A 71,179-nucleotide genomic window follows, 5' to 3' on the forward strand; every position below is an offset into this window, starting at 1 on the left:
GCATTATGCAAGAGACTGGACAGGATGCTGCTAATCCTGATGCAATGGAAGGAAAATTACAGGCAGGCACGTGCCTAGCCCACAGAGGTTTCTTTGGGAACCTTCAGGAGGAACCCTCTGCATTCAAGTCAAGTAGGAACATAAATCATATGCTGAGAAAATGGCAGAGCGAAGGATTACTAAGAAGGGAGGTTGGGGTTTTGGAGGCAGGAGATGGGTGCTTTCCAAGGAACTGCAGCTCCGGCTCCCAGTCCCAGCCCATTCTGCATTCTTTCCCTACTCCTTCCCTATATATATATTCCACCCCGAAGTCAGCAAGAGCATGAAGAACCTGCTATGTGTGGTGGCCTCGTTACTCGAGCCATGAAGAATGAGGCTTGCTCCATGGCCTTTTTCAGGGCAATTGTTGCAGAATTCTTGGCCACCCTGCTCTTTGTCTTCTTGGGGGTGGGCTCTGCCTTAAACTGGCCCTCGGCCGTCCCAAGCATTCTGCAGATTGCCCTGGCCTTTGGCTTGGCCATCGCCACACTGGTGCAGTCAGTGGGCCACGTCAGCGGGGGGCACATCAACCCCGCTGTGACCATGGGCTTCCTTGTGGCACAAAAGATTTCGGTGCTCCGGGCCGTGGCCTATATTGTGGCACAGCTGGTAGGAGCGATAGCTGGAGCAGGGGTGATACACCATCTGACGCCCCCCGAGATCCGAGGAAGCCTGGCCGTCAATGCGGTAAGTGCTGCTGGTACAAGGGGCTGCCACATCTGGAGTGCTGTGTTCCGCTCTGGTCCCTGTATCTCCAAAGCAGTATTCTAGAACTGGAAAAGATCTAGAACAGGGTTTCTTAACCTTGGGCCCCCAGATGTTGTTGGGCGACAACTCCCATCATCCCCAGACATGGCCTTTGTGGCTGAGGATGATGGGAATTGTAGTCCAACAACATCTGGGGGCCCAAGGTTAAGGAACCCTGATCTAGAAGAAGGCAGCCCAAATGATCAGGGGTCTGGAGCATGTTTCTTATGAGAAAACGTTACAGGATTTGGGGCTTATTAGTTCCGAGGGAAAAGGTTACTAAGGAGGAACATGACTGAGAGTTATAAAATTATGCATGATTGGAGAAAGTGGAAAGAGATAAGGTTTTCTTCCTCTTAGGACTCTACTAGAACCAGGGTTCATCCCACAAAACTGGCTGATTAGCAGGAGCTTTAAGACAGATGAAAGCAAGTGCATGGTTAATTTATGGAATGCTTTGCCACAAGAGGTGGTGATGGCCACTAGCATAGATGACTTCAAAAGAGAATGAGACAAATTCATGGAAGCTAAGTCTGTCATGATGGCTACCTGCTACCTCTGGCTTCAGGGCAGCATGCAGCAGAATACCAGTTGCAGGGGAACAATGGTGGGAGAGGGGGAACACGCCATCATCTCCTAGTTGTGGTCTTCCCAGAGGCATCTGGTAGACCATGGTGTGGATCAGAGTGCTGGACTTGGTAGGCCTTGGGCCTGATCCAGCAAGGCCTTTCATGTGTTCTTAATTCTTCTGTGCTTCTGATTTCAAATGTGATGTGCCACCCAAGTCTATGCATATATATCAGAGAGAAGCAATGTTCCCTGTGACAGGGATTCTCAGTTGTTGTTGACTACAACTCCCAGCTTCCCCAGCTGCAATAGCCTTTGGCTGGGGATTATGGGAGTTGTAGTCAACAACATCTGGCAGTTCCTGTTACAGGGAACACTGGAGAGAAGTCTGAGTGAATTCAGTGGGCTTTACTCTTATGTAAGTGCAAGCAGGATTGCGCCACATAAAATTACTTGGAGGATAAGTTATATTCTCCGCTAAGTGGAAAAACCATAGGAGTATTGACTCCACTTTTATGGCCAGTGTCATTCTACTGATCCATCAGTATCATAGCCAATGAATCATTTTGTGACAATGAGTCTTCAGGATCCAACAGTTCATTATATGTGTTGGAGCTGATTCTCTGTGGGTGCTGACACAGAAGTGCTTGTGCTAGAAGGAGCCATAAAGCTTTTTAAAAAACAGTGTGCCAGCCGGCCTTAAATCTGCTGGTGTCCACTACCTTGTCCCCTCCCTCTGACCTGCGAGAGGGAGGTTACGTAAAAGGCTGCTGTGGCACAGCTGCAGCCACAGAGGAAATTCTGTTCAGGGTTTTGGCCTTCCTATAGGGTAGAGGTGGCACTTGTCAGAATAGCAAGTGATTTGCTGATGCTTTCAGATCAGGGGAAAACAGCTGCCCTGCTGGCTAAGTTGGACCTTTCAGCAGCATCTGACACAACTGATTATGAGCTGCTAATTCACTGGCTGGGTACTGGAGATGTCATCAGTTGGAGCGCAGTATCGAGTCAATCAGCGGGTGACAGGTGACTGCTCTTCATTGCCAAGATATAACACATGTGGCATCTCTCAGGGTCCTGTTCTACAGCTATGATGGCCATGATTATCCAGGTCACCATGGTAAGGGTGTTGTGAAGAACCTACCTTCATCCGATCCTTGACTGTGTTCTTTGCTGCACAATTTATATAACCTAATTCAGATTCTGCCCAAGCTGAGATTGTCATGCCAAGGAGGTTTGATGCTTATATTCCTTCTTAGGCTGGAGATGGTCAAATCAGATGAGACAACATGGATTTGGTATTGGATCTCTTTTCTCTTTAAATTTTGGCAAAAAGCAGTTATGTTCGTCTCTCTGATTCAGACCATGACCTCAGTGTTGGGGGAGAATAATCAACCTTTGCCCCGCCTCATGCTATTTTTCCAATGAAAATCCCACCCCCAGCTGATTTTTGACCTGTTAGAGGAAAGAGCAGCTTGGGGAGGATTTTTTGTTGGGGAAATGGCTCAGGGAGAAAGGGCTTACCTGCTTCTCCCTTGGTGCTGCAGTCGCAGTCCAGATCTCCTCTTCCCCTCCTAGGGTACCTGTTTTTTGCCAAAAAGTTAAGAGGGCAGTGGGAATGTGGACACAGATCTCTGTCTTCCTGTCTCGTTTGGCCTAGAACATTGACAGCCGTTGGAAAGGGGGCTGGCTGCTCATGTGTATGCTCATCCCACTTGCATGTTGGTGAAATAGGTTTTGCAGCCTGTTTCAAAAACTTGTGTAGCATCTGCCACAGTCACAGCTGGGGGGGGGGGAAGCAAAATGCAAATACATCATGGGAAGTGAGGCCTTTGCCCAATTACATCAGAGTAAGTCCCATTAAACATAGTGGAACTTATTTCTGAATTAACATGCACAGAACTGCGTTGTGCATCAACCAAATGCCTGCTATTTAATTTTGTTGGTTTGTTAAAAGGTCTCACAGCAGCAACTATTATGGAGAAGAGCCAGTGTCAGGCTCTTCTTTGCATCAAAAATAGGTCATTCCGAAGCCCAGGGGCCTCTGTGATAAAAATCCTTTCTTCTAAGGCCACTGTTCCAATTCCTTGCAGAGGGCATACAAAGACGGGCTGGAGATCACCTGCACAGGCAGATCTACAGGGAGGTAGTCCCTCAGGTGTATGCAAGTCCAGGCAATGAGCTCCAGCAGCGCTTATCCCTCCCTCCCAGCTTGTCCCAAATCTGACAGCAGGGATGGTCACTGGCCTAAGCAACTGTAATCACATTTCACCCACCCACCTACACCAATATGCATCCTTAAAGGAAAGTGTGCTGTCGAGTCAGTTTCAACTCCTGGCAAACACAGAGCCCCATAGTTTCCTTGGTAGAATATAGGAGGGGTTTACCATTGCCATCAGTATGAGATGATGCCTTTCAGCATCTTCCTATTTCTCTACTACTACTACTACTACTACTTCTACTATTTTTATATTTATATGCCGCTCTTCAACAAAATTCTCAAATTTATAGAAAAATAAATAATACATAAAGAAGATGGTCCCCTGTCCCCAAAGGGCTCACAATCTAAAAAGAAACATAAGGTAGACACCAGCAACAGTCACTGGAGGAATGCTGTGCAGGGATTGGATATGCTGCCTGATATAGGTGTTTCCCATAGTCTGGGAAACATAGCAGCGGGGATTCGAACTGGCAGCCTCTGGCTTGATAATCAAGTATTTCCCCACTGTGCTGCCATTAGGTGGCGGTTACAGCCATAGAAAAAATTGAAGACGGCACACTTGGTTTGTAAAGCCCAGAATAGTAGAGATCCTGAGATACGAAATCTACTCCTGTAGCCTCACCCTGGCGCCTGTCTCTACTCAGATCTAAGTGGCTGTTTTGAGAGCCTGTCATCCTGCCTTCTTCAGTGGACAGGTAGCAGTACTTTGGCAGATGTAGCTAACTGTGTGTCATTCTTCATCTTTGTTCCTCCCTTCTGTCCACACTCTTCTTCATTTTCAGGTGCTTTATGGGATGAATGATTTGTTCCCCTTAAGGCAGGGCTTCTCCGACTTCGCCATTTGACCACTGCTGGGAGTTTTAGCCCAGCCGCATCTGCTGGAGACCCAAGTCTGAGAAGCCCTGCCTTAAGAAAAGAGGGAATCTCAGTTTAGGCCACTTGTCACACATGACTGAGGGAGAGCTGCTCCTGCTAAAATTCCCTCTTCTTCTTTAGTCTGTTTTTGCAAAACTTCAAACAGTGAAACTCAAGAAAACAGTCTGAACAGATACAAACTGCTGCTGTACCAAAAATGTCCCCACACTTGCTCAGACTTCTGTGTCGGGTGAAATAAACGGAATCAACTGAAATCAATTCAAGGTGAACTTCCTAGCCATTATGAGGTGTAGGAAACCCCACAGGGAAGCAGCACAGAGACAGGCGTGCATGATAAAATATTGAAGCCCTGATGAAGTTGCTACAGTAGTACTTCTTTTATTAAACATGCAAATGATGAATACATTGTCTTCAGTGATTTAAATTGCTCTGTGTATTCATAGACAGGTTTTCGAACCTGTAGTTGCCGGTATGTTATTTGTATTGGGCTGTTTAGATTGACTACAGCCCTCCGTAATATTTTATAACCATTTTCAATGTAAACCTGCCATTCAGGAGGTCATAAAGCTCCTGCATTTTAACCACCATCGGACATTCCCTCTTCTGCACACGATTCCATGTCCAAGGCCCTTCGTCTCCTCAGATCCAACTCCAAGGCCTCTGGGAATGAGAAACAGGATTCGCAGGTCAGAGGGTATAACTTTCAAGCACACTTATCTCCTCTGTCAAATGCTGGCCACTGTCTGAACGATGGTAAACACTTGCTCAAGTGAATGACCAGACTCTAGATTTCACCTTGGGTGCCGATCCAGCTCTTGTCACTGAAGTACACAGCCATTTGGTCCTGGAGGGGGAAAGCAGGCGTTAGCAGTGACCAGACAGATGAACCCACCTCTAGCTCAGTCAATCAGCAGGCTGGTAGTTAGGCTACATCTGTATGCTAGTGTTTTCTGGTAGACCTGACAGCCCGTTGAATGGCAAGCTATTCCTGGAAATCTACCCTGTGGGGCCAGTTTCTTTTTGTGCACTAAACACTGCTGCAGGTGGATAATTGCTTGTGTTATTACCGCCATGCTTGGCCAAGGCTCAGAGCTTGGCTCTCCCACTCCGCACTTCATCCTGGACTTTCTTCCTCTCTCTCCAGCTGCAAAACAACACACCAGCCGGGCAGGCTGTGGCTGTGGAGCTGATCCTGACCTTCCTTCTGGTCCTGTGTGTCTTTGCCTCGACTGACATCCGCAGAACTGATAATGTGGGCTCCCCAGCATTATCTATCGGGCTGTCAGTCACAAGCGGCCATCTCCTTGGGGTGAGTGTTCTTTCAGCCGTACAGAAGCACTACAGAGGGTTGCATCCTTGGATGACTGACTGCCGTCCATTCCCGCCTTCTTCCAGCAGAGGGTGCTGCAGCAACTGGGGAAAGATTAGAATGCTAGGGGGCGGGGAGGGGGGGAAGCTATTCTCAGCGACTCCAGCTGTGAAGCTTGAGTCACATCATGGAGGATTACTTCACTTTGAGATCCTTGACACACTTTCCCTCCTTTTCTCACTGAGGGCCAATTAACTTAACTGCCCTTCTCCAGTAATATGTGTATGAAGGGATCTTGTGTGTAGGACCATGGACCTGGTCCCTTCATCACCAAAGGACAGCAGCACCATGGCAGCTCCGCGGGAATCATTAGAAGAGCCAGGGAGAAAGAACCAGCCTCTCTTCTCTCTCTCTCTCTCTCTCTCTCACACACACACACACACACACACACACACACCCTTATGCTTGAGTGGGAATTCAAACTGGGCAATGCCAGTCCAGCGTTCTAGCCACGGCATTACAGCGGCACTCAGGCTCCTTATCACTAGGCATTTTCATTCATTCATCCATTCAACATATTTAAAACAACATTAAAACTATTAGAAATCATCAAACCATTAAAACAGTATCTAATTAAAAGCCTGGGTGAACAGATGTGTCTCAACTGCCTGTTAAAAAGTTGTAAAGATGGGGAGGCTCTTCAAGTGCAGCGGGAGCCAAGTGGCGGCCCATGTTCTGCCACCGCTGTGGGGGCCCCTAGCCCCGCCCCCTGCATCTGATGTATGATGCAGGGCAAGTTTAGCCACACCCCCTGCGTCATTCGTCAGATGCTGCGTGGCCCTGTTCGGGAGCTAAATCAGCCAGCGCTGCATTTGCAGAATGGCCAGGAGCAGCTCTCTCTGCCTTTTAAAAGCAGGGACAGTCACTCCGGTCTGCATGGCCCTGTTTGGGAGCGAAATCACACCCCCACATCTGATGTCAGATGCAGGGTGTGTGTCTGGGGCCATGAGGCGTGGCCCCTGATTGGCAGTGGCCCGGGTGCTTTGAACCAGTTCGCCCAATGGTGGCTCCGCCCCATAGGCTCTTATTTCAGCAGGGAGTGTGTTCCAAAGCCTCAGGGCAGCAGCGGAAAAGGCTGTGGCAACTGCAAACAAACCTCTCTGGAAGATCTCAATGGGTGGTGTGGTTCATAGCAAAGGAAGATGTCATTTAATGTCATTTATCCACCTTTATTCTCTTCCAGATCTATTTCACTAATTGCTCCATGAACCCTGCACGGTCCTTTGGCCCTGCCGTCATCATGGGAAACTTCCAGGATCACTGGGTAAGCAGGTCCCTGTGTCTTCCATCTGACACAGCTAGCATTGAGCCTTCAAAATCAGCTTCATTGGGCCAAGAAGCACTTTGGGGAGTTGAAGGACACAAGCAGGCATTCTGTATCCTACCCTCCTCCACAATTTCCCAGCATCCTCCGCCTTAACCTTAGGCCCAGATTTCCAGAGTGCTAAAAATGGGTGTAGGGAATTGCTACATTGCTGCTCGGAGCTGGCATCTGGATGAATGGCCGATGCATTAATTAGATGTATACAAACAAGACTCCATCCGTGTTGGTCTCTGTCTTAATTAAAATCAGTTGCTTATGAAGTACAAGGGCTGAGAGTGATCTATGAGCTACACTTATCTTAGGCCCTGCTTATTCAATCTGTTATCCTGGGATAATCACTCCTGAACTTGCTTCAGCCTCTAATTTGCTTACATGTACAAGTGATGAATTAGAAGCTGGAGTAACGTTAAATAAAACCAGCGAATCCTAGCAAGACCAGGGGCTTTTGGCTCACCTCTCCTTCGTCCTGGGACAAGCAACAGCAGAAATTTTGATAGGTGAAATTCACAACTGCATAGAGAAAGAAACACAATGACGTACAAATATACCAAGACAGCCACCAAGGCAATCCCTTCTAACTGAGCAAACAGGTACCTTTTAAAGTGGTGAATCTCTTCTATTTTTGTAAGGGGAGAGCAACAGGCCCTATCCAACCCCACACAGCATCCCTCCAGTGGCTGTTACTAGGAACATAGGTAGCTGCAGTATACTGAGTCAGACCATTGGTCTATCTAGCTCAGTATTGTCTACACAGACTGGCAGTGGCTTCTCCAAGGCTGCAGGCAGGAGTCTCTTTCAGCCCTATCTTGGAGATGGTGCCAGGGAGTTATTCGCACATGGCTTCCTGCTGCAGGGTAAATGTTGAGTGAAGCCATGTCGAATAACACTTGCGGCATTGAGGGAAGCAGCCCCTCCCCTCTGCTCTCAGATTTGCTTTTGATGCAAGTTCACATGGCATGCCTCTGTGTTTTCCTTCTAGCCAATGGGGGGGGGGAGATTATTAAAGAGCTATATCTGCATTTCTAAAGAGAGTATCCCTCTTATGTTAATGATTCTGCATCAGTGCCTCTCCCTATTTGTGCCAGCATTTTCAGAAAAAGTAGTTTAAAACCAGCATTTTAAAAACCTGGAAATACACCAAGCTAGAATTTGCAAGACAAAGTGTGTGTGGAGTGGGTCCAAGAATCTCGAAGGGACTTTGGGGCTCAGTTGCCAGATTTGGCTTTTTTAAAGCCAAATTTTGGGTTACGGCCCATTTGACTCACGAGTATACCCCTTAGGTTCTGGCCACACTGCTTTTTGGGGTAAGTTTGCCTGGGGTGTGAATGCACACACTCTCTTCCAAAGGAGATTTGGGGTAGAAGCCCTGTCTGTAAAGCCTCCAGGGAGGGAACTTGGAACCTTCTGCCTGCAAGCATGCAGGTGCTCATCTCAAAGCAGCTCTTCCCCTGAGGGGAATGTCTTACAGTGCTTACATGTAGTCTCCCATTCAAATACAAACCAGGGTGGACCCTGCTTAGCACAGAGGACAATTCATTTTTCGCTACTACAAGTCTAGCTCTCCTCCATCTTGCTGGTGTCTGCCTTATGTTTCTTTAGATTGTGAGCCCTTTTGGGACAGGGAATTGACTTATTTTTTATTTATGTTTCTATTATTATTATTATTATTTACATTTTATATCCCACTCTTCCTCCAAGGAGCCCAAAGCACTGTACTACATACTTGAGTTTCTCCTCACAACAACCCTGTGAAGTAGGTTAGGCTGAGAGAGAATTGACTGGCCCAGAGTCACCCAGCAAGTCTCATGGCTGAATGGAGATTTGAACTCTGGTCTCCCCGGTCCTAGTCCAGCACTCTAACCACTACACCACACTGGCTTACTTCTATGTAAATTGCTTTGAGAACTTCTGTTGAAAAGCAGCATATAAATATCCGTAGTAGTAGTAGTAGTAAGGCAGAAGAGATGGGATGGCTGAAGCAACATGAATTTCTTTGTTCTTATAAATGGGGGTTATTAGCTCAGGATAACAAACCTGGGAACCATGATGGTGTAAATATGCCCTCAGTACGTTTTACAAGTCTTAGCTTGGATTCAGCAGCAGGTCCTTCACTATATATTTTTGCTGAAGGGAGAATCATCATCATCGTCATCAAAAATTAATTAATTAATACAACCTGTATTCATAGAGCGCTTGAACAAATATGGTATATAATCTCCCACTGCATCCTGAGAACAGCAGCTGAATTTCAGAGCAAGGAAATGCCAGTGCCAAGAGAGCAGCCTAAAAGAACATCCAACTAATTGTACCAGTGCAGTGAGGAAGAGGCAATATTGAACACCCTCCCCTGCTTCAGGAAGCCCACTGGCTGTGCCCCCTGAAAATGTGTCCTGGAGGCTGTGGAGTAGGGATGTGCGAACCAGTTTGAATTCGAACCAGGGTGGTTTGAAGGTTCAAATTCGAACCGAACCAGCAATCAGGTTCGAGCTGCAGGATCGAATTCGAACTGAACCAGGGAGTGGTTCAATTCGAACCAGTTCTAACCGGTTCAGAAATCCAAAAATTGGTAGGATGGTAGCTGGCACCCAGGGGTACCTGCCACCCAAACCCCAAAGCAATCATACACTTGTACGATTTTTAATGAATTTTTCAAAATTATTTTTATTTTTTTCTCATAGGGTATAATGGGACTAGAACCAGCCCATTATTCCTTATTGTGGAGCACCCATGGGTCCCAACAACCATGCAAACCCCAAAGCAATTCAACACCCCTATGATTTTTTATGAATATTTGAAATATTTTTAATTATTTTTCTCATAGGGAATAATGGGACCCGAACCAGCCCATATCCCCTATTGTGGAGCACCTAGGGGCACAAAATTGGGATGGGTGGTAGACAACCAGGGGTGCCTACAATCCACAAAGTTCCAAGGCAATCAGACACTCCTCTGATTATTGGTGAAATTTAAAATTATTTTGGAATTCCTCATAGAGAATAATGAGGATTGCAGCAAATGTATAGCTTCACGTCGGGGAGAAAGGGGTGTCCTAGAGTGGAGTGTGGTGGGTGGTAGTTCCCAAGGTGGGCAAGGAAGCTATCAGAATTATTTGAAAGGAATTGGGCAAAGGGCTGGTTTTTAAGTGATTTTTGAAGTTTACGCGTCTTTAAGGTTTTTCTCCATAAAGAAACATGGAGGTGTCAGCAAATGTATAGCTTCACGTTGGGGGGAAAAGGGGTGGCCTAGAGCAGAGTGTGGTGGGTGGTAGTGCCCAAGGGGGCCCAGGAAGCTATTAGAATTATTTGAAAGGAATTTGGCAAAGGGCTGGTTTTTAAGTGATTTTTGAAGTTTATGTGTCTTTAAGGTTAGCAGATGAGAGTGGATTCATGGTTTATCATTGAAAATCTTATATGCTACCAAAGAATCTACACTCAGAACACTTCAGAAACAACAAAACCCAGTACCCCATGGGTTAGCAACCCATGGAGGTGGTTGGCACCCTCGCTCTGGGCCACCCCAGCACCCTCCAAGTGCAGTTATGGGGCTGCTGAAACCTGCATTCTTCCCTATGGAGAAAAACCGTAAAGCCACTTGTGGGGTGCTGGGGTGGCCCAGAGTGAGTGGTGGTGTAGTGAACAGAGGGTGTTAACCACCCCTATAGGTTGCATGGGGTACTGGGTTTCGTTGTTTCTGAAGTGTTCTGAGTGTAGATTCTTTGGTAGCATATAAGATTTTCAATGACAAACCATGAATCCACTCTCATCTGCTAACCTTAAAGACACATAAACTTGCTTCTTTATGGAGAGAAACCTTAAAGTTGCGTAAACTTCAAAAATCACTTAAAAATCAGCCTGTTGCCCAATTTCTGCAATCCTCATTATTCTCTATGAGGAATTCCAAAATAATTTTAAAATTCACCAATAATCAGAGGAGTGTCTGATTGCCTTGGAACTTTGTGGATAGTAGGCACCCCTGGTTGTCTACCACCCATCCCAATTTTGTGCCCCTAGGTGCTCCAAAATAGGGGATATGGGCTGGTTCGAGTCCCATTATACCCTATGAAAAAAAAATAAAAATAATTTTGAAAAATTCATTAAAAAAAAATAAATAAAAAATAATAATTTTGAAAAATTCATTAAAAATCGTACGAGTGTACGAGTGCTTTGGGGTTTGGGTGGCAGGTACCCCTGGGTGCCAGCTACCATCCTACCAATTTTTGGATTTCTGAACTGGTTCTAACCGGTTTGAAATTGTTTGAAACTGTTTGAATTCGAACCGAACCAGGGGGAGGTTCGATCAAAACCAAAACCGAACCATCCCCTCCTGGTTCTAACCTGGTACAAATTCGAACCGAACCGGGCAAACCGGTTTTGTCCATATCCCTACTGTGGAGCCCTTGGGGAATATTTTTGGGTGACACAGAGAGGGTTTCCTGGGGAAGAGGAGGGAGTCAGACATTGCTGCTTCCCTGCTTCCCCAGTGCTGTTAGTGGGGAAGGTGTCAGGCTGCTTTCTCGCCGCACCAGTGCATCCTTGCCGGCATTATGCTGATCATCCTGGCAGTATTTAAAGTGACGTTTCCCTCAAGCCAAGACAGATGTGAGGTTTTGGTTGCTGCAGTGGCAGAAGTGAGATGTCCGGAATGTGCTAACTGGATTATATAATTTCTGGCAGGCTACTGCAGCTGCTAATGCGAACTTGTGATTGGAGGAGCTGACTATGGCCATAACATAAGTAATACAACTGATAAGCAGGAATACTGGAGAAGTCTGTGTTAAAGACTATATAGTGATAAGGCCAGGAAGGAGCCACAAGTGCAATGTCCTCTTGAGCTGATTTCTAGTGCTCCACGCTTGGACAGCCAGGCTGGGATGTGGTGGGGGCTGCTCCTGGCAGAACACTGCAGGATCCCTTGGGTCTCATGTTCCTGAACTATATATATATATTTCAGTAGTACTCTTCTTGCCCAAGAGGATGAAGGGCATTTGTGCACCTCCTGTAAGTGAGTCAGGGCTCCATTTGAGTGATTCACTAAAGCCTGGTGGTGGTTGTTTTTTTAAACTCTCCTCCAGATCTTCTGGGTGGGCCCTTTGGCAGGTAGCATCGTCGCCTCCCTGATCTACAACTTCATCCTCGCGCCCGATACAAGGAGCATCCCTGAGAGGATGGACGTTCTGAAAGGGACAGACCAGCCTGAAGATGATTGGGTGGAGAATGACCAGAAGTTCTCAGCGGAACTGGTGGAGAAGTTCTAACACAGCGGGGGTGGGGGGAGGGTCCCAGCCCTCCAGGCTGATCCAGGAGGACACAACCAAACAAAATCATATTCACACCATCCCTTGGGGGCAGACTGATGATCTGCTCCCAACCTCCATCCCACCCCTTCATGTCCCCCAGTATCTCATTAAGGTTTTGTGTTGGTATCAAAACATGCTATCAAGTAAGCTGATGGGTAATCCAAGGAAAGAAGAGGGGTATCCTATGATGTTTGTTGGCTGCATAAGGGCAGAGAAGGCACCGATTGTTACTAAAGTATCTCAGATGTAGATAACAAGCTGGCAATAGAGGTACCCATGGACTCACGGGTAGCTCTCTATTTGATGCATGCCTGTCCTGATTCATGGGGCAGAGGGAGACCCTAAGAAACCCTAAGAAAAGGCCTTCCCTTGCTTGCTTGGGTCCCTCCCTCCCACTGCTGTCTCTGTTCCCCCCCTGCTTCCTTGTGCTCAGAGCAGCCTTCCCTTCTCAGCGTGGGAAGGCTCTTTCTCCACTTCCATGTCCTTCCTCAAGACCCACTTATTTAACATCGTGTTTGCTTCCCCAGCCCAAGCCTCACCTTGATCGCACCTCCAGTATCACCTGATTCACCCAGCCCTGCTACTCATTTGTTCGTCACACTCCGTTCCTTCACGGCTCTGTTGTTAAAGCTGCAATTGTAAGCTTTTGGGGGGGCAGAGATCCTGTCAGTTCTCTGTTCTGTCCAGTGCTTTTAGCATACTGCTGGTGCTAAATAAATGTTTAACACTAATACTAATAATTAATTAATCCCTAACCCTCCCACCCACCCCAAACCCTCAGCATAAGACCTGCAAACAGACAGGTACATAGGGGCGTATCTAGGGTAGGGCAGGAAGGGCACTTGCCCCGGGCACCACTTGAAGGGGGGCGCCATTTCAAAAAATAAAAAAAAATTTAAAAATGGCTGCAGAAAACACAATGGCCAGGCCTCGCAGAGGCCATTTGAGCATGCATGGTGGCCATTTTGTTTTTAGCGGTCATTTTAAAAAAATTTGAAAAATGGCCACGACACATGCTAAAATGGTCCCTGCGAGGCCCTAGAAGCCAGCAGGGGGATGGGAAACCTTTACGGCCCCCCACAACCTTTAGAAAGCCCCCCAAAGGGACTACAGGTATTATTTTCAATTCAATATAATATAAATCACTGTACACCTATTCAGTTTGGCACTATGTACAGAGAATCAGGGCTTGTGAATAACGAGCTGAAGCTTATGAGCTAGGATTGTATTCATTTGCTCTTACTTTGTTTCTTGTGATGAGTGAGTTAAATGTGATGTCTTAATAATATGGCTATTAATGGTGAGTTTGTCTTTGAATCAGTGTGAAACCCTTAATATTAAGGCCCACTGGGAGTTTCTGGCTCTCTTTCTCTCATTTTAACTGTCTTTCTGAAAGACTAGAATATATTCCAAGCAGTGACACAGTTTACTCTGCATATCCTTTAATTATTTCCAGAGTATCTGGGGAGAGTCAAAATCTCCATTTATTTTTAAAACTTATGTAATTGTGATGCTACAATGCATAGTAGAGAATTAGACAGGCACTTCTGTTTAGTTTTCCAAGTACACCTCCACATAGTATTTGGGTATTTCATGAGCCCCCACATACTGAAATTCGTAGTTTTCCAGCATTTTTTTGTCTGGCTACTTCCACTGCTAAATAATTTTTGAAAGATTAAAAGATTAACGAGCTTGACTTGTATTTTTCAGCTGATATCAATCAATCAATTTATTTATTTCAGTCACAGACCAGTTCAATAAGATAAAAACAGATAAAAAATAAGACAAAAACAGCAATAAAAGTTCATTACACCATGTGAGTCCGCATTTGACATATTATATAGCAAAATTTAGCCACTGTATATACAACATCAGAATTTGGATTGGTAAGCAAGTAATTTAAATAAAATTCATCTTGATGACCCGGGAAATTATTCAAAAGCGGGGCTATGAATTTACATCTTACTTCTCTATAATAATCGCAATACAACAGGACATGAGCGGTTGTTTCAATATGGCCAGATCCACATGGACACACTCTAGCTACATGACGTGCCTGCGAATCTTCCGAATAGGACCGCTGTAGGTAGATTATCAGCTGATATTATGGTAACGTTATCTGAAAGATGGGTGTCAGATGTTTGGACAGGGGGCGCAATTTCAGTGCTTGCCCTAGGCGCTATTTTCCCTAGATACGCCACTGCAGGTACATATGGACCAACTATGCTAGACCTGGAGCTGCACTGCACCTCACAACCCCTGTGGGAAGCAGACCCTCCAACCCCAGCAGAATATTCCGGAGTCTGGAGCTCCCTCCTTTTCAGAGGAGCTTCTGTTCCTACTGTCATCATGGCCCTGCTCTGAAATCTGATTGGTCTCTCACGCAGTAGTGAGTGGGGCCTTTGACCTCCTTAACCCCAGCAACTGCAAGAGCTTGTGGGAGATGCAGAAGCATGTTAGGATTTGGGAAAGGCCAGGGCAGTTCCCTGGGGCCATAGCACACCTCCAGAGAAGGAGAGTGAGGGAGCAACCCTTCTCTCCTGTACCTAGACGATCCTGTTGCTCTCCCTGAGGAGCAGTAGCAGAGACAGAAGCACATCGGCCAGTCATGAATAGCCTTGAAACAGGGATATAATGGCCATAGGCAGGTGTCAGTGCACAAAAGTAGGAACTTCATGCTAGCTGATTCATATCCTGGGACAAGCGAGATATTATTGTAATAGTCCTCTTCTAGCTGTGCCAACTGCAATCATGAGAAAAGTAGATTTTCAAGGGAATTGCTCAGAAGTAAACAACTGTAGGCACACCATGCCGCTTTCTGGATGCAGAGGGAGGGCAGACGTGTAGGCTCGTCAAGAAGAAGAAGAAAAGACAATTTCCCTAACCATTTTGAGGAAATGGCCTGTCATTTCTGTAACATGAACCAAGCGGGGAAGACAGCTGGTGAATTGGCAGCCGGAGAGAAATGTCTGCCATTGGAATTTTCCGGTGTCCCTGGACCATCCACGCTGTCAAGAGGGCAAATGAAATTTCACTTCCAATTGAAACCTGGCCCGATAGGATGCTCTCCCCACCCACCACTCTGCCCATTGACACTGATTGGGTTTAAGAGGGCCACTTTTTTCTGTTTCAGAACCGCTCTGATCCATATTAAAATGGATTGTTAGTCTCTTTGGTAGGGGAAGACAAAATAGTGGCTCTAAAGCTGCATGTCCATTACTGCAACTATGAATTTAGGAAAATTCTGTTTAAAAAAACTCAAACTGTGGATGCTGATCCTAACATTAATGTGTTTTCAAAATGCAGTTAGGTTTGGTTGGGGCACAGTGGGGTTCTTCCTGGTTGGATCACTCAATGTTTCTGAGAGAGACCGTAGCTACAAATGTCTGCCTCTGGCTAATTGTCTTGTCTGAATTCTCATCCATTAACTGTGGCTCTCAAATATGAAAGAATGAATGACCAAATATCACCATCATATATACTAACAACAAACAGGTGGTCACAGGCCTTTCCATTTGGAAATGAAATGAAATGAAAATAAGGTTGTTTTTTCTATATTCACTGGGGAATTATTATTATTAATTCGATTTCTATATTGCCCTTCCAAAAATGGCTCAGGGCGGTTTACACAGAGAAATAACAAATAAATAAGATGGATCCTTGTCCCCAAAGGGCTCACATTCCAAAAAGAAACATAAGAGAGACACCAGCAACACTCACTGGAGGTACTGTGCTGGGGGTGGATAGGGCCAGTTACTCTCCCCCTGCTAAATAAAGAGAATCACCACGCTAAAAGGTGCCTCTTCGCCAAGTTAGCAGGGGTCATGCAGAAGTTATGCAGAAGTGTATACACTTGTAAACCAAACCTATATATAAAACATGGCTTTAACAGTGGCCTTACAGTATGATGGGGTAGTTGTTATTACATTTTTAAAATTCCGTCCTTCCTCTGAGGAGCTCAGGGTGGTATACGTGATTGTGTCCCCCACAACAATCCTGTGAGGTAGGTTAGACTGTGAGAGAGTGTGAAGGGCCCAGGGGCACCCTGTCCGCTTCATGCCTGAGCAGCGATCTGAACTCCGTCCTCGTCCAGCATCTCCACCATGACACTGCATTGACTTTCCATTGGCTATTGACTCTCTCTGGCCTGCTGTGTAATCAAAAGCATGGACACAAACTGTAGAGGAATGTGGTGATGGCCACCAGTTTGGATTAGACAAATTCATGGAGGACAGGAGGCTCTGTGGAGAGCCTGCAGGGCTTGTGTGGGGAGAGCAGGCTTGACGGAGCCAGTAGGGGCAGCATGGATCGGGGGCCGCCTGGCCCCCAGAAGTCCCAGAATGCCCCGGGCTCCCCAGCGGCATCTGGGGGGCCACGGTGTGAAACAGGATGCTTTAGATAGGCCTTGGGCCTGATCCAGCAGGGCTGTTCTTATGACCTGAGATCATGAATGCTTTCACTGACACAGTTAGACATTCAGCAGAACCCAAGAAGAAGGGAATCCAATCAGGGCAGGGGTGTGTGGGCGGGTGAGGCTCGCTTGAAAAGGCTCATCCTTCGAGCAGAGACCCCCTTCTTCGTTCTGTGCTGCGAGCAGTCAAGATCTAGAAGAAGACTCAGAAACGACTCCATGCGCTACAGTGATGAGGTCATCATGCCATTCCCTTGAGAGAAAAAGAGCTCTGTGAGGGGCACCCCAGACCCCAGTGCGAAGGGTTGATGAGGACGTCAACACCACCCATAGCCACGGTCAAGTGTCCCACATCTTGCTTCTTGGTAAAGTAAGGAATGGGACTAGAATGCCCAGCAGAATTTCTTATTTGGGGCTGCGTATTTATTTATTTATTTATTTATTTATTTATTTATATGATTTATATACCGCCCTTCCAAAATGGCTCAGGGCGGTTTACAATTAAAACAAGCCACTAAAACAATAAAAAGCTAAAACAAATTAAAAACAATATAACAATTAATAATTTAAAAACGTTTTAAAACAGCAATTAAACAATTTACAGTAATTAAAAACCCCAAAATCGGGTTAGAATTTAAAAACCCTGGAAAACCAGGCCAAACAAATACGTTTTAAGGGCTCTCCTGAAGGCTAATAGAGAATTCAAATTACGGATTTTAGCAGGGAGCGCATTCCACAGCCCCGGAGCAGCTCTAGAGAAGGCCCGCCTCTGAGTCGCCACCAGACCAGCTGGTGGTAACTGGAGACGAACCTCCTCAGATGACTTTAATGTGTCGTGGGGATCACGCAGAAGAAGGCGCTCTCTAAGGTAGCTCGGGCCTAAGCCGTTCAGGGCTTTAAAGGTAATCACCAGCACTTTGTATTTTGCCCGGAAACATATCGGCAGCCAGTGCAATTGTTTCAAAATAGGTGTAATATGGTCTCTCCGGGTTACCCCAGAGACCAATCTGGCTGCTGCATTCTGAACTAATTGAAGTTTCCGAACTACGTACAAAGGCAGCCCCACGTAGAGTGCATTGCAATAGTCAAGCCGGGAGGTTACCAGCTGGTGCACCACTGTTTTGAGGTCATCCTCCTCAAGGAATGGACGCAGCTGTCGAATCAGCCGAAGCTTATAGAAAGCACTCCTGGCCATGGCCTCCACCTGAGAAACCAGGGTGAGGCCTGGGTCCAGGAGTACTCCCAAGCTGCGCACCTGCTCCTTCTGGGGGAGTGTAACCCCATCCAGCACAGGGAGATCTAACTCACTCTTCAGATTCTGAGCCCCCACAATGAGCACCTCCGTCTTGCTTGGATTCAGCTTCAATTTGTTCTCCCTCATCCAGCCCATTACTGCCTGTAGGCAGGCATTTAAAGAATGAGTGCCATTTCCTGAAGATGAAAAGGAGAAGTAGATTTGGGTGTCATCAGCATACTGATAACACCCAGCACCAAATCTCCTGATGACCTCACCCAGCGGTTTCATGTAGATATTAAAAAGCATTGGTGACAGAATGGAGCCCTGAGGGACTCCATGTAATAGCTCCTGCTTTGAGGAGCGACTGTCACCAAGCTCCACCATCTGGGATCTACCTGAGAGATAGGAACGGAACCACTGCAAAGCAGTGCCCCCTATTCCCAGCCCCTCCAGGCGACCCAGAAGGATACCATGGTCGATGGTATCGAACGCTGCTGAGAGATCCAAGAGGACCAACAGGGTCACACTCCCTCTGTCGATTCCCCAGTAAAGGTCATCCATCAGGCCGACCAAGGCTGTCTCAACCCCATAGCCCATTCTAAAGCCAGTTTGAAATGGGTCTAGGTAATCAGTTTCCTCCAAAACCGCCTGGAGCTGGTTAGCCACCACCCTCTCGATTACCTTGCCCAGCCAGGGGAGATTGGCCTATAACTATCCATCGCTGAGAGATCCAGGGTAGGCTTCTTAAGAAGAGGTCTAACTATTGCCTCCTTCAAACAAGGAGGCACCCTACCCTCCCACAGCGATGCATTTATGATATTAACTAGGCCATCTCCAACAATCTCTCCGCTAGATCGAAGCAGCCAGGTTGGGCAAGGATCCAGAGAACAAGTGGTGGGCCGCACCACTCCAAGCAGCTTGTCCACGTCATCAGGAGTCACAGATTGAAACTGATCCAACCTAACACTGCAAGAGGGATTGCTGGATACCTCCCTCACAGACCCTGCAAAAATAGCGGAGTCCAAGTCGGCCCGAATACAGGAGATTTTATTCGCAAAGAACCCACTAAAGGCGTCACAGCAGAGTGTCTCTGGGAGCTGATTTGAGGCAGAGGGAGCAGAGATTATACTCCTCACCACCCGGGACAACTCTGCCGAACGTGAACCCGCAGACGCAATGCACGCCAACCAAAAACGCTTTTTTGCTGTGCGCACCGCCATTGCATAGGTCTTCAAATGGGTTCTATGCTGCATCCTGTCAGATTCGAGCCGAGTTCTCCTCCACTTGCGTTCCAGTCGCCTACCAAGCCGCTTCATCCCCCGCAACTCCTCCGTGTACCAGGGGGCCATCTTAGAAGCAGGCCTGGAGGGACGCTTAGGAGCAATAATATCTACTGCCCTGGTGAGTTCTCTATTCCATGTTCCCACCAGGGCATCGACAGAATCACCGGCCGCACCAACATCGAAACCCTCCAAGGCCTTTTGGAAACCTGCTGGGTCCAGCAGCCTTTTTGGGCGGACCATCCTAATAGGTCCATCACCCCTGCAGGGGTGGATTGTGACCGTGATACCAACCTTAACCAGGTAGTGATCCGTCCATGACAATGGGGTAACCACCGGATTCCCCACCCACGGAACACCCCCCTGATCCGAACAGAAGACCAAATCCAGTGTGTGGCCGGCAACATGAGTTGGTTCAAAAATTAATTGGGATAGGCCCATAGTTGTCATGGCCGCTATGAACTCCTGAGCCGCACCAGACAAGCCAGTCCCAAAGTGGATATTGAAGTCCCCCAGCACCAAGAGCCTGGGGGACTCCCAACACCAACTCCGCGACCAGCTCCATCAGCTCAGTTAGGGAGTCAGTTGGGCAGTGGGGTGAACGGTACACCAACAGAATCCCCAATCTATCCCTAGTTCCCAGCCTCAAGAATACACACTCAGTATAGGTCAACTGTCTCACAGGGGCCCTGGTAAGGGAAATTGTATTCTTATGGACCACAGCCACTCCACCCCCCACCCCCCGCCCACTTCCCCTAACCTGCTCCACAACAGAGTAACCTGGAGGGAGAAGCTGAGCCCACAATGGGCCACTCGCTTCCCCCAACCAGATCTCAGTTATACATGCCAGGTCAGCTCCCTCATCCATGATCAAATCATGAACAATTTCGGTCTTGTTTTGAACTGACCTGGCATTACAAAGGAGCAAGGTCAGGCTCTGTGGGTAGTTGGTGCTGCTCCCCAAGGCCTGAGAGTATGATGGCAATGATTTATACAGTATGTGACGCTGCACTGGTAAAATCACCCATGCCTCAGTCAAGGGCCCATCAGAAGTCAGTCTCCCTTTATTAGTATTTACTGCTTCCCCACTGGCTGGATTTGCACAGAGGAGTGGAGGCTTCAATCTTGCTGAATATGTCATCATCATGAGTCTGAGCTGTCGTATTCACATTCGCGTCAGGCAGGAAGAGATGGGTCTCCAAATTGGTTTCTTCAGCACTGGCATCTAAATCTGGACTTCATTGGTCACATGGTGGTACAATGTGTCAGTTCATACTGCTTGGCCTTTCTCCTGCTGATACGCTCTTTGCCAGTTTGGCACTTGGCAATACACATACACCCAAATGCCTATACATCCGCCTACTGTCACAAACTTCAAAGACAGGCCCTTAGAGCCCTCTAGTGGCCAATGTTGGGATAACATGCCCACAGGTTTAATCTCGCTCCTCTGGGTGAGTCCTTCTTAAATAAAAATGACGGAGGCTAGGAATGCTCTTCCACCACCAGCTACATGCAGGCTACAGCCTATGTGCAAGATTGGGCAGTGATATGGATTCCTTCTTCTGGCCTCCGTCCTTCTCCAATTCTTCTACATCATAGCTGCCTTTGAGTATAGCCAGTCGTTGTGCAAAAGTCTTTGGGACATGATACAGAATGAAGTTATAAAGCAGAGATGCCAGGATTGCTCCAGCCAGTGGTCCCACCCAGAATATCTGTAGGGACAGAGAGAAATAGTATATAGTGAGGGAATGCTAAGGCATGCTGAATCACATTAACTGGAAGCAGAGCCCAGAGTTTAAGAGGAAGTTACTAGCAGAAGAAACAGCAGGAGCCTTGATCCAGAGAAAGTGAGTTGCTCTGAAGATCCATTAAAATCAATCAGGCTTAAGTAAATTGCACCTATTGATTTGTCCCATTAATTTCATGGGATTTAAATGCAACTCATTTTGTCTGTGTTGGGGCTAGTTGTCATCTAAATCTCTAGATCTCTCACGCTCTACAGCTAGAATTATCAAATTCTGCAAACTGATTATACTAATGTCTATATTTTACTTACAACAAAGTGCTTGCTTTCCCTCATTTTATTCCAGCTGCAAAATCAGGGGACCACCCAGGCACTTTTTTCTCCATGCACCCCCTCTCCAGGTACAGGATTGTATTGAAAAAGAAAGCAGCCATTAGACTTTGTGAACCACTTCTTAGACCTGATGCTGGGAGAGCAGGTCTGGTCTCTGTTGTGGATTCATCACCCAGCCACTGGTAAGTGACTCTCTTTCAGGCTCAGTTCCCTCTCTGTCCGGTGGGAAGTACTGCACAATTATTTGTGAGGGCAAACACAATAAGCCCTGTAAAGTATTTTGCAATTTTTAAAAAAGCTTTTTTGCAAAAAAAATTTTAAAAGATGGTCTAGATGGTCTAGAATTGATCAGCAATACAAATGACTCAGGGTCATTTAAATGGATAAGTGTCCTGACCTTTCTGTTAAATTGAAAACGGTGAGGAGTGTACATATTTCTGCTTCTTCTCCAGACAGAAACCCCATAGCCTCCTTTTATTGGAGCTGTTTAGTAGACACTGCTGATAGATGCCATCAAGCATATAATCAAGCCCCCACAACAATGATGGCTTGGAACTGGACCATTATTAAATGAGAGCTGGTTTTCTTCAATTTCGTGCTGGATGAATTGTATGTCCATAGTATGACCACAGCCGTGAAAAACTCTTCCACAGCTGGTGGAGTATGGTGATGGGGGTGGAAAGCTGGATTTGGTCAGGGGATACCTAGATTCAAACCCCTACTCACCCACAAATGCAGCTGAGTCATCCTTGGCCAAACCCGACAACTACTACAACTACAAATATCTATATACCTCTTTTCAACATGAGTCCTCAAAGTGGTTTACACAGAAAAAGAAGAAACAGACAAAGAAACAAACAAAATGGTTCCCTGTCCCAAAATAGAAATAGAAATAAATTAATGTTGTTTCAGCCATTCCATCTCTTCTGCCTTACTCCCACTCCTACTTATGACTACTACGGACATTTGACTACTATGACTACTACGGACATTTATATACTATGTTTCAACAGAAGTTCTCAAAGCAGTTCTCACAAGAACTAAATAATAAATAAGATGGCACCCTGTCCCCAAAGGGCTCACAATCTAAAAAAGAAATGTAAGTTAGACACCAGCAACAACCTCTGGAGGGATGCTGTGCTGGAGTTGAACAGGGGCTGTTGTTGCTCTCCCCCTGCTAAACAGAGAGAATCACCCAGGGGTGCAGCTACAATTGAACCAGGGGAACAAATGTCCCTGAGCCCCTGAGGGAGGGATGTCCCTGGGACCCCCCCATCGGCTGGGCGACAGCTTGCTTACACCCCTGGAACCACCACTTTAAAAAGGTGCCTCTTTGCTTCATTAGCAGCATGTACTACTACTACTACTACTACTACTACTACTACTACTACTACTACTACTTTTTTCTTTGTTAGCCGCCCCCTAACAAATTGTTCTCTGGGCGGCTCACAACACAACAATAAAACATCCAATAAAAATACACAACAGACCAATCATAACAGACCAAAGGGGGGGAAATAAAATACAAAATACACTACAAAACAATTTAAAACTTTTATAAAATTAGTTTTTAAAAAGCAAATTTAAAAATCAAAATGTAAAAGGCCCGAGTGAACAAAAAAGTCTTTGTCTGGCATCTAAAAGGGCAAAATGATGAAGCCAGGGGAACCTCACTGGGGAGCCTATTCCATAAGCGGGATGCAAGCACCGAAAAGGCTCTCTCCTAGTAGCCACCTGCCTCACCTCATTTGGCAGGGGCTCATGGAGGAGGGCCTCTGAAGAAGATCTTACGGTCCGGTTGGGATTAATGGGGCAAGGCCCAGTCCCAAGCCATTTCCTAGATCACTAAAGCCTATTCATGTTATGTCCAACACACATACATCCTGTGTGCACTGCATGCATGTATAGCTATTCACGTATCAAGTTCAATGCTCATACAGCAGTACACTTCCAATATGTACCTGCATTTCAGGGGTCCTGTACACAAGTTCACATTTAAAATGAACACATGTACAGTCATTTACACAAAAACATGTACACATATACAGACACCTGTATGAACACACAACATAATGGCTGAATAGGTTTTATCTCTCAGCTTAATCTACTCTGGAGGATTCTTGTGTGAGGAAAATGGGATGACCCACATGTTGTTGGAGATGCAACTCCTGATGGCATCGACTCTTAGCACCCGCAACCCTATTGACTAGTAGGGGCATTAGGGGTAGGGACGGCACTCAAATTCAGATGTAACACAAAATCATAGTTAAACAGGGCAGAGATTGGAACGCCAGGATGTCCGAATTCATGAAACCATATTTTTGAGCTGAAAGTGACCTGCGGTTTGCCTTGCCAAACTCCAGTTTGAACCTTCGGTTTGCACAAGGTTCACCACCAAGACGTCCGATTTGACTGCTGAAGAATTACATGCAATCCTGGACGTCGCCATAACCATAACCACAGTTCCGTGCTGATGTTCAAACCACAACGAATAGAGATGATGGTATGGACCCGCCTGGGACTGCGGCTGCTCCATAGCTGTGGCGCTTCTCGCTGGCCACCTCTCCAAGCGCCAGCCCTGCCCCTCCTGTCACCCATCCATTTATGCAGTTGCCTGGCAACAGGGACGATGCCACATCCCATCCTAAGCTTGTCAGCCTGCCAACTAGCACAGTTCTCACTCTGTTGCTTGCTCCCCCCCCCCGCCACCTGGCAAGCAGGAGGGAAAAGGGATGGGATGACAGGATGGGCACTGTCTGGCGAGGTCGTTACCTCCAAGGTCCACGTGGCAAGGAGGTCCAAGGAGGCAGGGATGGGTGGCAGCCAGGGAGAAGTGGAGAAGGGGCAGAGCCCTGAAAGGACCGAAGGGGAGGCGCGCGCAAGAATCACATCAGCAGCACGCCTCCCGAAGGGAGGGGGTCTGAGCAGGAGGAGGAAGGAGGGGGAGAAGCATTGGCAGCAGCTATAAAGGGTAGACAATTACGGGGAATAAAGAAGGGCGTTGGCCCCGTAATTGGGGGTGGGCAATGCATAGCCTGTGAGGAGGCATATAAGGAGCCAGCCGGGGATGAGAGGCTGGCTGGTGGAGAGTGTCAGGGGCCCCTGGAGAGGGGCAGACACAAGGAGGAAGCAGCCTGGGACGGAGGAGGCACAGGGTGACGCTCAATCCCTTCCCCGTCCCTCAGGTTTCATTCTCTCATCTGGAGAGAGCGAGAGAGAGCCTTCCTTCTTCTCCCTTCCCCACTTTCTGTATGTAGTTAGCAGCAAGGTATGTAGGTCTTATTTATCTCCCTGACAAATTTCCTAAATAAATGACTTTATTTAGAACTTTAACTCAATGTTTCCCGACATTAATTAGCAGTGCTCTCCTTACATGTGCACTTCTGCCTGGGCAGACAAAGTTTTTCAAGGCATGTTAGAATGTAGCCCAATCTATGTCAGGGGTTTAAAAAATCCACTCTTTGCATTGGATTTTTTGGGCAACTTCAAACTCTCATTAAACTCACAGTAAAGCCTGCTGTGTGAAGAACTCATGTCCATAGACAACCAAAAGGTGGCAGTGGTTTTTCAGTTTTACAATTGTTCCGTCTGCTGAAAAAGTGCCTTGAGAAACACAAAGGTGTAAATGAAGCCCTGGCCAACCATTTGTTTCCCTGGGGGGCTGTTCTGAAGAATGGTTGCAGTGCTCCGGCCAAGTGCCCCATGGAATCCCCCAACCCCGCCAAAATGGCCTGCCAGCAAGTCCAGTTATCACAGCTGCCGCCATTCCCACCACACTCTTCTCTCATCCTGACATTAGCATCTGCAGGTCTGAAAAGTCCAAGGATCTCCAGTTGCTATAGAGGAGGACCTATTTATCCATGGATCCACGGTCAGGTAAGACACCTGACCTCAGCTTACATGGAGAAAAAAACAGCAACACTTTGACCTCACATACCCACGGGTTGGAGGTGGCTGGAAATGACTGCAGAGGTCTTTTCTGGCTGCCATTTTGTTTCTCGGAGCCACAAAATGGCTGCCATTTTAAAAACAAAAAATGGTGATTTTCGGCCTATTTGGAGGCACTCTGGGGGCACAGCACAATGCAGGGGAGCAGCAAGGCACCCCCCCCCACGTCTGTCCCCCTACCACTCTGGCTAAAAATCAGCATTTTTCCTCATTTTCCCGATGACCAGGAACTTAACCCCCAATTCCCCATTGACTCAAAGGCTCAATATTCGAAGTTTCCGTATCTGCAGTGCAACCGTGGAACAGAACCCCCGTGAATATCGAGTACCTGTACTGTAAAATACTGACTTGTAATATTCTCAGGCCAGCCAAACTTTGGTGTGTTTGTAACTGTTGGCAATTGTTGGCTGCCTTGAGTCACTGTGGTGAGAAAGGCGAGACGTGTTTTCAAATTAAATAAATAAAACAGACAGTTCCCTAGGTTATCAAAATTGTACCAATACATCTCAGCCATATGTCTCACTGAACGCATGAAGTGATCTTAGGCTGAGTCTGACTCTTGGTCCATATAGCTCCACTTTGTTAACAGTGATTGGCGGTGGCCTCTTCAAGGTTCCAGACAGGGGTCCTTCCCAGCCAGGGACTGATCCTGGGACCTTCTGCATGCAAAGCTGGTGCTCTACCATTGAGCTATGCTCTCTCCCCAAAGATGAAAGTAATTAACTACAAACACATGTGTATGACATCAGTCCAAGCACACCAGATGTGCATGACCAACATCCCCAGATATTTAGCCATCCTGGAGAGTAGCGGGCTGGGGAGCCACTAATTTTTCCCTTCGGTTTTGGGATAGTAGGGGAAGCAAGGACAGAAGGAAGAGTTTTACCCAGTGGTCAGGAAACTTCCCAACTATGACTGCAGGACCAAAGGATCTGGCTGGATTCATGGAGCAGCTCGTGATGTAACTCTAGGGGGAAAAAATTGGAAGAGGGTGTCAGAATAAGCATAATGGCATCTCTCGGTTTCTGTTGGGTTGTATCCCCACAGAGAAGATGAGCAAGGAGGTAAATCACTGTAGCATAATCTGCTGAAATGGCTCTGGAGTATTCAGCATTCCTATATAGCAGTGATTCCCAAACTGCTAATTGTAGCTGGGGCTGATGGGAGTTCAGGGGCGGAGCCAGTATTGGGCCAATGGGTTCAAAGAACCCGGGCCGCGCCCAATCAGGGGCCGCACCTTGTGGCCCCGACACCCCCCACGTCTGACGCCAGATGCAGGGGTGCTGGTTTAGCTCCCGAGTGGGGGCTGCGCGGCCCCTTCAGGAGTTGAACTCCAGCTCCCGAACGGAGCCACACCACGACCCCCGCGTCTGACATCAGACGCAGGGACAGGGTCAGTGGAACCACCACCGCAGCCACACACGGGCCACTGGCGGTCAGGCTCCGCGCCTGTGGGAGTTGTAGTTCAGCAACATCTGGAGGCTCCCAGTTTGGGAGCCACTGCTATTATCCATTTCTCAAATCCATCACAAACTCATATACAGTAAGCAACCCACTTTTCCTTAAATGTCCTCACTCAGGACTGGAGAAGCTGGAAGATTCCACTGGGGTTGACTGCTGGGTGATATTATTGATCCTATGGCAGGGGGTTCTTGACCTGGGTGCGTGGAGTGGTCTGTGGGAAATTATATAATTAAAATATATATAGTCAATGGCTCCTCCCAAGCATCACTGTTAAACACACAGTGTGTCCTTTTTCCTTCTTGGGTTTCATTTATGCCTTCATCGTTGACAAGAGATACCCAAATGTAACAGGCTGTGGTCCCCAGCCTTACCCAGCAACGGGCCAGAAGCAAGTCCTTGAAAATAACTCCTGAGAACTATGAGGGGGCAGGGGAAACTATGGTGTGACTGTCTAGGAGCTCTGGGTTATGATGGCTGAGAATCTTGTTCACCACCGGATCAGGGCTGTCCTTCGAGAGCCCTGGCAGGGGGCAGGGCCCGGGGCAAATCAGCCAGAGCGGGGGCCCCTTCCAGTTCATTCTAATGGGGGTTCAAAGAGCGGGGCCCCAGGCAGTCACCCTGCTTGCCCTGCCCTCAGGACAGCCCTGCACAGGATTGCCAGGCTGAATTCCCCACCCCAACTCCTTGACACTTTTCTGGCCTGTGTGGCCTATTTCCTCTGGCAAGTCCAAGGGGTTTGCATACAATTAGTATGGTTCCTGTTTAAAGCCCCCAATTCCTTTGTTTCAAAGAGTAATCAGCCGCTCTGCCTGGTTATCCTCAACGTGAGCACAGAATCCATTCTTTTTCTGATTCCCGCCCCCCCCTTTAAACACCTACATGCAATCAAGAGTTCTCTGCAATCCAAAGGCAGCTTCCAGCATCTGGGACATTAGTTGGCCCACAGCAAAGCTATCGCCTCCCTTGCTCATTGGGGCCCTGTACCCTTTATTCTGATTTCTGCTTACCCCAACTAAGTGGCCCAGGGCAACTGAGACACCGATCATTATTGCCGGAGAGCCAGTGCTTCGGAGGCTGTCTGTGGAAGCAAAATAGCAGAGGACCAGCTGGAGGGTCAAAATGAGTTCCACGGCCACTGCCTGTCCGGATGTGACATCGTTGCTCACCTGGGGCAGAAGAAGAGGAGGAGAAAGTGGCAAAGGAGCTTTAAGAGCAACACAACAGCAGGCCCCACCATCCTAGAATCCATCTGGCTCCATTGCCCCATTCAGAGAGGTGCCCTTTCCTGGAGAATAAGGGCTTAATGGGTTGGTTTACTCTAGGTTGGGTTTATCTAGAATTTCAGGGCTACAGAACTCCATCCCTCTTGCAGATGTTGGCCTACAACTCCCATCATCCCTGGCTATTGGCCACTGTGGCTCAGGATGAAGGGAGCTGTAGTCCCAAAGCAGCTGGAGGCTGTGTAGCTCCGCTCTAGATCCACTGTGGAAAGCATCCTTGCAAGCACAGCTTTTAGGTAGATGATGCAGCTCCTCCCCCAGTATCCACCCCATGGGCCAAACTAAACAAGGTGTTCAATTTCTAGTTTGGAGTTTATTTTGAAGTTTAAAAAAGAATAGTGTCCCTGCAATCCACATCATGACAGGGGTGTGGAGCAGGGGTGTTTAAGCTTGTGCTTCGGGTCCATTTTCTTGTCCCAAATCCCCACCCACCCAGCCAATCACTCCACACAAAATCTGCTAGGGGGCCACCAGAGGTGCCATTGCACCAAATGGCACTTTAGGGGGTCTATAGCAACTCTGGGTCAGGGGGGATTTGTGACAAGAAAATGGGGATTCCAAGCGGGGGGATTCTTCCAGCCGGAAAATTGCACAGAAGCAAAATCAGTAGGAGAACGACACAGGAAGATACCCCCTCCCTCTGTGTTGCTTCCCAATCTGAATCATGTCCCTGGGCTGGTGTTAGCTTCCCTTTATGATTAACCACCAACTAGACAATGAAGCATTTCATGTCCCATCTAGCGTTTCCATTCTATGACTGTGCCTCTCTTGAACTGGGGCAGTGATGTTCCCTGCTGAACGGCGGCCACTGAACAGTATGACAGCAGCAACACACTTCAGATCTCACAGCAGATACCCCAACAAGGAAAACAAGCCCTGTAGAATATGTGCCTGCAGGGTAGTACAGAACTCTAGAGGACTCAAGGGAGTGAACCAAGCCCTACACTCATGGGCGGATTAAGGCATAGGCGGTGGAGGCGTCTGCCTATGGCGGCAAAATGTGAGGAGTGAGGGAGAGAAAGCGAAATAAACACTGTTCAGGCAGCAAATGGCTGCCTGAAATAAGGGGGAGACCTTGCTCAGGGTCTCTGGAGCCTGAGCCACGCCGCCTTTGTGTGTGACCTCACATGCAGGGGGGCATGGCCTCAAGCTCCCGAGCGCCCGAGTGAGCCCCTCATTACAGGCAGCCGTTTGCAGCCTGAAATGAGGGGGAGAGGAGAGCTCGCTTGGGTTCTGAGCCGAGGGGTGAGCCCGCTCCCTTTGTGAGGGATAATGTTACTGGAGGGGAGGGGCTGCCGTTCCGCTGGCAGCGATCACTGCTGCAGAGGAGTTCTCTATATGGCACTTTAAAAGGTAACAAAAAGGGGGTACTCTTCCCTCCTTGCCCTCCAACAGCCAGAGGCGTAACTATAGGGGGGGCAGGGGGGCACGTGCCCCGGGCGCCATCTTTTCTGGTCACGTGGGGGGGGCGCCGCCATGACCAAATTTTTTTAAAATTTTTTTAATTTTTTGTTAATACAAATGTTTCCTGCTCAGTGCAGCAGCGCTGCAGCAGTCAAGGGAGCGCGTCGGTGCCCCCTTCCCCACGAGCGGTCCCTTCCGCACTGCCTGCGCCCCCCCCCCATTGCTTTGCTGGCGCCTGGCAGCCAGTCAGTGGCCTGGCTTGGCGGCGGCGGCGGGCGCTTGTGAGGAAAAACCTAAGTATAATGTAGTATGTTGGGTGGGCGGTGGGGGGGGGGTGCGGTGGGGGGGCGCCATTTCAGTGCTTGCCCCGGGCGCCGTTTTCCCTAGTTACGCCTCTGCCAACAGCCAGCAACCAACAGTGTGATTTAACCTGCCGTGGCAGTGGCGATTTTTACAGGCAACAGGGAGGATTTCCTCTCGTGCCCCCCATCCTTGTGGTGGCAAAATCCTCTTTGCCTCTATGCGGCAAATAGGTTAATCCGCCCCTGCCTGCACTGCAAGGCAGGAATCCCCCCACTCGTGGGTTTCTAATCCATGGGACTTGGGGGGACCAGTTCCTTCAGCATGGCTGATCGTCAGCCCCTGAGCTTAAGCAAAACCTCTCATCTCCCGGCTCTTCCCAAGGCAGCTCCGTTGGACACATGTTGACCCAGTCCAGCATCTTATCCTTCTCTACTACTTAGCATTCCCTGATAACCACAGATGAAGCAGCGGGACAATGGAATCCAATGGAGAATGAGAACAAGGCCCTGGCAACTTGTCCACTTCATGCAAAGAGTCTTGGAACATCTCCTAACCATCCTAGACTGCTTGGTGGAAGAGGCCTTTCTAGCACGGTGGGGCGGGGCACTGAAGGGACTCCAGAGCTTATGTAAGGGGGTGAGAATGAGAGTTGTGGTGAGAGTAATGGGTCCCAGGGAGAGCCAAAGGCTACTAGCCAGACTCTTAGTTGAAGACTACGAGGTAAAAGAAAATGAGCTACCCACACAGTTTCTCAGTGACCTAAGAACACAAGGAAAGCTTGCCTGATTAGACCAAAGGGACATCTACTAATCTCCAGCATCCTGCTTCCCATAGGCCACCTAGCTGCCCCTGGGAAGCCCAGGAGCAGGACATGTAGGCCAAGAGCTGTCTCCCACTGTCATTTTCAAGATGTTGCATGGAGCCACCATCAAGCCTAGCAGCCCTGAATTGACTTTGCTCCATGGACTTGTCTAAGCACCCATTATAAAGCCATTGAGGCTAGTAGTCATCACCATACCCTTGTGGCAGTGAGTTCCATACAATATCTATCTATCTATCTATCTATCTATCTATCTATCTATCTATCTATCTATCATATTTTTATACTGCCTAATAGGTACATCTATAGGTGGTGTACAAAATTTAAAATAATTGTAAAAAGTAAAAAATTGGATTAGAATTCCACAAAACACAATTTAAAAAATCTCTTAAAACAAAACAAATTATTAGAATTAATTCCAGTTAAAAGCCTGCAAGAACAGGTGCGTCTTGAGAGTCTTCCTGAAAACAAACAGAGAAGGAGATATTTGTTCTGTGTAAAGTATTACTTCTTTTTGTCTGTCCTGAATGTCCTGTCAATCAGCTTCATTAGATGGCTCTGAGATGTGGTGTTGTGAAAGAGGGAGGAAAACGTTTCTGTAGACCCAGTGCAGTGTAATGGTTAGAGCAGTGCTGCACAACTGTGGCCTTCCAGCTGTTTTTGGACTACCGCTGCCATAATCCCCAGCCACAGTGGTCATTAGTCAGTATGGCAAGAGCCGTAGTCCAACAGCTGCAGGAGAGCCAGAGGTTAAGCAAGCCTGGATAGGAGGAAAGCAGGGGCAGGCACCGTGTGGCTCTCCAGATGTTGCTGAACTACAACTCCCATCATCCCCTGCTGTAATAAATTGTAGCTGGGGGTGATGGCATTTGTAGTTCAGCAACACTATAACTGAGCTGGTCTTGTGGTAACAAGCATAACTTGTCCCCCGAGTTAAGCAGGGTCTGCACTGGTTGCATTGAATGAGAGACTAGAAGGGTGATCACTGTAAGATATTCCCCTCAGGGGATGGAGCCACTCTGGGAAGCACATCTAGCTTACAAGTTCCCTCCCTGGCAGCATCTCTAAGAGAGGGCTGAGAGAGATTCCTGCCTGCAACCTTGGAGAAGCCGCTGCCAGTCTGTGAAGACAATACTGAGCTAGATAGACCAATGGTCTGACTCAGTATATGGCAGCTTCCTATGTTCCTAACACCTGGAGAGCTGCACGTTGCCTGCCACACTGGATTAGAGTGTTGGTCTAGATTTGGGTTCAGATGTGCAGCGCACTGAGTTTGCTGGTTGTGCTCTCTCAGCCTAACCTACCTCACATGGTTGTTGTGAGGATAAACAGTTGTGAGGATAAACAGTAGGGGAAGAAAACATCACGTTGCCCTGAGCTCCTTAAAGGAAGGGCAAATTAGAATGTAATTAAGTAAATGTAATTAAGAATATATTCAGGAGCCTTGCAAACAAACCCACAAAAGTTATTCATCCACAACACTTCTGCTAACCTAGCTACTTACACATACCTTTTTGTGTCAGCCAGGCTAAGATTATGTCATTTACAAGCCAAGGAGTCCCCAGTTCAGATCTTATCACAGCTGTGATAAGATGTCATTCTGGTATGTTTCCCAGATTATGGGAGACACCTATACCGGGCTGCAGCGATATAGGAAGATGCTGAAAGGCATGATCTCATACTGCGTGGGAGGAGGCAATGGTAAACCCCTCCTGTATTCTACCAAAGACAACCATGGGGCTCTGTGGGTGCCAGGAGTCGACACTGACTCAATGGCACAACTTTACCTTTAATAACTCTAGTGTTAAGGGTGGGGGAAGGAAACAAAAGTTCCAGTTTACAAAAGAATTCCTGCCTGGTCACTTGGAGGCTATTCCTAATCATTCCAGATGACCAGTTAAGTGGCTACCAACATGCCTAATGCCCAGGATGTAATTATAGCTGACTGATTTCATAGGTACATACTCCAGTTGAGTCCTAAACTGGAACCCCTCACACTCTGATACACCTAGATTGTAATCATACACAGACACAGACACACCAAACACCTGGGTGAATATTTCAAGGTCAACCAGAAGAACAGAAGCCCCTGTCTGTCACCAGTGGAGAGCTACTTGCCACTTCCCACCTGCACAGGAATCCATCCTTGGCTAATGAAGAGAAATCCAAAACTGAAATAACAGAGGTAAATGCTGATGCTCTTTAGAAACAACAGGATGGAGCAGCAGAAAAACAGGCGGGTGAGATTGTCAGTGTCCCGGGTTTAGGTAATCAGGCATTTGTGTGGATCAGGGCTCAGATGCAGAGCAAAGAGCACTAACAAAGCCATAGGCTAGGCTAGGCGAGGCAAGTTGGGGTCAGTAGAAGGGCTGGAGGTGGAGACTGATACCAGGAACCCCAGGCTGATGTCTGATGTCATATAGATTCAGAGAGGAAGTATGTGAGGGTAGATTTTTCCCCATCCACTGGAATATCACAGGCCCTTCCCAGCTATAACATACATTCAGATGAGGGTGACTGAAGACATACCACGTTGATGCCTAAATTTCCTCGGATGTTCCCAGGGATCACTCCATAAAGGGTGGCTGCTCCAGCGATGCCTCCCGCCAGCTGGGCAACCACATAGCAGGCAGCCTTCGCCAGCGAGATGCGGGAGCCAAGCAGGAAGGCCACGGTCACCGCCGGGTTGACGTGGGCCCCACTGGCTTGCCAGGCAATCTGGACAGCGGTGGCAGCAGCCAAGTTGAAGGTGATGGCGATCTGCAGAATAGAGGGCAGGGATGAAGGCCACGGCAGCAAGGAGCCCACACCAAAGAAGACATAGATAGCCGTGACCAGGAACTCTGCGAAGACCGCCCGGAGAAGGGCTACTGAGAACAGTTCCCGCCACATGCTGCCAGGAGCCATGAGAAAGAGAGAGAGAGAGCTGGGTGGAGGAATCCCAGCCTCTTGATCCCTTCCCTGCTGGGCAAGGACCAATGAAGCACTCTGTAAAGAAGGAAGGTTGCAACACTGGGCTGGGCCAAGAGGCTCAGAGGCCACTCCCAGAAGGCAGCCTTGCCTCCATGGCAACTGCCCACATTACTGATGAGATGGGCCTACTGGGCAGCCCATGAGCCAAGAAAGGGATGCTCTCTGCCTGTATCCAGATGCGGGGGGGGGGGACGGACCGGTGGCTTCTGGCCTGGGGAAACGGGATGGGATGCTTGGACTTGGCTTAGTTATTACATTTTAGGTTTTACTTAAAAATTTAATACAAAAATAAACAATACAGTACTTACAGAGTAAACAAAGACTAAGGGAGTACACCATCAATAACTGTTGAGCTCCAAAAAGTAAACAAAACCCATCATTGTACAGATCTGTCTGCTTTTCCATTCAGTTCTAAAATAAGTTAATTATGTAAGTCATGTGATGTTTCAAATACATTTATATCTACTATAAATCTATGAATTAGGGTAGATCCAGAGATTTCCAATAAGATGAAATACAAAGTCTTGCCACTGATAACAAACAAAATACCAACTCCACATCATCCTCAGGAACTTTAGAGCTTAAGTTCTAAAATGTAATTACTGTTTATTAATTTTGTGTTGTTTTATCTGTTTTACTATTTTTTGAGCTGGCCCATGTATGTATGTGTACACACACACACACACACACACACACACAGAGAATAAAACAAGGAAGATTTATTGTGCAGCCCCCTCCCACAAGTAATTACATTGGGGAGACTCTCCTAAATATAAGGGGTGTGTATTGGCATATGCCGTGGGGCAAAGGAAGATGCTAGTTGATTTTGGTGTTGGAGAGAATGCTAGTTATGCTAGTTCTGTGTCAGCAAGTCTCCAGTTCAGGTCTTACCACAGCTGTGACTTTGCTGGAGCTTTCCCACACATGGGCTTTACCCCGAATTTCCTCTGGAAGGGAGTGTGTGTGTTCTCACTACAGCCGGATTCCTGCTGAGGTCAGTTCAATGTCTTTTGGAAGCACCTCACACACAAATCGGGCTTTTCCTTCCAGATTTCATTTCATCCTGATTTATGTCAGAGTTTTAAAAATCCTGTTTTATAACAGAGTTTTGAGGGATAAACCACAGAGAGGCACTGACATAAGTCTTCACATTAACATGATAAGACACGTCACACCTATTAAATGCAAAAACTGTAGAAAACTGCCCAGAGGCAAAGAGTGCATTTCTCTCTTTTTTCAGACTTTCTGCTCTTTGAAAGTTTTGGAGGGGGAGATCCAGGTAGGGGAGAGAAATTCGCAATCTGCAGAGGATTTTCCTTGCAGAAAATGAGCATTTCCTTGCTATCCAAGGATCATGCAATCCAAGTTAGGAAGGGGGCTGCAAAAGCAGAGGCAATGCTGCAGGAAGGCTGACACATGCTGGGAACGTGTGTGTGTGTGTGTGTGGTGTGTGTGTGTGTGTGTGGTCGTAGTCGTGGTCCTGGTGGTGGGGGAATAGAAAGCAAGGCTGATGGCTAATTAAGCAGAAGTAAGTGTGTGTGTGTGTGTGTGTACTTCAACAGAGTCAGATCACAGAGGGTGTTTTAATTACAGTACTAAACCCTTGAGGGGAAAGGGAGGTGTAGCATCCTGCCTCCTCTAGGAATCAATTGGCCACATGCAAAACATGGAAGCAAGCTGCCTGTGAATGTACACAAAAGAAAACTCAGAGCAGAGAGGGGAGGGGTTGCTTCTGTAATGCTGCGAGTCTGTTTCAAAGTGGCTTCACTGGCCGGATACTCTGAGAGCTGGAAGTCTTGTCTGTAAAGGCTCTGGGTGTGACTTGAGGCAAAACACTCTTTTGCCCTCAAATGTCAAAATATCCTTCCATCGTGAAGGACATGGCGTCACAACTTCTTTCATTCTCAGAGCATTTCCCTTGGCTGCTCTGCAGATTTCTGCCTGGAACTCCCTGTACCCGCCCCTAGCCCTTTTGACACACTAGAAGTGAGTGTTTGGCAATAAATCGTGAATGCAACACAATAAAGATACAGTGGCTGTCTGAACAACAATAAAAGAAAGAAAGAAAAGGAGAATCACACAACCACAGTGCCAATAAAAAAGACATTTTGGTCTTGGCACTGCAAGATTGGAGAATGGAGTCACAAGAGGTTTTATTACTGCAGAACACTTCACAGAGGCAAGAACATCCTTGCCATGTTTATGTGAGGCCTTTGGCCCAGCGACTAGTCCCCATAGTCTGCGGTAATGAAGCCTAAGTGCGCGCAAATGGGAGACCCTCATTGCTCCCTTCAGATGACCTTTGCCTCCACTTCCTCCGCCTTCCCCGTTGTCTCCTCTATGTCGATCTGGGCGGGCTTCAGCTTTGAAGTGACCCGAGCAATGTGCCCTCCTCCAGTGAGCCCCTTCTTGCTAAGTTGGGCTCCCCAGCCCCCCAGCCCCCTTTGCCTTGCTGGTGGGAGCTGCCGTGGACATGGGCGGCAGGTTCTGCTTCAACAGCAGCAGCAATGGCTGATTGCAGCAGCCACTCATGCTGCGACACGGGACACATGGCCGCCAGCAGCTGCCAGCTAGAGCACTGGTGTTGCTGCTGTTAACCCACCGCCAGCCCTGCCCCCAAACACCATTACACCCCCTGCCCAGGTAAGGGGAGGCTACTTAACTGGAACAAAGAGGCACCTTTCAAACTAAGTGGAGATTTTCTTGTTTAGCAGAGGGAGGGCAACTGGACCTATCCAGCCTCAGCACAGCATCCCTCCAGCGACTATTGCTGGTGTCTCCCTTGTCTCTCTTTTTAGATTGCGAGCCATTTGGGGACAGGGAACCCTATCCGTTATTTATTTATTTCTCTGTGTAAACCGCTTTGAGAACCTTTCATTGGAAAATAAAATATGATGAATACATAATGGTACATAAGTTATTATAAAGCAGGTGTCGGGAGTGGTCCCCTCGCTTGTGCACCAGCGAATTGCCTGAAGGTGCCACACGAGCCCTCTTCAGACTTTATGAGCGCCATGGGTGCTCACAGTTACAGCAGTCAAAAGTGGGGAAGAGGTCCTGCTGCCCCGCTGTCAATCACCCCCTTACACCAACAATCTGTTGGCCCAGACCTCTTCTGGTCTGAATAACCCCCCTTGTGCAATGATCGCCGTTATGACGGCGCTATAAGCATGACTGCAGGGAGCCTGTGAGCTATAACCTGGACCCACCCAGGTTGCAGCTCATGCATTTGCCACGATCATGTTACGGCCCTGCCCCCTTCAGACAAATGCGGGCATAACCATGATGACCGGCGCAAGGGGTGACTGATAACAGGGCGGCGGGACTGCCTCCCCACTTTTGGCCATGGAGCGACCAGGGTGCTATGCTAATGCTGGGCCTGGTTTGTTAGACGGTAAGCCCCTTGAGGGAGGGAACTGTACTCTCATTCTTTATTAAATACCATGTATTATTAACGAATGTTGATGTGATGGCGACACAATACACATGATGAGGGAAAGTTGTGGATATAAGAGTGTGAATTTTAAAGATACAGAACACAGGGGCGTAGCTGTAATTGAGCAAAAGGGTTCAAAGAACACGGGCCCCCAGCTCCTGAGGGCCCTCCAGCTCCACCCCTCCCTATTTTCTTCATTATCTGGAGGGCCGCCAGGGAGAGGGATGAACACAGGCCCCCCCTCTCCCCAGCTAATACCGTAGCTACACCCTGATAGAACACTGAAGTGGATGTCTATACGTCAAAACGTCTGTTCTTTGTTGCAGCTCCCTTACGCAATTTTTTAAAAGGTCTGGAAAGAAGTATTGTGTTATTATGATTCTAATAACCATTCTGGAGGGGGTCAGGGTGGCCTGTGCTAAATGGGGACCTCAGCAACTGCCACCTTCCCCTCCCTCGGCTAGGAGAGAGCAGTCCCTCCTCCTCTTTGGTTGTGCCAGGACTCACCTAACAGCCACTTGAGCACTGGACCGACAGGATGCTTGTTCTAGTTTCAGTTTAATGTTGGAGGGGAAGAAATTGAAACACAGACTTCTCGGATTTTGCAATACTGACCAAAATGAGGAGTATGGAACACAATGCCCTACAGGGTGGCGCCAGTTGCAAAGGAGGATCAGGTTTCTGGACCTTTAATAGTTGGGCAGAAGAGGAGATGTTGGCAACTGAAGCCCAGCATGCAGAGTTGAGAAAAGCTACTTCAGCTGAGATTCCTTAACTTCCATACAAAGGTCCAGGAACGGAACCCTTATTCCTCACCTGGTCACCGTATTTGCACATTAAAGACTATTTTTATTAGAGAATGTCTAATGTTACATTTACAAAAGCAAACAGCCATGGATGTGGTTTCCTGAGAAAATATAACCATGTACGAAAGGAGGCGAGGTTGCAATAACAGCAGCAAGTGGCTATTGTGGTATGTGGATCCTTCTGGGTTTCAGTAGTGTTCAGTTTAGGAAGTCGGGTGGGAAGAATGTCCAGAAAGTCCAAGGGCAGAGCAGACCTCAGCCTTTTCCTTACATGAGGCCAGCTGGGCTGTGCCAGTCGTCTTCTGCCAACTGCAGCTTCCGGTCTTGAGTCCTTGATGGCAGGAGGCTCTTCTCTGGGCCCAGGATGCCCTACTAGGTCTGCAGAAGCCTCTGCCATCATTGGCCACTCGGTGTTAGCGCGGCTTGCTTTAGCATTGCTACAATTAACTGAAGAACGTTAAAGGGTGAAGACTAGTAAATAAATGTATGAATGCTGAAACCAGGAGTCACGCTTGAAAATCTAAATCAGAGCTGCAGGTTGACTACTGGATAACTCTGGCCTGTTTCACCCTGGCCAGTTTACTTCTAAACTGGTTTACTTCTAAAACTACTTGTAAACCCTGGCCAGTTTACTTCTCATGATCAGCTGGGCTGGCAGCAAAGTGGGTGGGAATCCTAGATTCCAGCAGCGTTCGTCTGATTTTGTGTCATGAGAACCTAGAAATGTGGGGTTTGCAATCACGCCCAGTCCACATCAACTTCCGAGGAGCTATCCCAGATCAAATCCTAGATCACTGGTCTGGGGCTGATGTGGGCTTGGCACAAGTGTAAGCACCACACATTTCCAGGTTCTTATGACACAAAATTGGGTGCATGCATGCCGCTTGGATCTAGGATTCCCACTTTGCCATCAGCCCAGATCATTGTGAAAATGCACCCACAATTGTTCACATCTAGGCTAAATGTAGATTACCAACTTTGGCATGATTGTGTGTACCCATGCCAAGGTGGTTTGTGGTCTGACATGAATCTGAGATCCCCACCTTGGTATAGGTTCACACAATCACCGCCAAGCTCAGAAACACACATTAAACTAAGATTCAAATAATGGTGTGAACCATGCCACTGTGGACTTCTTCTCATATGGCATTCTTAAGCCCTTTTGCCACGGTCAACTCAGTTTACCCTGGGGATAGTACCATCTGCACTAATGCACACCTAGAGGTCATTCAGAAGACTGTAGCAGTGGTGGGGAGGGCAGGTGGAGGGGAAGGCACCTACCTTCCCCCAGAGGATCCACTGAGTAACTGAGGTATGTGGCTCATGCGTGCACACAATGGGCGCTGCCACAAGCCGTGCAGCATCCTGGAGGCCGGAAAATGAGTCCCAGCCTTCAGGTATCCCACAATGCACCATGTGATCAGTGTGGTGCATTGGGGAACCCCCCATGATTTGGGCACTCTAGTATAGTCAGAGCACACACACACACACACCCTGGCTTTGGGGTTGAGGGCACACTTGCGCCCTCTAACCCCAGTGAAAGGCTGGGGTTAAAAGTCAGGCTGCCCTAGCCGGGGTTGAGCTGCTCATGTGCACAGCCTCCAAGTAATTGGATTAGACAGGCACAAGCACTTCCCTGTCCTAGCATAGTCCATATTTGCAAGCTGCTTTTCATTTACTCAATCCGTATGTTTTCTTTCAAGACACAACAGGCAACTCACTCTTTTATTCCTTCCCAGAAACCAGTCCGATCTCATGAAGAGTTTGGCTCGTCTAAAGTCATTTAAATCTCTTGGCTTGGACATGCAAAGCTTTGCATGGGACTGGGCTGCATGTTTGTTTGTTAGTTAGTTAGTTAGTTAGTTAGTTAGTTAGTTAAACATATTTCTGTACTGCCCAAAACATGCGTCTCTGGGCAGTTTACAAGGAAAATCATTTAAACATTAAAATCAATTAAAGAATTTAAATCATTTAAACATTAAACATTAAAATCAGTTAAAACCAATTAAAAACATTAAAACTATAGGTCTGATTAAAAGCCTGGGTGAATAAATATGTCTTCAGTGCCTTCTTAAAAGTTGCCAGAGATGGGAAGGCTCTTATTTCAACAGGGAGTGCATTCCAACGTCCAGGGGCAGCAACAGAGAAGGCCCATTCCCGAGTAGCTGGTAAACGAATTGGCAGAAACAGCAGACAGACCTTTCCAGTTGATCTTGACAGGCGGTGGGGCTCATGGTGAAGAAGACGTTTTTTCTCTGTAGTCGCTCCAGGGCTCTGGAATGTGTTCCCTATAGCCGTTGGTGATTCAACATCTTTGACTGATTGACTGATTAAGTGCTGTCAAATTGGTGTTGACACTTAGCGACCACATAGATAGATTCTCTCCAGGATGATCTGTCTTCAACTTGCCCTTTAAGGTCTCCCAGTGGTGCATTTAATGCTGTTGTAATCAAGTCCATCCACCTTGCTGCTGGTCATCCTCTTCTTCTCTTTCCTTCAACTTTCCCCAGCATTATGGATTTCTCAATGGAGCTGGATCTTCATATAATGTGTCCGAGGTATGATAGTTTGAGCCTGTTCACTTGTGCCTTGAGTGAAAATTCTGGTTCAATTTGTTCTATGATCCATTTGTTTGTTTTCCTGGCTGTCCATGGTTTCCTCAAAAGTCTTCTCCAGCACCAAAGTTCAAAAGCGTCCATGATTTTTCTATCTTGCTTCTTCAAAGTCCAGCTTTTGCATCCATAGAGTGTCACGGGGAAAACCATTGTCCGAACAATTGTTTTAATCTTTGTAGCTGTAGACACGTCACGGCTTCTAAATATCCTTTCCAAGGTCTTCATTGCAACCCTACCAACCAAGTACTAGTCTGCGGCATATTTCTTGACTGCTGGATCCTTTACTGTTGACAGTCGATCCTAAAAGGCAGAAGCTATCCACCTTTGTCTTCATTGCCAATTCTGAGGCTAATTGCTGTACCCATTGTCATTAGTTTAGTCTTCCTTACATTTAGCTGTAGTCCAATTTTTTCACTGTACTACTTGACTTTCATTGCATCTTCACCCACCTTTAAAAGAGCCCTTAAGACACATCTTTTTAGCCTGGCTTTTATCTGTGAATGTTTTATTTCATTACATTTTTACCCACCTTTAAAAGAGCCCTTAAGACACATCTTTTTAGTCTGGCTTTTAACTGTGAGTGTTTTAAATTGTTATAAGTGGTTGTTTTATTTTGAGTTACTTTTATGAACTGCCTAGAGCCTTCAGAGTCAAGCCATATATCAATCAATCAAATAAATAAATAAATAAATAAATAAATAAATTAAATTAAATTAAATTAAATTAAATTAAATTAAATACCCAGGACCTAAGCTGTTTAGGGCTTTTTTGGTAATAACCAGCACCTTGTATTTTGCCTGGAAACTTAGCAGCAGCAAGTATAGCTCTTTCAACACATCTACTTTGCATCTACTTTGTTATATTTTTATGTTGCCAGTGCTTAGAGCTGGGCATGGCTACATGCAGGAAAACACCTCAGTTACCTACCTAGTTATATAGAAGATCAAGATAAGGCATTATGGTGTGTAATGTTTAAAGGAGACCTATTAATCAGAGCTTGCTTTCAAGCCAACTAGGTGGCAATATGGAAACTCCAAGTCCTCGCTGGGCATATCTGCATTACAAATCATACATACAAGTTTATTATGGCCCAAGACCAGGAGGGAAAAATGCAGAAAACAAATTAGTACAGCTTATGAAATTTACAGTAAATAGTTTCAATGCTCAGAGAACCAACACCCCCCACCCCCAATGAGTTAATTTACAGATTTCACCATCTATTTCCTAATGAAACAAGTCCTAAGGCAGAATTTTTGCAAAGTTAAGAATATGTGTGGGAATCTGATTGGAACACATTGTTGCAACACAGGTGTTGTTTGGTTAAATTGTAAACCGCCCAAATATTTTCTAAAGGTAAAGTGTGCCATTGAGTCAGTGTCGACTCCTGGCACCCACAGAGCCCTGTGGTTGTCTTTGGTAGAATACAGGAGGGGCTGACCATTGCCATCTCCCACGTAGTATGAGATGATGCCTTTCAGCACCTTCCTATGTCGCTGCTGCCCAATATAGGTGTTTCTCATAGCCTGGTAAACATACCAGCAGGGATTCGAACCTGCAACCTCTTGCTCCTTAGGCAAGTTACTTCCCCACTACAGGGCAGTATAAAAATACAATCAATCAATCAATCAATCAGTCATAAAGAAGAAGGAAGTACAAGTCAATTTTATATCAGTGTAACTGTCATGGCATTTCCCAAATAATCCTGAGAATTGTGATTTGATGGAAGTGCTTAGAATCCCCTGTTAGAAGTCCTTAGTTCTCCCTCCACATAGAATCTGAGTTCCCAGGGATCCCTATAGGGGAGAGCGAATGCCTATTCAGCCAGTTTGTGGCAGCTTTCTTGCCCCAGAGACCAGCAGCAGAGCTGCCACCTGCTTATTTGGGAGGACTGGATGAGAGAATTTTTCGTCTCTGGTGCAAAGAGCTTTGTTATCCCTAAGCACAGAGCCACATTTGCTTCCCATATCTTGGAGCATCTGTCACACAAAGTACCTGGACTCTTTGACCAAAGCTGCCACATCTTTAGGATTTGTTCTTGGTTGGTTACAAATGTGTTGGAGAGGTGTGTGCAGAAGTCAGTCTGAGCCAGAATGGTTTCAAAAGCAAAAACAAATCCCTGCTGATAAGCCTCCTTTTCACCTGCTCTCATTCCTCAGGCAGACAGGAAGCATTAAACAGGACTGCTGTTATGCTTTGAAATATTTCTTCCTTTTTGCAAGTGATGCAACTACAATTTCTCCCTTTTGCATACTACAACTCCTATAGATAGCTAAGGCCATAGTGGTTGGGGAAACTGGGACTTGTATTCCCACACATGGGTGTTGCTAGGTACTTAAAAGATCTGTGCCCTGGGCACATAGCCCAGAATTTGAAAATTAAACTCAATCACATCCCACTCTCCCATGAATAATTACATATGTTTTTAAAGCCTCTAATATAATACAGCACCTATGGATTCGTAATGCCCCCTCCCTTCTTTCCTTTAAGAAGCTCCTGAAAACCTATCTATGTTGCCAGGCTTTTAGTTTTTAACGTGTCTGTGTGTTTAAGTGTGTGTGTGGGGGGGGCGGTCTTTTTCATTTTCCTTTCCTTTTTCTCCCCCCTCCCACTTCTTGTCTTGTCTTGTCTTTATTGGTGTTGTTTTAATTTATGTAAACTGCCTCGAGTCTAAGGAAGTCGGGTGGTTAATAAATTTGCTTAATTAATTATTGGAGGTGTAAGCAGCAGAGGGACAGGTGAGTCCATGAACTTTCTCCCATGCTCTGGGCAGGTGCCTTCACTACTGCACTTTCTTTCTGGAAGAGGTCATGGAGAAAGGAGGTAGCTGATGAGATTTAGGGCTCTGAGCGATTCCTTGGGGGCTTGTACCCCATGGGCTCCCCCCTGATGGCTCCCCTGGTATCCCACAGGTGTGGCCCCCAGCTTTGTACTGCAACCCCTGAATTTTAACCGCTTAAGCACCCAAACAGAGTTCACATCAGCTATCAAGATGCTCTTGCACCTAAAGCATGTTTAGAATTTGGACCAGCTAGTTGAGTCACAGTCACCTAATGGTGCAGTGGGGAAATAACTTACCTAGGGAGCAAGAGGTTGCCAGTTCGAATTTCTGCTGGTATATTTCCCAGACTATGGGGAACACCTATATTGGACAGCAGCAATATAGGAAGATACTAAAAGGCATCATCTTATACTGTATGGGTGATGGCAATGGTAAAACCCTCTTGTATTCTACCAAAGAAAGCCACGTGGCTCTGTGGTCACCTGGAGTTGACATCGACTCAACGGCGCAACTTTACCTTTACCTAGTTGAGTCTCACAATTCCATATCAAGGGACTAGAAACCAATAAAATGGGGATCCACGAGGAAAGGCCCACATCTGAAACCCTAGAAATCCATTGTCACTCCCTGTGGACAATACTGAGCTAGATGGAACAATCTCTGATTGCCTAGGTATAAGGCAGCTTCCTCTGCTGGTAAACCAGCCTGATAAAGGTGCCTTTGCTCTTCCTCCTCCTCCTCCTCCAAATATTTATATACTGCTTTTCAACCAAAGTTCTCAAAGCGGTTTACATAGAAAAGTATGCATTCTCATTATTTGGGAAGGTAACTCAGCCCTCACCAACAGTGTCAGACATTTGGCAATGCAGGGATCAAGCCTCAGGGTGGTACTACCTAGCTATAGGTCTGTGACTGATCTCTCCAGGTTTCCTTTTACCATGTAAAGCAGGTGGGGTGAGCTCAGGTTGTGCAGAGGGACAATGGAAAGGGGATTTTTAACTCCTCCCCCACCCCACAACTGTTCAGTGTGCCCCCCTCCACTCAATCTGCTTTTCTACGTCACAGGTAAAAGATCCAGGGAAAGAACTCTCCGAAACAAAAGCAGCTTCAGAACAGACAAGCAGCTCGGAAGAAAAGGGTTCAACAGCATTTTCCCCACACCAGCCCCACCCTCACAGGGGTAAGGATGACAATAGGAGTAATGATAAAATCTGAATTTTATTTTATTTTTACTTTTTAGGTTGCACTTTTTAAAAAAGGAAGTCCTACCTGGTGATCAGTATAGGGTGGAATGAGATGGGTGAGGGGTACCCTATGCATTTAGGTAGACCTAAAGCCACCCCCAGGACCACTGCATCTGGGGATGATGGGAGCTATAGCCTTAAGAACATCTGGGGATGCAAGACTGGGAACCCCTGACATAGACTGAGCAGTAACCTGCTAAGCCTGCATAAAATGCAGCACTACCTGGTTGCTTTGCATTAGTAAAGGTAAGCAGGGGGGAGACAGAGCTCCTATCTCACCTTATAGTTGTACAGAAGAAGGATGCTTTAGGTGCTGTTGACTGTGCGGGGTTGAGAATAACTGCTCTTGAGGAGGTGTGTGAGAGAGGTCTGGGATTAGGTTTATTGTATACTCCGTATATGCAAGTGAAAAATACGACCTATACAATGTTATGGGTGAAATGATGAAATCTGAATGCTTATTAGACAATTTAGGTAAAAGTTATTTATTTTTATTAATCAAAACACATTTATCCTGTCCTTTGCCCCCACACAGAGTCCCCAAGGCAGCCAATCACTATTAAAAGCTACAGTACAATATAACAACAGAAAGCAAAGGTTCGCATGTGAGCAAAAACACTAGAGCCATTTAAGACCTACAGCAGCAGGGAAACAAACCTACAAATCAGATCAAACCAAACGCTTACTGAGATTACCATGTCACAGCTCTCTGAGAAGTGATCACAGTGGGGGATCCAATCTGCAGTTCCTCATCTTGGGTGCCACAGCAGAGAAGACCCCGTTCTGCTTCCGTGTCAACCAAATCTCAGAATGCCAAAAGTGATGTTTATGACATATTGACAAAACTAGAACTTGATGCATTCAAGTTTCAATGGGAGAAAGATTTGAAAATCAGTTTCTCAGATCAAAAATGGAAATATATTTGTAAAACAGGATTAATGAATACATTCAGTGTCACATTTAAAGAAACATTTCAATCCATAGTGGTGCATACGACATGCTAGCAAAATTGAATAAAATATGCAGGCATTCAAGTAATGTAATAATGCTGGAAACATAAATCCCACTCACAACACAGGCTAATTTCTTGGAGATAAGTTGTTCTTGTCTTCTGTAATTTCTTGTGTGACCTTTGTATTGCTTCTCCAAAATGGTCTTAAAACTTTACAGCTCCACAAACACATTTTGTGGACCTGTAAAGTTATAAAACTATTTGGATAACAATTATAGAAGTCATGCATGAAGTTATAGGTGATAAATGGCTTTTATTCCCAAGAATTGTTATCTTGAATGATATTCAACTATGTGCTAAAATAAACAAACAAAGCTGAGTTGTGGCTGGAATCATACTCATGGTGGCAGAAACAGCTGCTGCACAAACCTGGAAGAAATCTCATGCTGCAAATGTACAATGTTGATTGAAAAAGATCCAGTGTACTATGCTAATGAGCAAAGTCATAGCAATTGTACAAACCCAAGCAGGTGGGGCAAATAATACAATCTGCAAGAATTCTATGACTAGAATCTGCGGCGGCGGAGAGCAGGTAAGGACCCCGCTCATCGACTCCCCTCCCTATGGTGCCTATCCTGTGCACGAAACCTGGTTTGTGCATACCCCTAGTTGCTTGAAAGTCTGAGCTCTAAATATTTCCAGTGGGCCAGGTAGAATTTCTCAACAGCTAGGGCAGCTGTTGACACGCTAATTAAAGGCACAGGAGCAGCAGCCCCAGCAAACAAGAGGTGACTGGTAGGGACAAAGAGCAGCACACCAAACCAAACCAAAAACAACCTTAGCTTGAGAAAGAAGCCTTTGTTCTCTGTTGCTTGACAGGCTGAGCAGGAAGCACAAAACTGTAAATGTAAACCCCCTTGAGCCATTTTTTGGAAGGGTGGGGTGTGTGTGTGTGTATAACTATAACTATAACTATAACTATAACTATAACTACATATATATAAACTGTCATTTTTAGCCTACTTTTGGCTGTGTTCACCTGGTCTCCAGATGGCCGTGAAGCTTCTGGCAATGCTGTTTGTGTGTGGATGCACAAACCTCATGGCCCAAAGAAGAGAGGAACATGGGAAGCTGCCATATACCGAGTCAGACCATTGGTCCATCTAGCTCAGTATTGTCTTCACAGACTGGCAGTGGCTTCTCCAAGGTTGCAGGCAGGAATCTCTCTCAGCCCTCTCTTGGAGATGCCACCAGGGAGGGAACTTGGAACCTAGATGCTCTTCCCAGAGCGGCTCCATCCCCTGAGGGGAATATCTTACAGTGCTCACACTTCTAGTCTCCCATTCAAATGCAACCAGGGTGGACCCTGCTTAGCTAATGGGACAAGTCATGCTTGCTACCACAAGACCAGCTCTCCTCCAGATTGTCTGGGGGAAGGGGAGGTAAGAGTACTCCTACCTCCCCCCAACCTGCCCTCCCCCGCATTGTCCTGGGTCATGTGAATGACCTTACTGTCTTTGGGGATTAGGTCATATATCTTCCAGTCTGCTTTCCAAGCTAGTTTTCTGCTCCTGACCAAGAGCATGTGTCAGGAAAGACTGGGGTGAGGAGAGAGGTGAGTACCAGGCCAGCTCAAATCTGCAGGGGAGATGACCCTGCACCCTCCTGCATACATGGTCTCACCCAGCCTAGTTCCTGGCCAGGAAGGAAGCTAAGAGGTTGGCCTGGCTTCTGGGAGGCTGGAGGAATCTCCTACCTACCTGGCTCCACTGACTTGTTCTGGGACAGAGGAGTGAGTGAATGAGGCTTCTTTAAACAACAGAGACCTTTTAAAATAGTTAATTCAAGCTATAGGACCACAGTGTACCATAGGCTTGCTCACACAATCATTAACTGGGTAGAACAAATGCCCTACCCAGCTTCAGGTGGTGTGTGCATTTCCAGTTCTTGGTCATGTACTTGTAAAAACCTAGGTAGGAGGCAGGGAGCATGTTTGCATGTCAGGCATCAGCTGGGTAGGATGAGCACACCCTACCCAGATTCATCCCCAGCATTTGAACGAAGTAGGAGGAAAAACCATCCTCCTACCCAGCTGAAGCCTGAGGATCATACTCCCTGCCTCCTACCTTGGTTTTTACAAGCACATGACCAAAATGTGGGAGCTTGCATAGCTCCCAAAGCTGGGTACGAGGGCACCTGCCCTGCCCAGGGAATGGTCATGAGAATCAGCCCTGTTACTGTATTGTCTAACACTTTGCTGTAAACTTCTAATCTGGAAGATAGGGGAGTGGGAAATATGGTGAGGGGGGAGCAGCGGCTTCCTCTTGCTGCCCCTTGGAGTCACCCCTGATATGAGTATCCATATGTGTCCCTGTAATAACATTTGTGTTTACAGTCTGATGCAAAGCAAATTCATAGCACATGGGAGGAGATCCTAGGGGCCCTTAACAGGTTGTTGGGTTTTTGTTTTGTTTTTGGCTGATCTGCCCTGTTGCTCCAAGATGGTGGACACTCAAAAGTATAGACAATGCCCCTTTGTAACCCACGTCACATGCTGACAGTCTGATACAAACCAAATTCACAGCACATTTATGTATTCATTTATCATATTTATATACCACCCAAAACTCACATCTCTGGGCAGTTTACAATAAAATGATACAGATTAAAACAAAAATTACAACACTGAAACAATTTTAAAACAATTACATATGGGAGGGGGTCCTCCTAAGTAAGAGTCCTCAAATAAGTTCTACTTAGGACTGTTTGTTGTTCTACTTATCTTCTGACCTACTAGTCCAAGAGGAAGCATCATCACAGCTCTCCGTTCTAATGCAATCATGGGCAAAATCTGAGCACCTGGGATGTTTGGGTGTGTGTGAGAGGCACAGAGCAGGAAATAAAAAAAAATTATGATATACTTTCACTTAATGAGAACAGTCCTTTGCCACTGAGCATTTTTAAGCAGCAAAAAGATCAATAAAAGTGGCACATATTAAAACTGTTCAGAGTGAAAACAGCCTGAAGCTATGCAGAGTGAGGAATGTCCCAAATCTACTGAAATCAGTGCATAGGATCAAGCTGAATGACTGCAATCCTGTGTTCACTTACATGAGAATAAGTCCCACTGAAATCGGTGGGGCTGACTTCCAAATAAATATGGATAGGGTTGGGTTGCACAGGATGCTATGGAGCTGGAATTTTGAGGAGGGATATGAATTCTTCTTCAATCAGAGGTTATCAGCAAAACCTGTGCTGTGGTTCTGCACATTGAAAATGCTTCAACCTGGTATGCAACCACTTTTTGACAAAGTCTTAGATGATCCGTGATGGGGTTGCCACCTTTCCTACCCACTGTGCTCCTGTGCTTCAAACAGCTGTCTCACACACTGAGCAGGGGAACTTTTTCCTGATATGGAGATTGCTGTTAAAGGCCCAGGAGCAGGGCCAGTTTAAAAAAAAGGTGGCAACCTGAATCTTCAACAGCTGCAGCAAGTCTTTTTCACATACTCCTGCACATTGAGGGCCAAATCATACCTTACATGAAGCATGTGCTTGGCTCTAGAGTTCTTGTTTTCCATTCCCTACATAGATTTAAAATATGTATACCCCATCATTCCAGAAGTGCCCAAGGGGGCTTAGAAAAATGCAACCGAACAATAAAACCAATCCAAACCAAACATACACTTTTTTAAAAATGGCAGCCAGTCTTAAAAAGAACAAAAACAAAATACAACCAGGATGATACAATATCAAAATTGGTTAAGGTAAATTAAAAGCCATTTTAAAGGGGGCATTTTCAGACGGTAGTGAAAACAAAAGACAGAGGGGACAAGACAAATCTTCCAAGGAGGGGTGTTTGATAACCTGGGTGCTGCTCACAGGAAGGCTCTGTCCAAGAGGAACATCAACCACCCTCCTGAGAGTGATGGTACGTGCTAGAGAGCCTCCTGTTATGCACTCCTGGCCCCAATGGGACCCAGCTGACTTCTCTCGTTGCACTGACAAGTCTATAGTTAGAGACTTCACCAATATCGTATTGGACTACAGCACCATCAAAGACCTTGGGAGACTTGGCCAGTGTGTATGTGAGGAGACACAAGGAATCAGACCAGGGGTATCTTTTGAAGTTTTACTTAGAGAAAGAGATTCAGACAATTACAGTATATATTGGGTCTTGGTAAGCAAAGACTAATCCTTCTAACCTAAATACAAGCAAGTTTATCTAGTGAAGGAGACGGGGGAGGGGGAGGGAGAAAGAAGGAAGGAAGGGATAGTTCATTACCAAAGGTGTCAGGGAAACCAATGAATGGCCAGTTCACGGTTTCTCCTGTTGAGCGTGTGCGAAGCTGGGGTGTGAAGAATTCTGCAGTTCGAGAGGATGAAGATGCACCTTCTGGACCTATCCTCTGATGATGTGGACTGGACCCCAAGGTCTTATACTCCTCCTGTCCTTTGATGGTCCAGTGGTGGTGGCGACGGCGGCATGTGTGTCAGTCCTCACATCTGTCATGACTGTAATTATGCCATCTTTGAGGCCATCCTTCTGGGCTCTGGTCACAGAGAATGTTGTTATTTTCTCACCCTCTGATCTGGTAATCACAAATGGCTCCATATTATAGTCCTTCTCTCCTGGAACCTATGGCTTGGTAAAGGAAGTTTCTGATGAGTTGTTGCCATTCTCTCCCTTGCTCTAGTCTTCAGCCTTGATGATAACCACTAGTTATTAAACATATTGCTTTCCTTCCTGGCCCTTTGGCTGTCAAGTCTTTTATTGACATTTCAAAGTGGGGATTTAGGAGGGGAAGGGGAGAGGGGTGACACAACAACATATATAAGAGATACAGAAATTACAGATTTGTGCTCACACTTTCCTAAACGATGGCTCTAATACATAAATGTAAGTAACAGGGGGCTTGGAATTCTATTCATCTAGCTTGTAAACCATGGTTATAATCAGCAAGGTCATTCACAAATCTTTTAGCCAGCTAGGCATTCAGTACCCTTGGTGTAGCGTCCTTTTCCACATCTGCTGGTATGAACAATGCCTGTATTCAAAACTAGATATGAGTAAACAAAAGTTATAACATCTGAAATGGCCACGAGGAAGGGGGTGCATTATGCACCAGATGACCATAATGCGGCGGCTGGCTCATGTTGGAGGATGTAGTCCTTCAAGAACCTTGGGCTCAAGCCGTACAGGGCTTTAAAGGTTCTTACAAACACATTGAATTGAGCCCAGAAACAAATCAGAAGTGTCTGTGTGTGAGTTACAAAAATCGCAGCAGTGCAGGGTATCAGTGGTCCAGACTGGGACCATGGGATGGGCAAGGGGGCTTTGCCTCACCATGGTCACGATCCGCATCTCTCCTTCCCCCATTAATGGGATAAAGAACAAGTGTGCTCAAGCATGTGCTTAATGTAAGGTGTGGCCTGGCCCTAAGATTAAAAATAGAACATAAAACGTCACACTGTTTCTGCTTCATCATGTGGACTGTGTAAAGCAGCCCCTCCTTGGGATTAGCGTAGGGCTGTGCATAGAAACCGGTTTGGCCAGTTCGGTTTGAACCCAGACTGGATCCAGTCAAGCCATGGAACCGGGCCAAAGTGGTTCATGGGTCAATTTGGGGACATACTTATAAAGGGGAATCCAGTGATGATCCTGCCCCCATCTTAAGGCCAGGGGGTGAGAGAAAGGGTACTTTGTACCTTACACAAGGGGGGGTGGACATGAGCAGTGACTCCTCCAAGCCCCACCCCCCCGCCAGCCTCCTGAAGACAGCCCAAACTGGGCCACAGTCAGCCCGGGCTGTCCTTCAGGAGGCCAGCATGGGGCTTGGAGGAGCCCCTGCTGCCACTGATATCTCCCACCACCACCTTTCTCTCGTTGCCCCCCACCCGGCCCTTTATTTGGGGTGGGGGGCAACGAGGATAGGGAATTCCCCTTTATTTGGAACTTGCACTGGCCAAACCGGGCCAGTTCTCGATTCAAATAGCGGTTTGAGTGAAGCTGGTTTGCACATCCCTAGATTAGTGTGTGTTCTTGGTCTGATTTTCTCAGACAAGGAGATACTGAACCTCAAAGCCAGAAAGATGGAGACACCACACCCTCAAAACATAGCACAGCATAACTGTGCCAGGTCATGGGAGCCTGCTAACCATTTTCTCTGCAGTTATGCCAGATTAACCTATTAGCAAAGGTAGCATTTGCTACAGGCCCCACACTAAGTCTTTGCATTGCAAGCTTTTCTCCTATTCCTATAATCTCTTCTCATGTCTGGAGATCTCTCCTCCTCTCTGCTTTGGCAATCCACCCTAGGTGGGAAAAGAGCCATTGCGGTCTTAGTGCTCACTGGTTACCCAGCCCTCATAGCTTCATTCATTCTGTCCTGCCCTCTCCCAGGCTTATTGGTTCTGCTGGAGTCTTGTGCTCCTCCCTCACTTGGAATTGGTATGTAACTGCGGAGCCAAGGACACTACTGGTCTCACTGGAAGAAGGAAAGTAAAACATTTTGCATAAATCAACCTTTTGCTGTTTGTTCTGTTTGTGTGTGATTTGTTTCCCTTGGTCAAGTGTTTCTCTCTCTCCACCCACACCACCATGAACCGTGTGTGTACATGTGAGAGAAGTCCCACCGTGTGTGTGTGTGTGAAAGAGAGAGAGAGTGAGTTTTAAGCTTCTTCTTTTAAATCATTTTCAAAGTATGCCAAAACTGTTCTAGTACAAATTTGTAAGAAAAACCCTCCCCATCCCAACAGTGCTTCTTGTGAGGAAATTAGTCAGTACAAAAGATAGATATAAGTTTATTCATTCATTGACCAGCAAACATTTACAATACTGTACAAAAGTATTAAAGGCTTTAAAAATAATCGGGGTGGGGGAAGGAATTCTCTGACAAAATGGCTATTTATAGCTCTAATCTGGTTTCTGTGTGTTTCTCCCCCCTACCCCGCCTTATTTAAAATATTTATATGCTGCTTTTTTAGCAACAGAGTTCTCAAAATGGCTTAAATAGCAATATATGAGAAAATGGTTCTCTCTCAATATGTTTCCCCTTTAAATCATTGCTGTTTTGTTTTGCTTTGTGCTTGTAACATGCTCCACCACCAAAAGTCTATTTTTGCATACTTGCTTCAAAAAAAGACTTTGCAAATCAGATCACAAGAAACTCATTCTAAAAACTCCTTTGCAAATGAAAATGATTGGTTGTCTTTAAAGCCTAAGAAACTGGCATAACTCTGCTGTCTTATTTGAAATTAAATTGGTGGCTTTTCTTTCTGTACTGTATAGATGCACATTATACACTGTATATATTAAGAACATAAGAACAGCCCTGCTGGCTCAGGCCCAAGGCCCATCTAATCCAGCATCCTGTTTCGCACAGTGGCCCACCAGATGTAGTATATAGATATATTTAATTCTCTTGGGACATGCGTGCCCAGGATTTGGCAGCGGAACTCTCGCGAAACGCTGTAAGAGTTCTGAAGTGAGGACTGAGGCGGAGAGGGGGAAGAAAGTGCTGGTGGCGAGCGGGGGAGAGAGAAAGGCGGCGGTGGGCAGGGGAGAGAGAAAGGAGGCGGGGGAGAGAGAAATGCGGTGGCGGGGCCCTTCCTTGCCGCCCGCTGCAGCTGTATGTGGGGAGGAATGGGAGGGTAGGAGGGCTGGAGAGCGTGGGGCCAGAGGGAAGGGGAAGAGAGGAGACCGGGGCAGGAGGAAGAGGGAGGGGGAAACAGCCGGGCCCAAAGCGCCGCACAGATGTTCTGTGCGGGGTTGGCTAATAGATATATATTACATATAGACATACACTATAGCTGCATATGACTTTTGCTTAAATGAAATGTAGTCAATAGAAGAGATAAAGTTGGATTGCTTGCTGCTGTGATAGGTGTAAAACAAAGCTATTTGAATTTGCTTCTAAATTAGATGCTTAGGATTGGAGTGCATATGGCTAAAAATCTATCTATCTATTGACACACATCCTGTTCTTCTTCTAAAGAGGTAGTGTACATGACCTTCTTCCCCACTTTTATCCTCACAACAATCCTGTGACGCAGTTTGGAGGCAAGAGAGAGAGAAAGCCAAAGTTTCACAGTGAGTTTCATGACTGAATGATTAGAGTCTTAACACTCTAATCACTACACCACACTGGTTCTCAACCATGTGCATATTGATTACAGGAAAAATCTGATGGCAGGAGAAAAAGGAGATTAATTTTTAAGGTGAAGCAAACTAGTGGGGAGGAGTGTTGGATATCTTTAAGAGAGCATGGACGGGTTTAATTATCAAAATGTGGGGAGGCTGTGGACCCAAGCCCTGGATCTTTTAAGTACTTCGCAACACCTCTGTAAGAGAGAGAAGAGTGCAAAATCTGGTATTGGCATGTATGTTCAGAATTTCTTCTAAAAATACACGCACCCACCCCACCCCCAATAAACCAATCTTTCCCTGAGTGTATTTTAGTGTAAAAAGTAGTGAATTCAGCTAATTTAAGTGGCAGGGCAAGGGGTGCATGTGTGTGGAAGAAAAGGAATGAGAGAAAGAGCAGAGAGGAGGAGGAAGACAGAAGGTGGTGTGAGGTGGGTGCAAGGTTATGTGTGGCTCCCCAGAGGTGCATCAGAATCTAATCTGGGCCACCACCAGATTTGAGTTTGACACCCCCTGGCATAGTGCATTTGCAAGAGAGAGATAAAATCCAAGCCCCAATATTTTTATATGGGGGGAATCTTTTATGGGGGCAGAATTATTGTTGCACCACCTGGCTCTTGGAAATTGTTGCTGGATCTGCTCCTGGTTCTTGGAAATTTGTCACGTTTGCTTTTTATGTGGATTTTGAAAATTTAGGGCCCCTTTATAACATATGTACAGGCTCCGCACTAGCTTAATCCGGCCCTGCTAGCAAGCCAGAGTTTGCCAGTTTGAATCCCAGCTAGTATGTTTCCCAGACTATGGGAAACTATGGGTGTTTCCCAGTGACTATGGGTGTTTCCCAGACTATGGGAAACACCTCTAACGGGCAGCAGCGATATAGGAAGATGCTGAAAGGCATCATCTCATACTGTGTAGGAAGTGGCAAACTCCTCCTGTATTCTACCAAAGACAACCACAGGGCTCTGTGGGCACCAGGAGTTGATGGCACTTAATTTACTCTCTCACTGTCTGAGGGCAACAGCAGACACTTGTTTAAGGAGTGCAGGTAATTTGGAGATTACTTGCACAAAAAACAATTATGAAGGACCACACTGGGAGAATGTCTTTTGCAGGTTGGGAAAAGACTCTCCCTGTCTTCTATAAAGCAGCTAATCATACTACCAGTTAACAGTCATTACACACAAATGTGACCAAGAAAGAGAACTGGTTGTCCGCCACCCACCCACCCCCTTTTTGGGGTCTGTGATTATTTAATGTATTTCTCTCTCTCATGTTTTAATGTTATGTTGTATGCTGCCCAGAGAACAATTTATTATGAGATGACTAACAAATAAAGTTTGTTACTACTACTGCTGCTGCTGCTACAACAACATATGTAAGCTAAGTTTAGCATTTTACAGCAAACTGAAAACAATCTAGTCAAGTCTCTGGCCTATTGGGCCAATTACTACCCTTGTCTATCCCTTTGTGCTTCTCCCTCTGCTAAACTGCAGATTGCAAGCCCTTTAGAGCAGGAACCTCTAATGTTGCTCTAAAGCACCATGTATCACAAACACATCAATAGGTTTCTGGAGGAAGGGAGAAAAGGCCTGAAAACCCATCTTTACCTATTGGCTCATTAGGATGACTTTCACTGCTTTTGTGAGAGCAGAGAAACAGCCATGAGGATAGGAACTGTTAGAGAAGATTATAAATCAGATTGTTTTAAGCCATACTTTTAGACAAGACAGCTACCACCGCAGGCTGCTTGTACGATTTGGATGCTCTTTGGAGAGAGGCTTCTACAAGGCTATGCAATAACAGGGCGGGGTGTGTGTGTGTGTGCTCAGATTTGCACTTTTCACTTCTGCTTTTGAGCCACCGGTCACCATACATCTGGGGGGTTACAGAAGAGCTTCCACTGCTACTGGGCAAAGAGACTTTATTAATTGGTGACTTTAAAAAGGGAAAGCAATTGTCCCTATTCAACCCCAGCACAGCATCCCTCCCAATGGTGCTTTGCTGGAGTCTCCCTCCCTTAAACAAGCTTTTTAGATTGCAAACAGAGAGCCATCTTCTCAACCCTTTTGCTGTTCAGTAGTACACTTTTGCTGAAAAAGTAATCTATAAATATTCTGAACTGAACTGAGTTCCATCACCTCACTACAAGAACTAAATACTGCCTAGAGATGCTAAAAGTACTGGGAACTGAAATCCAAGAAGCAGCTGTGACTGGTATTTCTCCGACATGATTACTGCACACTAAGAAAGACTGAACGAAAGACGTGAAGGGGGTGGGGGGGAGACCACCACCTAACTGCATTTTTGTGAGATTTTCCCTCCACATCCAAGTATAAGATCTTCCTCTAGTAGGAAGTTGCCCCTCTCAGAGTGTTAAGTTCTAACCAATCCTGTTGCCCCACTCAGAAGTCAGAACACTCCAAAATTCATGTTAAACACATCAGATTTCACCCCCGCCCCCATACACAACACACACACACACCCCTTCAGTGAAGCCCGTCTTTGACAGCAAAGTGCGGGTCCTTGGGACCTTTAAGCTTTTTCTCTCGAACTATTTTAGCCTCCAAATCCATAGAGTGAGAGCGGCGTTTCAGAAAGAATACCACATCCATTGCCGTTTTTCGCTTTACGCGCTCTGTGCGAGAGACAGCACCACGGACTACATTTTCGAGAGACACCTTTAGCAGCACTCCACGCGTGTCTTCGTCAGGCCCAGAATACATAACACGCCACCACGCCGAGCCACAGCCACACAACGACTAGCAGACTTTCCAGCGCCGCTTAGCAATCCCGTCCCATTTTTATCACAGCCAGAGACGCTGCTTAACCGTCAGCTGCTCCTACAACATAAACCACCACGAAAAATATCCAAACAAGCAATCACGTCGAAGTTTTATATAATCCGCCGCCCGACCAGAGCGAAAACTGAGCGGGGAGGAGGCGGGGCTGAAGAAACCTTTATTTCCGTTTGACTCCTGCACAGAAAAGTCTTCTCCGTTTGCGCCAATGAATAAAAAGACTTTTCAGATTAACCAATCGTTATTCAAACTGACTGGCTGAACTGAAAACTTCGGCGCCTTTTATTCCTCAACACAACATAAAAGAGACGCTCTCTCAACGCTGAATAATGTAAATCTCCTGCCCCTGTCTGTCCATGTTTTTTGAGTGCTTACAGCCAGGTTGTAAGATATTTTGTAAGATCAATGAACCCCACTAATATTTTATAAACAGTAAAGTCTTTCTTTTAAAAGGCAGCGCTCTTTGAATTCTTCACTCTTTCTTACATAGTGTGCTTGTCAAATCGATTTCAACTGCGGGCACCCACAGTGCCCTGTGGTTCTCTTTGGTAGAATACAGGAGGGGTTGACCATTGCCTCCTCCTGCACAGTAGGAGATGATGCCTTTCAGCATCTTCCTATATCGCTGCTGCCCAATATAGTACCAGCGGGGATTTGAACCAGCAACCTTCTGCTTGTTGGTCAAGCATTTACCTTTCTTACATAGTGGTCAAAAAAATGGAGAACAAAGAATCATTAGAACCACTTTCTGTCTGTACTGCTCTTTTTCAGACATGATGCTTTCCTTTTTGTTCATTGCATAGTTTTAGAAAATATGTGTTCACCACCGGCAATCATAGAGCACATACAGCTGAAATACAGGCGTTTCACTTTTTGACTATGGAAATTTATTGCTGTGATACAAAGCTGCAGTTATAGGTAAATTTTTGGAAATTAAATCCCACTGATCTCAAACTAACTTAAAAACATGTCACCCCATTCTGCATCTGGCCTAGTATGTGCAGAGGTGCACCGAGGTGATTTTGGAGCCTGGACCTAAAGGCCTCTAGAGCCCCTCCCCCACAAGTTAAGCATCATCCCTCTACACACGCACACCGTGACACACACAGTATTTTTAACATGTGGGTTCTTGAGAGCCCAAACTGCAAGTGACCTCACAAGAATGTAAGAATATAAAACAGGTATATTTATGCAAATATGTATTAGCAGACACATTTCAACATACAACTAAACATATTCCCACCCCATGTGTTTCTTTCCCCACTCCTCCCCTCTGTTTCTAAAGTAACCAGCACAGGTCATAATCACACTCGGCCACCCAGTGCAATGTGGGCCAGTAGTGAGCACACCACCCAGGACAGAGTAAGGAGGATTTGGAGGCCCCCAGGGTGTGTGGGGGCCCTGGACCTCAACCCCCAAATCCAGGGGTAAGAGCACCACTGAGTAGGGATGTGCACAGAACCGGTTCGGAGGCCCTTAATGGGCTTCTTAACCAATTCAAAGAACTGGTGCTTCCGCCAGTTCAAAAGCGGCGGGGGTCTCCCTTTAGAGCGGAGGAGGGTGCTCTTACCCCTCCCACCACTTTCCCCCCACCGGTGTCTGTGTTTATTAATGCCCATCGGGGCGGCAACCTCCCTGCCACCCTGTTGCCCTTGTCTTCTGGGTATGACCGGAAGTCGGCCATGTGCCTGCGTGCACGGGCACGTCACGCATGCACACACGCGTACCTGTGTCGTGATTTTACATATACCTGACCCGTAAATTCTTTTCCCATCTAAAGAAGTGGAACGATTTCCCATAATTGGCCAGCAGATGGAGCTGTGAAATCATAGAATTGGGAAGAAAGCAATGTAGACAGAGGGTCAAAAACCCTCCAAAACCAGAAAGAAATTGTACAAAGGGGAAGGATGTAATGTGGAAAGAGAGGAGATAAGCATTTCTTCATCTGGAATCACTCCACATCTTCTAGGCACAGTCTGAGCCAGCATTCCTCCTTGCCCAGTCACCCTCCAAACATGGATTTGGTTTCCTCCACCAGACCTTCAACCCTCTTGATTAGCAGTCATTCCTCCTGCAGTGTTCTCTCCCCACCCCACAAACCACTCTGCCTTCTGAATGACAGTGAGTTAGAGAAAGTGGTTCCCTAGCAGCTACAGAATAGGAGACCTGCAGGGGCAGGGGTGGGGAGGTGCAGGAGTGAGTATGAATTGTCCCCTTTGCTCGGCAACATCTGCCCTGGTTTGCATTTGGATGGGTGACTACATGTGAGCACTGTTAAGACATTCCCCTCAGGGGGTGGAGCCATAAGCATCTGCTTTGCATGCAGAAGGTCCCAGGTTCAATTCTTTGGCATCTCCAGGTAGGGCTGGAAGAGGCTCTTGCCTGAAACCTTGGAAATTTGTGGCCAGTCAGTGTAGACCATACTGAGCTAGATGGACCAAGGGTCTGACTCAGTATACAGGTGAAACTCGGAAAATTAGAATATCGTGCAAAAGTCCATTAATTTCAGTAATGCAAATTAAAAGGTGAAACTGATATATGAGACAGACGCATTACATGCAAAGCGAGATAAGTCAAGCCTTAATTTGTTATAATTGTGATGATCATGGCGTACAGCTCATGAAAACCCCAAATCCACAATCCCAGAAAATTAGAATATTACATGGAACCAAGAAGACAAGGATTGAAGAATAGAACAATATCGGACCTCTGAAAAGTATAAGCATGCATATGTATTCAGTACTTGGTTTGGGCCCCTTTTGCAGCAATTACTGCCTCAATGCGGCATGGCATGGATGCTATCAGCCTGTGGCACTGATGAGGTATTATGGAAGACCAGGATGCTTCATTAGCGGCCTTCAGCTCTTCTGCATTGTTTGGTCTCATGTCTCTCATCCTTCTCTTGGCAATGCCCCATAGATTCTCTATGGGGTCAGGTCAGGTGAGTTTGCTGGCCAATCAAGCACAGTACACTGTATACTTTTCAGAGGTCCGATATTGTTCTATTCTTCAATCCTTGTCTTCTTGGTTCCATGTAATATTCTAATTTTCTGGGATTGTGGATTTGGGGTTTTCATGAGCTGTACGCCATGATCATCACAATTATAACAAATTAAGGCTTGACTTATCTCGCTTTGCATGTAATGCGTCTTTCTCATATATCAGTTTCACCTTTTAATTTGCATTACTGAAATTAATGGACTTTTGCACGATATTCTAATTTTCCAAGTTTCACCTGTAAGGCAGCTCCACTGGTCCTGGCTTGAGGTACTCAGCTCCACAGCTGTGAGGCACTCAGGCTGCCGTCTTCCACACTCTTCCTGGGGGCCGTTGACCGGAGTCAGCATGGCCTTTTCTATGCTCTTGATTTCCAAAGGGGATCTCATCTCACCTCCATTTAAAAATGAGAATCACGAAACAAACTCAAGTGTTTGACAGTACCATGAAAAGATATGCTTTATTAATCCCTCCCTTCCCTACAAAGCTGGCCTCCATTGTATTTGGGCTTTGCAGCTTTTGACTTCACAGGGAGTTCTAGCCGTCAGTGCCTTCTTCATCCTCCCCCTCAACCTCCCCATCACTCCCACCCTCACCCTCACCCTCATCCTCATCTGCATTCACGATCTCGCTGACATTCATCCTGCGCTCTTCAAACTCCTGATGCATGTAATAGATGCCACCACGCCTGGGTGGGTAATGAAAAATCATCTCAGGCACAGAACCCTGCCCCTGCACCATGGGATCCTGGAATCCTTGCTTGACGATCCAACAGAGAGACAAGACTGCGAGGGCTGCTACAACAAAGGAACTGAGGAACCCACTGATCACGCCAGTTGCCAGTGGCGTGAACCATCCAAATAGACTCTGCTTGTATGGAGGTAGGGATTCCCTCTCTATGATAAGCTCAAAATCATCCAGTTCTTCTGGCTTTAACTCAGTCTCAGGCTGATCCCCATCTCGCCGGAGTCGGCCTTGTCCACTGTCCTCACTCTCACTCACCTCATTCTCTTCCAGGAGCAGCGAGGAAGTCAGATGCTTGACAGTCTCGTGATACTTCTCCACGTTCTTCTTCATCTCCAGGTTCTTGTCCTGGTTGAGGTTCTTGCCCAGCTCCATGGAGACATCAGAGCGCCCGATGGCTTGGAGAGCTCGCGACAAGCGATCCCAATACATGGTGTCTCCTTCGGTGTCCAGCCAGTGGCTCAGAGTCTTTTTGCATTGATGCATGCTGGTGATGTCTCGGCGCCTGCGGGCGTGGATGGGGTTGTTCTTCTCAGAGAGCTGCTCCAACTCTTTCTCCATGTTTTCCTCCGGGCCAGTGATTTCACTATAGAAAGCCTGGCACTCTTCTGGGGACAGGAGCTCCGACAGGCGACCCATCATGTGGCTGCCAATGTTATCGGCCACTGTGTCGTCACAAGAGGCAGGCTGTGCCAACACAAATAGGGCTATCCCTATGACAGTCAGCATTGCGAGGGACCTGGGTCTGGAGACCTGAGGTGAGAGGAAAGAGCTCTAAAAAGTCAGAAGAGAAAGGGAAAGTGTGTGTGAAATCCAGATGATGTACAAGGTTGTCATGCAATGTTCTTAGCGCCATCTGCTGACCATCTGTGGCAACCCAAGCTAGAACAAATGGTTCAAAGAAAGAAAGAAAGAAAGAAAGAAAGAAAGAAAGAAAGAAAGAAAGAAAGAAAGACAAAGAGTGTATTAATGGATTGCCACAGTTTGCCAGCAGACGGTTCTAAGAATATTATGTGACATCATTCACATAACATCATTCACATAATTGTGACATCAATTTTTCATTCTGTGTATTGTTGTAATTTGTACTGGAGTGGGAAGACATCATGTCTGGAAGGGCCCTAATAATCAAAAAGTGGGTGCCTCAGAGTGCCACCCCCTCACCAGTCCTGCCCCCTGCCTCAGTGACCTAGACATCACCCCTCCTCCCCCTGCACTAGCATCACCTTTTGGGCATGCTCCACATCCAGCGTGCTGATGAAGCTGCAGCATCCTGATGGCTTCTTGTTCACCATGGTTGCTGCAGTTGCCCCAACACCATGGCTTGCTTAAACATGTGGCGGCCGGAGGGGGGGGGGGAACAGTAGCAGCAGAGAGGAGGAGGGTGGAGGCAGGCATGCAGGTGAGGTGATGCTCCTGTACAGCAGATGCTCCTGTTCAGCAGAACCAATTCCTATAACCCATATACAACAAATATTTATATACTGCTCTTCAACACAAGTTTTCCAAAGTGGTTTACACAGAGAAATAGTAAGTAAGTAAGTAAAGATGGCTCCCTGTCCCCAAAGTGCTCACAATCTAAAAAGAAACCTAAGATAGACACCAGCAACGGCCACTGGAAGTACTGTGCTGGGGGTGGATAGGGCCAGTTACTCTCCCCACTAAATAAAGAGAATCACCACATTTAGAAAGGCCCTTCTTTGCCCAGTTAGCAGGTGATGCCCATGGTGGAAGGAGGGGTGTCCGCATTCACCACCCTGTGGTGCACTCACGCACCTCCCAAGACTGTTGCCTCACCTTGGGTCAAGGATGGATCCACCCTGCTTGTGAACATGTAGGTAAGCAAGGGCTTCTATTATGTTATCTGAGATTGTGCTGTCTTGATCAGGCATCAGCCTTCGGGAAGGTGCCTTTAAAACAAAAGACATCTTCTTCTTTTTGGAGGGCTGTGAATATTGGGTGTCACCCTATTTAGGCTTGCCATCCTTTTTGTTTGGTTCTGCTCCTCTGCGCTGGAGGAGCAGGACCAGACCTGCGGAAATTGAGCCAGAGGCTATTTCCCCATCATTTTATCCCATGGCAGATTTTAAAAAGCCAACAGCTTTGAAATACACAAAAGCAGGACCAGGACAAAAGGTGGCAACCTTACAGACATAGGATGCAGGAAGGGCTCATATGTCTGTATGGTTTCCACCTTTTGTCCTGGTCCTGCTTTTGTGTATTTAGCAGCAGCTTGACAAACAGGAAATAAGCTGTTGATATATAGATGATATCATGTACTTGGGGGGACTGCAGAGGATAAGATTTTGCTTTTCATATTTTCTTAAATCCCTATGCAAGATTTAGTACAAAGGGAAAGCTGAACATTAAGGCATTTAAAGCTCGTGACAAGTATTGAGCGTTACCTGAGTCCCGCAACGAGGCATATCTTACTCGTTCTGTAGAACATGTCTTGTAGAACAGATGTCTGATGTCATAGAGGGAGCTGGCAGAGGTTCTACTTCTGTTCTATTGTCTATTGTGAGAAGCAGGAACATGAAGTATAAGGAGGTCTGATATACTTCTGTGCCCATTTTCAAGACCTGCAGAAGTTAAGGAAGTGCTGCTTTCCCCATCACTTTATCTCCATGCCCAGAAAGCCTCACCGGATAAACTTGTATATATCAGGATAAACTTGTATATATCAGGTTGCTATTAAAGGCACAGGAGCAGAGCTGGTAATAAGGTGGTAACCCTAGTTGCTGGTCTCAACACTCAAGTAAATTAAAAACTAGTGCTTTAGTGTCATTTGTTTACGTCTTCAGCCTTGGACCCGTATGTCAAAGCTCTTGATCAGTAGGTGGCAGCACTGTCCAAGAAATCACAGAGTAGATTCAGATTAGCCTGCCAACCTTTTACGATATTAAAAACACAGATAGCCAAGTTGGGCCATTAGGGAAAATCCAAACGCCATGATCTGCACCATCCAAAGTGACCAACATATTAAGCAAGCTAGTTGAACTTGAAAGCTTGTTGTAAGACTAGAAATCTTGCTTAGGATGTTGTGTCATTTTGGTTGGTTCTAATAAAAGGTATTGCCAGAATTATAGCATTTGATCTTTTTAACTGGTTCTGTTCCTCTTTTTAAAAGCACCACCTGTTTAACAGCAGCCTGACACAGAGCAATTAAACAAGTGAAGCTTTCCCTGGCATGGGGTTCAACATGAGGGAAAAGCTTTTCCTGCTAATTTTCTGAATGCCCGGCTGCTCTTAAATACCTTTTTTAAAAGGGCTAGTTAAAAAAAAATTAAAAATACAGCAGCAATCCAATCCCCCAAACCATTTTTTCTGAGTGTACAGAATTTACTCCTGGAAATCTTTTGGCCACTTGTGTCTTGTTGTTACAATGGTGCACAGGTCCTCCCAGTGCACAAAGATATATACAACCCCTGCTAACTTGGCAAAGAGGCACTTTTTAACGTGGTGATTCTCTTTATTTAGCAAGGGGAGAGTAACTGACCCTATCCACCCCCAGCACAGTACCTCCAGTGACTGTTGCTGGTGTGTGTCTTACGATTCTGTTTAGATTGTGAGCCCTTTGGGGACAGGAAGCCATCTTATTTATTTATTATTTCTCGATGTAAACTGCCCTGAGCCATTTTTGGAAGGGCGGTATAGAAATCGAATAAATAACAACAACAATAATAATTTTGTTGCCTCCAGAAGCATATGAATGTTGGTGTGTAAGAGGGACATATGGAAACATGCTTGCCTTTGTGCAAAAGACATTGATCAAGTATGTCCTTGAATTTCTCCAAATGCTGATAATACTTGCGGAATCTGCCTGTGTTTTGTGGAGGTTTGCTGCTGTTGAAATTATTTGAGGGCTACAGATCAGTCTTCATGTTTGACGTTGTTGGTTATCACTCTGGAAGCAATAACTGAATTTCCATTCCCCCCCCCCCATAACTATTTGCCGAATATTTCCTTCACACAAGTAACAGTCCTCAGCGATGTAAAACTCAGTCCAGCACACTGGATATACATTTTTTGTTTCATTTCTTATCATAAGCTACACTGTGCAGAGCTGTCAACCATACTGCACACCATCACACTTCTATTTAAACTGAACATTCTCATCCTCAGACTCTTCCATTGGCCCTGCAACCTGCCAGTCACGCATCAGATTCTATCATTTCTGAATCTCAACAGCCTCATTGCATGCAGTTGGAAGCTGCCGAATGAGTATAGTGAGAGTGATGTCTGTCTGTGGCCCCAGGATGAGATGACAGGGACAAGGAGGAAGAAGAATGCATGGCTACATTAGAGAAAGGGGGGAAAGGAATGCTTGCTTGATCTGATGCATGTTTACTCAGAATAAAATAAAGAAGTTCCATAGGGCTTGCTTCCATGTAAGGGTGCATTTACCTAGGCTTTTGGTGGAAATTGGCGTTCATCACTCCCTATTTTATTTATTTACTTATTTATTTTATTAGTTATTTACTTGATTTATATATCACCTGACTCGAAAAGCTCTAGGCGGTTCACAAAAAGAAACACAGCAGGGGGGGGGGGGCGGAATAAAACAAGCTGTTAAAATAATTTGAAACATTCAAAGATAAAAGCCTGGCTATAAAAATTTTTCTTAAGGGCTCTTTAAAGGCGATTATGTTTCCCAGACTATGGGAAACACTAACTATGGGCATCAGCAATATAGGAAGATGCTGAAAGGCATCATCTTATACTGCGTGGGAGGAGGCAATAGTCAACCCCTCCTGGATTCTACCAAAGAAAAACCACAGGGCTCTGTGGGCTCCAGGAGGTTTTATGCACAGCAGATTTCATCGCGGGTTTACATTGGGCTACATTTGGGCGCAGTGGAAAACCCAAATTGCATATGTGGACTGCTCCCTGATAACCCGCAGGAACTTCGGGGAAAATCAGGCCAATATGTGTACTTGCACCCTCCATTCCAGAGATGCAAGCTAAAAGTAAAAACCTCACAGTGAAACTGCTGTGTGTAAAACGTCCAGGAGTCAACACCGACTTGATGGCACACTTTACCTTTAAAGATGTTGAACTCAGCCCAGGAGCGACTACAGAGAAGGCCCAATCCTGAGTCACCGCCAGACGAGCTGGCGGAATATGGAGACAGACCTCTCTTGATCACCTTAATGTACGATGGGGATCATGCAGAAGAAGGTGCTCCAGGCCTAAGCCTTTTTAGTCTGTTGCAGGTTTTAGTTTTCATTTTATATGGTCATTTTGAGGTTTTCATTGTTTTCTCTCTAAGCTGCCCTGGGAGATCAGCCTGTGCTGAGGGCCAAGGTATTAAATCATATGAATTAATGAATTAATGAACAAAGAAAGAAAGAAATGCCTACTCTGGGATATAATCAAGATTAAATTACAAACAAGCAGTGTATTGTAAGAGCATGCTGTTTTTTTAAAATGCTACAAAATTACTATAGCAATATGATCAAATATGAGTCCAACAATCACTCCATCCCTTTTATTTGAGCAAAGGAATTTCTGTCTTTTCCATGCATACCTGGTACAATGGTGTATTTTATAGTCTGTAGCAATAGCCATAGTGTTTAGAATAAGCTAGTCAAATGAAGATCAAAGAATAACCCATGATGAAAGCAGTTTGGGTTCAGGATACTTACCTTCTCCCCCCCCCCCCCGCCCCCGGTATTAAGGTCTGCTGGAGAAGTTTTTATCTCCCAATATCTGCTATGCATTTGGTCAGAAGACTGGCGAGGCCTTCTTGGTGGCTGCACCCAAGTTGTGGAAATCCTTCCCCAAAGAGGTTCTCTTCGTTGCCTCTGAAACCCTTTCATTTCCATGCACAATCCTTCCTGTTCTGTCAAGTTTCGGATGTGTTGTTTTAATTACTGCTATGGCTTATATTGGTGCTGCTTGAATCTGTGTTACCTGCTTCTTCCTTCCTTTCCTTCCTTCCTTCCTTTCTTCTTTAATGGTTGTAATGTCCTTAATGATGAGTTTGTCTTATTGTATTGTTTATAGGATGTCAGCCACCTTGTGTATTTTTTTATTAGGTGGGAAAGCATGATAGAAATATTTACAAAACCAATCACCAGAGGACTATAATAAGGGGGTGGGGAGGGGCAGACACACTGCCTGCTCCTGTAACATGGGACTTCTTTCAGAGTTACACAGGAGGCTGGTTGCTAGTGTAAGTGATGGCATAAAGCCAGAACACGAGAGGGGCCCAATCCACATAGTGAGTTCCTCAACATGAAGCATGTATTGCTAGAAGGACCAGGGTGAGGAGGGTAGAAGCACAATTTTCTAGATTCAGGGTGCTCTCCTGTCTGTAAGAGAGGAGTCATTTTTGGACCTTCTAGGCTCCTGTATCAATGTGTGTGTGTGTGGGGGGGGAGTTCTTGCAAAACTTCCCTGCTGTGACCCTTAAAGTTCAGGTTTCTCACATCTTTCTAAATCATGCCTTTGGACAACTGTTTTGAGATGTGCCTGCTATATGGAGAATGCCCAAATTCTTTGCTATAGGAAAACACCTTCCTGGAAATCCTACCGAGAACCCATTAGCAATGCACAGTGGTCTCTTTGTTCCCCATTAGGAACACCCTCTTTAAAAAAAGAAGTTATTGCCTGGCTGTGGAATGAAAAGGAATAATCCAGTTTGCAACGGAGCAGGAGAGACCCACAAAGAGGCCTGTTTGCTCCTTCAGTTTCATTTGTGGGTTTCAAAGTGCAGAAAGGACCATTTTAAACATGTATCTCATCAACCTGGACTGATGCAAAAACTCTGTATAACTGAATCCAAGTTACACATCTGGCTGTCTCTGTCTCCCCTCTCTCCTGCCCCAAAATTGTTCTTCCATAGATACAACCTATGGCCCAGCAGGGCTCATCATTGTGTTATTTCAGGTTATTTTGCAAGTAAGTATGTCGCTTGAAGGTTGTGAGGAATCTTCTGTGCAGGCCAACAGTGGCCTTTCAACATCTGGCACTGAGTGGCCATTGGATCAGGTCATGAGTATATCTCCCCAAGCTAGCCAAAGGTTTTTAATTGTCAGAGGCTCACAACAACCCCATTCTCCAGGTTCCTTTGCTTCATGTATCCTGATGGATTGATGGCATTCAGAAATGTGTGTGTGTGCCTGTGTAAATGAGAGCCCAAGGAATCCAGTGTGCCATCTCAGTCCGGATGGCACACTGGAGACATGTAATGGGAGCAAGTTATCAGGTTATGATTGCAGAGCTGGTAAGAACCCTTGTACGTAAGATGCAGAATGAGGTTGCAACATATTGGCCTGGTTCATACAGCAGTCAATTATAGGTTTAATGTGGGTTATTGAAATTGGTGTGCTTGTGTGAACCCATGCCAAGGTGATTCATGGCCCAAGAGGAATATGAAATTCCTGCCTTGGCAAGGGTTCACACAATCACACTACTGTTACAGAACATAAGAACAACAAGAACACAACAGAACACAAGAACAACAACAGCCCTGCTGGATCAGGCCCAAGGAAGCCCATCTAGTCCAGCATCCTGCTTCACACAGTGGCCCACCAGATGCCTCTGAGAAGGCCACAGGCAGGAGTTGAAGGCATGCCCTCTCTCCTGCTGTTACTCCTCTGCAAATGGTATTCAGAGGCACCCTGCCTCTGAGGCTGGAGGTGGCCTATAGCCCTCTGACGAGTAGCCATTGATAGACCTCTCCTCCATGAAGTTATCTAAACCCCTCTTAAAGCCATCCAGGTTGTTGGCTGTCACCACATCTCGTGGCAGAGAATTCCACAAGTTGATTATGTGTTGTGTGAAAAAGTACTTCTGTTCGTTGGTCCTAAATTTCCTGGCAATAAATTTCATGGGATGACCCCTGGTTCTAGTGTTATGTAAGAGGGAGAAATTTCAGTGCTCCCCATTTAAAGCAATCCCTGCATATAATCAATTAGCACATCAGGAATGGGGCAAAGCTAAACCTTTCTACCAGGTGTGCCAGTTTATTACATGCAAGGAGGTATTTTCTTTTCTTTTCTTTTAACATGAGTCAGCATTCAAAAATATTGGCTAACATCCAGACTAACAAAGCATGGGTGCCAAATGAGAAGCATTGATGCTGCTACCACCAGTCTCACACAGCACCAGCACTCACACAGGGCAAAAGTTGCCAACCTCCCCATCCCCCAGGAGCACCCGGTGCCACCCCGAAATATGTCCCCGAGGGCTGCATGACTCTCAATGACACTTTTGGGTGGCACGGAGTGCTTGGTGAGTGCCGGTGCTGTGTTAGTCAAGTCCACCAGCAGCACCCCCGCTTTGTTAGTCTGGATGTTGGTCACTATATTCCCACCACTGCAGTCTGAAGAATCCTACCACCTCATCCTGCATAATGTGTAGGATGGTTCTAAGGCAGGGGCACAACATCAGCCCTCCAGCTGTTGCTGGACTACATCTCCCATCACCCCAGCCACAATGGCCAACAGTCAGGGATGATGGAAGTTGTAGTCCAACATCTGGAGGAGGGACGAAGTTGTGCAGCCCTGTTCTAAGGGCTTTATAGCTATTGCTGGAGATGTAGGACTGCTGCCATTCTAGGTCTCCCCCATTGGGTCTAGTAAAATGAACTCATGGCCTCATTCCAGCTCATTAGATGCTGCTTGTAGGAGGGCAGGGGGGAACTGAACACAATGTTGTCACAGCACCAGTTCCTTCTACTAGACCTGACTGGCAGTGCTGGCTCATGAGGACACTTTGCTGCTTGAAGGGGAAGAGGAAGAAAAAATGCTGTAGGGCCTTCCTCTGTAGGCCATCCATTTGGGAAGGGTGCTGGGTGCCTCCGGCCTTGAGAGCTGGTCCACAGTCCACCACCTAAAGCAGCCCACTTCACCCTGATTCATTGTAAGGCTGCCCTGCTTATTGGGGAGATGTGTGGGGGAGACACTTGTTCCCTGTAACATTTACTTAGCCCTTGAGGCTTCTGAACTCACTAATTTTATCCTTAAAATTCTACCTTTTCCTTATGAGGTTGAGCTCAAGGAACATGGTGAAAGGCCCCAAAGGCAACCAAGCACCTTGAATACATCTAAGTATTAGAATTTCTGATGTGGAGCCCATCATAATTTCCAAGAGAGCCTCTTCTTAGGATCAGAAAGTTACAATTATGATGGGCTCCACATCAGAGATTCTAATACAGCAATGTATTCAAGCGGCTTGGTTAACTTCAGAACCTTCCACCATGTTCCTTGAGCTCAACCTCACAAGGAAAAGGTAGGATTTTAAGGATTAAAATGGCAATACCATTTTAATGATGGTAATGCCATCATTAGAAGGTAGTGCCATTCCATCTCATGTATTCCTCTGATTCCTTTCCATCCCAAGCTCTAAAGCTAAGCTATATGTTACTCGCTGCAGAATTAAGAGTGCAAGAATCCACCAAGGTTCCCTTCAGATTTGGGGGCTCTTTAAGGAGACCTTAAAAAGGGGGGGAAATTGCAGCACCATCTTACGTTACATGGGGAAATGTTCAAATGCTGACAAAAATGCATCTGGATAAATGCAAGTGCTTTTTACATCACATAGGATGAAGGAGGACATAATATAAGAGAGATGTCACAGTGAATTATCCAAGCATGGTGAGAGTCCAGCTTCCTCCCAGATCTGCAATTTGTATGTAAGGCACACACACCAGGAAATGAAACTGCTGGTTCATCCATCAGTTTTGCCGCCCTCCATGGCATGCTTCAGGCAGTCTACCCGCCTTTAACAAAAAATTAGAGCACCACATGTACATTTATATAACTATCCATCCTTCACATGTTCTTTAGTGCAAACATTTACAAGTGACTTACAAAACTGCTCTAGGGATGGGGGGTGGGGGAGGAGGAGGATTTTTGACGTATAGGTCTCAGCCATTAAACAAGCTCTAGGGGATCATCCACATTCCAGCTTTATCATCTTAAAAATCTCCATATTGCCTTGAAACTCTCATGAGGGTGTTAATATGGAGCTACATGGAGACCCACAGTGAATATGGATGATTGATTCATCACTGGATAAAAATACCTCTGTGCCCAGTTGGGCTTATCCCCATGTTTCTTTCGGTTGACCCTCAGCCGGCCTGGTGCTCAACAGTGAGTAATAAACTTCTCTCTATTGGTTTAGACCCTGGACTGTTATTGGAATGGGGCCTGGTAAACGCAAAAAGAGTAGCACGACAACGACTAGAAGATATGGAGATTCAAAATAATTGGGCCTCTTTACCTGAGTGCTACAAAGCAATAAAGTTTAGGATGGGTCTTTTTCCTGCCTCTTACTTGTCCACCATCTCCCTTCGTAAATTCAGCTGGGCGTTTACAAGATTTACGAGTTAATGCTCTCCCCTCTGCGTTACTATCTGGGAGATTCCATCGTCTCCCCCTGGAGGAACGTTGGTGTAGTTGTGGTTCAGGTGAAGTAGAAACTACTGCCCATATATTTTATTACATTGCAAATTACATCAGGAGATCAGGCCATGATCTCATAGTGGCCTTCCCATAGTGTCCAGATTGTCAGATCGATCCGATGACTATTTAGTTATTTTTTTTACTTTCGGACTGGGATTCTTCTATTTCCAATTCTGTAGCAAGGTTTTGTTATATTGCTTCCAGATTGTATAAAGTGGAGTTACTCTATGTATAAGCTTATTATTCTGTATTCTGTATTTGTACCTGGTATTTCATATTTCTTGTCGTTTGGTCTATGACCGTAAATAAATATTACTTACTTACTATGTATGACTGTATTTGAAGTACAGATTGCTGGGGTAAACTATACAGTTTACAGTCTAGTTATGCTTATGTCCTCTACAGGAGATCGACTAGATGGCCTAGCCATCTTCCTTACAATGCTCTGGTCCTGTGATCAGAATGGTGTAGTGGTTAGAGTGCTGGACTAGGACCGGGGAGAACTGAGTTCAAATCCCCATTCAGCCATGATACTTGCTGGGTGACTTTGGATCAGTCACTTCTCTCTCAGCCTAACCTACTTCACCAGGTTGTTGTGAGGAGAAACATAA

At 46.2% G+C, this 71,179-nt stretch overlaps 3 protein-coding genes across 7 annotated transcripts; 1 reads left to right on the top strand and 2 right to left on the bottom strand.

Moving 5' to 3' along the window:
* Positions 1-363: 363 nt before the first annotated feature.
* Positions 364-14,132, top strand: LOC128344498 (aquaporin-2-like). The gene is made up of 4 exons (XM_053294706.1): positions 364-726; positions 5,592-5,756; positions 7,000-7,080; positions 12,212-14,132. Exons 1-4 carry the CDS (start codon positions 364-366, stop codon positions 12,392-12,394), a joined length of 792 nt encoding a protein of 263 aa, XP_053150681.1. The 3' UTR covers positions 12,395-14,132.
* Positions 14,133-20,754: 6,622 nt separating this feature from the next.
* Positions 20,755-33,552, bottom strand: LOC128344496 (aquaporin-6-like). The gene is made up of 4 exons (XM_053294703.1): positions 33,190-33,552; positions 27,861-28,019; positions 26,276-26,356; positions 20,755-21,076 (listed from the first exon to the last, which is right to left on the bottom strand). Exons 1-4 carry the CDS (start codon positions 33,550-33,552, stop codon positions 20,882-20,884), a joined length of 798 nt encoding a protein of 265 aa, XP_053150678.1. The 3' UTR covers positions 20,755-20,881.
* A 26,290-nt stretch (positions 33,553-59,842) lies between these two features.
* Positions 59,843-70,482, bottom strand: LOC128341856 (transmembrane and death domain protein 1-like). 5 transcript variants are annotated; one of them, XM_053288458.1, is made up of 3 exons: positions 62,559-62,592; positions 61,380-61,606; positions 59,843-60,906 (listed from the first exon to the last, which is right to left on the bottom strand). In XM_053288458.1, exons 2-3 carry the CDS (start codon positions 61,446-61,448, stop codon positions 59,947-59,949), a joined length of 1,029 nt encoding a protein of 342 aa, XP_053144433.1. In that variant the 5' UTR covers positions 61,449-61,606; positions 62,559-62,592; the 3' UTR covers positions 59,843-59,946. The 5 variants fall into 5 exon arrangements, with proteins under 5 accessions (XP_053144433.1, XP_053144432.1, XP_053144436.1 ...); XM_053288457.1 differs by having other exon boundaries at positions 59,843-60,927; XM_053288461.1 differs by lacking the exons at positions 61,380-61,606; positions 62,559-62,592 and adding an exon at positions 70,387-70,482 and having other exon boundaries at positions 59,843-60,927.
* Positions 70,483-71,179: the final 697 nt, after the last annotated feature.

Source organism: Hemicordylus capensis, chromosome 2 (assembly GCF_027244095.1).
Source record: "Hemicordylus capensis ecotype Gifberg chromosome 2, rHemCap1.1.pri, whole genome shotgun sequence".
Classification (NCBI taxonomy): Eukaryota; Metazoa; Chordata; class Lepidosauria; order Squamata; family Cordylidae; genus Hemicordylus; species Hemicordylus capensis.

Coding starts and splice junctions, on each gene's coding strand:
- LOC128344498 (XM_053294706.1), top strand. CDS start 364: ATGAAGAATGAGGCTTGCTCCATGGCCTTTTTCAGGGCAATTGTTGCA. Junction 727..5,591: donor GAAGCCTGGCCGTCAATGCG/GTAAGTGCTGCT, acceptor CTCTCTCTCCAG/CTGCAAAACAACACACCAGC. Junction 7,081..12,211: donor GAAACTTCCAGGATCACTGG/GTAAGCAGGTCC, acceptor ACTCTCCTCCAG/ATCTTCTGGGTGGGCCCTTT.
- LOC128341856 (XM_053288457.1), bottom strand. CDS start 61,448: ATGGTGAACAAGAAGCCATCAGGATGCTGCAGCTTCATCAGCACGCTG. Junction 60,928..61,379: donor ATGTGGAGCATGCCCAAAAG/GTGATGCTAGTG, acceptor CTGACTTTTTAG/AGCTCTTTCCTCTCACCTCA.
- LOC128344496 (XM_053294703.1), bottom strand. CDS start 33,552: ATGTGGCGGGAACTGTTCTCAGTAGCCCTTCTCCGGGCGGTCTTCGCA. Junction 26,357..27,860: donor CCCTGGGCCACTTAGTTGGG/GTAAGCAGAAAT, acceptor TTTTCCCCCTAG/AGTTACATCACGAGCTGCTC. Junction 21,077..26,275: donor GGAAGTTTCCTGACCACTGG/GTAAAACTCTTC, acceptor CTGTCCCTACAG/ATATTCTGGGTGGGACCACT.